General features: G+C 44.6%; 1 protein-coding gene and 1 pseudogene across 2 annotated transcripts; one reads left to right on the top strand and one right to left on the bottom strand.

Annotated features, from left to right (window-relative positions):
* The first annotated feature begins 915 nt into the window (after positions 1 to 915).
* On the top strand, positions 916 to 7,188 carry LOC143804200 (uncharacterized). Its single transcript, XM_077282059.1, has 6 exons — positions 916 to 1,109; positions 1,217 to 1,384; positions 1,468 to 1,591; positions 1,707 to 1,804; positions 2,413 to 2,470; positions 4,932 to 7,188. The coding sequence occupies exons 1-6, from the start codon at positions 1,002 to 1,004 to the stop codon at positions 6,305 to 6,307; spliced, it is 1,932 nt and encodes a 643-aa protein (XP_077138174.1). The 5' UTR covers positions 916 to 1,001; the 3' UTR covers positions 6,308 to 7,188.
* Positions 7,189 to 33,699: 26,511 nt separating this feature from the next.
* Positions 33,700 to 67,859, bottom strand: LOC143804208 (uncharacterized; annotated as a pseudogene). Its single transcript, XR_013220995.1, has 8 exons — positions 67,663 to 67,859; positions 64,128 to 64,271; positions 63,848 to 64,015; positions 63,641 to 63,764; positions 63,428 to 63,525; positions 62,636 to 62,693; positions 56,206 to 57,895; positions 33,700 to 35,910 (listed from the first exon to the last, which is right to left on the bottom strand). The product of XR_013220995.1 is annotated as an uncharacterized LOC143804208 (transcript).
* Between the last annotated feature and the right edge of the window lie 4,230 nt (positions 67,860 to 72,089).

The following is a 72,089-nucleotide window of genomic DNA, read 5'->3' as shown; positions in this document are numbered from 1 at the left end:
CACTATATACACACAGCTCTACACTATATACACAGCTCTACACTATATATACAGCTCTACACTATATACACACAGCTCTACACTATATACACAGCTCTACACTATATATACACAGCTCTACACTATATATACACAGCTCTACACTATATAAACACAGCTCTACACTATATATACATAGCTCTACACTATATACACAGCTCTACACTATATACACACAGCTCTACACTATATACACAGCTCTACACTATATATACACAGCTCTACACTATATATACACAGCTCTACACTATATACACAGCTCTACACTATATATACACAGCTCTACACTATATACACACAGCTCTACACTATATATACACAGCTCTACACTATATACACACAGCTCTACACTATATACACAGCTCTACACTATATATACACAGCTCTACACTATATATACACAGCTCTACACTATATAAACACAGCTCTACACTATATATACATAGCTCTACACTATATACACAGCTCTACACTATATACACACAGCTCTACACTATATACACAGCTCTACACTATATATACACAGCTCTACACTATATATACACAGCTGTACACTATACACACAGCTCTACACTATATACACACAGCTCTACACTATATACACACAGCTCTACACTATATATACAGCTCTACACTATATACACAGCTCTACACTATATACACACAGCTCTACACTATATATACACAGCTCTACACTATATACACAGCTCTACACTATATATACACAGCTCTACACTATATACTCAGCTCTACACTATATACACACAGCTCTACACTATATACACAGCTCTACACTATACACACACAGCTCTACACTATATACACAGCTCTACACTATACACACACAGCTTTACACCGTATACTGTTTGCACACTGCTCCTCCTAATATCTGGGGATGATTCTCATTATTTAGGGTACGACAAAATGAGATTTAGAGCAGTTTTTTTTTCCTAGAATAGACGATGGTTTTTTCCATCAGTGACCCCCCGAGGATGGAGCAGGACACAGACCACATGGCGGCTCGGATATTAGACCTCACCCTGGAGATAATCTACTGGATCACTGGAGAGGTGAGATCTTCACATCACTCTGATCTCTAGGAATAAAGCAGGGAAATGACGGGAAAGGTGAAGGATTCTTGTCCTCTGTGTAGTGATCGGCGTCTCCCCATACACAGGATCACACAGTAGTGAAGACGTCGTCTGGGGAGTGTGTGACCCCCCGTGTGTCAGGAGGGCGGAGCAGGACCCCGAGTGACATCACCGAGCCTCCACCTCATTCACTGATACATGAGCAGAAGATCCTAGAACTGACCAATAGGATCACTGAGCTGCTGAGCGGAGAGGTGAGCGCTGCCGGGAATGCTGGGATATTATACAATAACGCCGGGGGAGGGGTCTGCTAATGGCGGGTCATTGTGTGTGTCAGGTTCCTATAAGGTGTCAGGACGTCACCGTCTATTTCTCCATGGAGGAGTGGGAGTATATAGAAGGACACAAGGATCTGTACAAGGACGCCATGATGGAGGATCACCGGACCATCACATCTCCGGGTAAGAGGAGACCTTCCTGGGTTGTAGAGAACAGGTCTGAGAGTCGTCTAGATTCCCCATCATCAGCTCATCACATATAGACAATGTATTCAGTCACTGCGGTTATTTCCTATAGATGGATCCAGTCCGAGAAATCCCCCGGAGAGAAGTCCCAGTCCTCTATATTCCCAGGATCGGCCAGAGAAGGAGGAAGATGTCCCCCGGGATCATCAGGTAGATGAGATGAGATTTCTGTACATTCTCTATAGATTGATGTAATGAAACCTTTACTAATCTCCGGCCGCCGCGCCGAGTACTGGAGGCTCCAGCAGATCCTGTTATTGTTGGTTGTTTTCGGTATAAATGGTTTCTGGGTTTATATAGGTTTGTGTGAAGCTTCCTGTCGTCAGGAAATTGAGATTCACTGCGAATAATCGGAAAGTTTTGTAGTGTACATGTAGATGACAATCAGCACAATGCCAATCAGCAGCTTCTAAAACAGAAAACTTCTCCTAAAACAAATAATTAAGTACTGAAAGAAGTAGAAGGATTAATCTTGTGCAGTGATGAAAGACTTCTTTACTGTAAAAGTGGTGACGACGCTGATTAATGTAAGAACTATTTTCACTGAACACAGTGTCCGCCTTACAATAGACAAAGCTTATTTCACATCGAGGATAATGGCAATATTTCAGTAGACGTGTACTTGGTTAAATGTCATTGCTGTTTGAACGCCATGCCAGGAGATATTTCTCATTTTAGGGTTGATTGGTTCATGTCGAGACATAAGATTAACGAGTGTTCCTTTTTTCTCTGATGTGTTTAATATTGGATTCTTGTAGGAAAGTTCTGGTGAAACGACGAGTGGACTTCAACATCAGACATCAGCGTCAGTGACGGGTAAGACACGCTCGGCAATCTTGTTTCACACTAAATGTCATTATTGGGACCAGTGATGGGAAGTTCAGAAAAATGTCCTCATGGTGATTATTATTACTATGATTGATTAGATTTTTTTTAATATTATGTTGTCCTATTTTAAACTAAATTTTTCATTTACAAAATGTTAGGAGTCGAGTTCCCGCTGCTGCACAGGGGGAATCTCGAGCCGTGTCTGCTGCAGTTTCCCATTCTGCATCGGCCGCAGTAGAGCCTGCTCAGCGGAGACATCGGTCCCAGCATCTCACTGAGTCTGATTCTGTGCAAAGGGTTACTGCTGCCTCTCCAGGCTCTGCTATTGTACCCTGCACTGGTCTGCGGCGAGCAGGCTTTTCTGGGACTAAGTCCTGCTTTGCACACACTGAGCATGCCCAGGGTAAGATCTCTCAGTGGAGATCAAGGGTCACATGCTCAGGTACTGCAGCAACTTCCATTGGTCCTCCAGGAAGGTCCTGTACCTGATCAAGTTCTGTGGCAGCCTTCCATTGGTCCTTCTTGGAAGGTCCTGTTGGTGCTCCAGCTATATAAGGTTCTCATGACCGCACGGCCATGCGCTAGTGTCAAATATGTACGAGCTCAGTGCCAGCGTGGTCGTGTGTGTGGTCAGGGACCCGGCTGAAATAAGCCCCTAGAATGCTGGCACCTCCGGCGAGGAGTTTATGTGTGAATTCAGGGCTGGCTAATAGCCGATAGAATTCTGGCTCCACCGGAGAGGAGCTGCGTGTTGGTTGGACTGCATGACCACTGTCGGCTCTACACAATAGCTGTGTCCCCTGTGAGCTAAACAGGGCACAGCGTTCTCTTTACTACTTGCTCTGTTAAGTAACAGAGTTCGTTTATTCTAATTTGCTTCGCCGCCTTACTTAGCAGCAGGTTCTTTCCTGCACGGTGGATCCCGGGTTGCGAACGCACCTATCCCATCTAATAAATATATTCGGTGCGTTCCGCCAACCCTAACACTAAATTTCTTGCGTTTTATGCTCTGTTCATCAGGCTAACATTGTGCATTCAGAGCAGGAAAGACTATATGGATTGATAGGGGAAGATCGGAATCTTTTCAGAAGGGTAGGCAGCGTCTGGCAACCATTAGTTGGCCGCTCATCGAGTCATGATGCTGAAACAAGGCAGGATATGTAACAGTATTTCTCTGCTTGAGACTCCTCCCTGAAGGTTGGATTTGAGGGAAAAGTTAAAATAAAAGAGGTCAATTGTATGTAATAAATTGGATGTACAGCATCTAGATCACCTACAGTCATACAAAATTAAAAAAAAGTTATAGATCTGCAAAATCTGGATATAGTATAATCAGGTAACCTCTCCATGTCCTTGTCGTATTTCTTTTGGTCAAATATTACTATTCTTTGCTCCACAACTCTTCTCTATTGGTTTACAAAGTACTGGGGAAGCCCTTTTATTTTACTAAGAGTGGATAAATCCATTAACAAAAGTGCTCAGAAGTTACTTTAATTCCTTTCTGATAATGCCAGATTTTCTTCCAAAAGTTTTTCCAAACTTACGTGGCAGCACTGTTCTAGCGGAAAGAGCGATAGCGACTGTGGCCGCTTGGCGGATTCCTCACTGCATGCTGGGATCACACGACTTGGAAGGTCAGGCCAAATTTTGATAGAAGTCAGTCTATTAGGGTTTCTTCTGAGCGCTTTTGTTAATAGTTGATATTTACAACAATCACCAATATGGAGCTCTCCACTCTTTTATTAAATAAAATGTGCAGTCACAGATTGGCGATAGGTACTCTTTAAACATAATATCATATACCAATAGCGAACATAGAAGGAGCAACACGATCAAGAATAATAAAATCTAACAAGTTTATGAAATATATATGATAAAAACATATATCACATGTAATTATTAGAATTGAGAAAAATATTTAGGAAGAATAGTATAAAGTAGGGACAGGGGTGCTGGGTTCCCTGTCACGCATGGAACATATGAACAATGACGGAACAATAGAATATCAGACCATCACATCAGGAGAAGATAAATGCTTAAATAGCAATTGTAAGCATATAAAACAACATGTGAATATATTAAATAGTCAGCTGTCGAATGCTAGTAGGTAAGCTTATGATGTATATACAGGCTCACAGTAACAGTTGCTTGTGCACAGTAAATCAGAGTATTATTTAAGTATGAATTTCAGAGACATGAAATAAACTGGCACATTGGATCATAACATATTATAAGGTAAGCAGCAATTTACCTGTGGCCATGATGTAAAAATATATGGTCTATGACCGCACTTCGACGCGCGTTTCACCGCCTTTGCAGTTTTCGTCAGGAGGGCAAAGTCTTTAAACATAAGTTTATTATACATTTTTAGCTCATATAACTCCTGTCCAAAACTTGTCTCCTGGTAATTTCTTTTTAAAATATTTTTCTTGTGAATTTTTTTTTCTAGGTAAAGATTGGATGGGAAGCTCCTATAGACGTCGCAATATAGCTCCCGCTCATAATGTAGAAAATAATAATACTACAGAAAAAAATTCAATATCTCTACATATACCTGTAGTCCTTCACAGCGGAGATCTGTCCAGTGATACCAGCCACATAACGGTATTGTCTAATCAATCACTGATCAGCAAACAAGGAACTGGGCTTGGATTGGCGAACCCATTTCTATGTGGGGAAAATGTAGATACTGGATCTACTATATTACGAAATGAAGAAATTCGCAGAATTGAAAAATCATTTTCCTGTTTGGAATGTGGGAAATCTTTTGAAAAAGAAATGCATCTTGTTCGACATCAGAAAAGTCACACGGGAGAGACTCCGTTTTCATGTCCTCAATGTGGAAAATGTTTTACACAGAAATCAAGTCTTGTGAAACATGCAAGGACTCACACAGGAGAGAAGCCATTTTTGTGTTTGGAATGTGGGAAATCTTTTACCAAAGAAACGTTTCTTGTTCGACATCAGAAAAGTCACAAGGGAAAGACATCATTTTCATGTCCTCAATGTGGGAAATGTTTTACTCAGAAATCAAGTCTTGTGAAACATCTAAAGACTCACACAGAGGAGAAGCCATTTTCATGTTCAGAATGTGGGAAATGTTTTAGTAAGAAATGGTATCTAATTAATCACCAAAGAACTCACACAGGGGAGAAGCCATTTTTATGTCCTGACTGTGGAAAGGGTTTTAGCCAGAAATCAAGTCTTTTGGAACATTTGAGAACTCACACAGGGGAGACACCGTTTTCATGTTCAGAATGTCAGAAATGTTTTCGGAAGAAATCAAACCTTGTGGATCATCTAAGATGTCACACAGGAGAGAAGCCATTTTTCTGTTCAGAATGTGGGAAATGTTTTACCCATAGATCAAATTTTGTGAAGCATCAAAAAACTCACACAGGAGAGACTCCATTTTCATGCTCAGAATGTGGGAAATGTTTTACTCAGAAATTAAGTCTTATGGATCATCTAAGACTTCATTCCGAAGAGAAGCCATTTTGTTGTCCTGATTGTGGAAAATGTTTTAGGAAGAAATCTTATCTTGTGCAGCATCAAAGAATTCACACAGGGGAGAAGCCATTTCCCTGCACAGAATGTGAGAAATGTTTTAGCCAGAAATCAAATCTTGTGGAACATTTGAAAATTCACACAAGAGAGAAGCCACACTCATGTTCAGAATGTGGGAAATGTTTTAGCCAGAGATCAAATCTTGTGGAACATTTGAGAATTCACACAGGAGAGAAGCCACACTCATGTTCAGAATGTGGAAAATGTTTTACTCATAAATCAGGTTTTTTACATCATCTGGGAACTCACACACGGTAGAAGCCATTTTGATGTCTTAAATGTGGGAAATACCTTTTGTTAGGAATACATTCTTGGTTGCCATCAAAGACTTCATTTATATGAGAAGTTATTTTATGGTTCATACTGTGAAAAAGGCTATAACGGAAAAAAAAATATCTTGTTTTGTTGGAATAATACTTATCAGTGCATATATTACATCAACTATTATTTACTGCCGTTTAGTATTGCGCGAGTTTCTGTGTCCAGCCATAGTGTTGCCAATAATTCATTGTTAAAAAAAAAACAAAACAAAAAGGGAAGTTCCTGTTCACTGTGTGTGAAGCTGGGGCACAGTTTTACTTTCTCTTTGCAAGCTGACAGACAAGATGCTAATATCTTAAGCTATGATAAATACCAGTTGTAAGCTGTGTTATCTGTGTTCCTGAATAAACATATATTAATTGTTGAAAGTCTGGATAGTGCAGAGATTAATTCACTGCCATCAAGTTATGGGCCCAGAAACTCAAAGACACAGAGAACATGCCAGAGGAGAGAGAACAACAGTATACTAAGAAGAAGAAGCAAAGATGGCTGCCAGCAGCAACTCTGTGAAGTTCACAGTGCCAAATCTGACTATCCAGAAATACCAATCCTGGAAATTCAAGGTAAAGATGCTGCTGATAAGAAAAGGTACATGGAAATGCACACAGGAGTCTATACATGATCCACTACCAGAAGACTGGGTGGACAAGGATCACAAAGCACTATCTCCCTTAGTATAGATTATGATCATATGGTGCATGTATGTAAATGAGAAACTGTAAAAGAAAAGTGGGTTCATCTGCAAAAAATGTATGAAAGGATAAATCTCAGCAATCTACTCCATTTAATGAGAAAGCTGTATCAGTCTAAGCTAAATAAGGGCCAAGATATTCAGGATTACATAGGAAATACTCTAGAAATTGTGTAGTGCCTGCGGGGCACTGGGGAAAATGTAAAGGATTTCCATGTTGCTGCACTACCCCTAAGTGGTCTACCAGAAAGGTATACACATTTGTGTGCACTATATGCGTGCCCAGATTATGAGCTTACATTTGATTATGTCAAAATAAAGTGTAACAACCCTGCCGGCATCACTGCATGGCCTCCCATCCCCCACCTGCCTTACACACCAAGTTACTCACTACTCTGGGCCACGCTGTGTGTTCTGTCCTCTGCCGGCTCCTTGCTGTGAAACCTCATGTCGCCTGCTTGCTGGCTTCCTGGCTGTGGGCTTAGGGGGGCGGCCCCTGCACTACCTGTTTCTTATAGGATCAGTGTGCACCTTCCTAAGGTGTCCCCAGCTAATTGCCAAGAGGCCTCAGGTACTTAAGGCATACTCACCCATTGGAGGATGCCTGTGCAACGATTTCTCTTAGTCAGTGCCTTGCTGCTGTGTTGCCAGGTCCTGTCTCTGTTTTCAGACCTATTACTGTGCTATATGTGTCTTGTGCTCCCGCCTCCCTGAGGGCTGCATACTCAGGCCTGAATCCTTGTCCTGCATTTGTTCCCGTGTCCATCATTGTCTGTACTGTGTCCTATTCCTGTACCTTATCCCACACCTGACCTTGTCTGAACTGAGTGCTTTATCTGTGTTCGTTTGTATCCCTGTCTGTTGCCTTTCCTATTCCGCTGTGTGTTTCCTTGTGGTCTCTGCTCCGCTCTTTGCTCCGCACCCTGCGGCTTTGCTCCACTTTTTGCTCTGCACCCTGTGGCTCCGCTCCGCTCTTTGTTCTGCACCCTGTGGCTCCGCTCTGCTTTTTACTCCATAGCCTGTGTCCCCACTCCGCTCTTTGCTCTGCACCGTGTCTCTGCTCCGTTCTGCACCCTGCGGCTCCACTCCACTCTTTGCTCCGCAACCTGCGGCTCTGCTCCACCCTTTGCTCTGCACCTTGTGGTTCTGTCCTGCACTGCACCCTGGGGTTAAGCTCATCCAGTCTGAACAGGTCCATACCAGTTCCCATATTCCATTCATTCTACTCCGTGTCTCTGTCCTTCCCAAGTCAGTTCCTGCCCCTTCTGTGCCTGCCGTGCCCGCCTGCCAGAGTGCCAGCCGTGCCTGCCTGCCAGAGTAGCAGCCGTGCCCGCCAGAGTACCAGTTGTGCCTAACCGTACTCGCTCGCACCTGCCTCGAGTTTTGTCCCTCAGTGGGATCGGCAGCCAGAGCTAGACACCACCCTGGAGTGGTACCTGGTAGCCGCATGCCGCACAAGTCTGACCTCACCATCAGAGGCTCCAGTGAACACCAAGGTAGCTGCTTAGTCACGCCCCTTCTAGGGTAGTCTGGTTTGTGACACAGTGGGGCCACAATCCCCCGCTCACACCACCCAGTCTGGGCGTGAGCGTGACAAAGTTTGTAGATAAGTATCAGCGAAAGACAAAGTGTAAGCAGCAGAGGGGTATCCAAAGCACAATCCACTTTAAAAACCCAAGATCTACCCAGAGATAAGTCATTTGAAGGAAACATTTTAGTGTTTTGACTGCAAGAAATCATGGCACCCAACGGCTGACTGCAGAGTCTGGAAAGCTATAATGAATCAGCTGAAAAGGCAGAATAATCATCACAGGGTTAAAAGTGCCATTACTGAAGAATATGACACTTTAAGTACTGAAGTATACACCATGCAAGTACATCAAAGTATGCATGGTATATAGACTCTGGGGCAACTAGTCATGTGACATGACAGAAGCTTCTCTAACCTTAAGGAAAGTAAGTCAGAGAAGGTGATCTTGGCTAATGGTGAGTATATGAATTCAGAGGGAATAGGAGATGAATACATTAATGGTCAAGTCTTCCCAATGCAAAGCAGAAATATCACAGTAAAGGACGTGCTCTATGTCCCTAGTCTTGAAAACAATCTGTTATCGGTGAAAAAACTTACAAGACAAGGAAATGGAGTTACATTTTAAGAACATTTTAAGATGTCAGCTGTATCATCTCAAAGGCAGGTGAGAAACTAACAGAAAGAAAAATCAAAGGTTAGTTGTACCAGCTAAAATGCAAGGAAAGTATATACACTGCTAAACATGAACAGGACAAGAATTGTATCAATGTGTGGCACAGGCGTCTTGCACATCGAGACCCAGAAGCAATAAGAAAGCTAGTTAAAAAACAACTTGCCGATGGTATTATAGTGGATCTGTGTAATCAGACAACGAAATGTACTAGCTGTCTTAAAGGGAAAATGTCAAGAAAATCATTTCCTAAGAAAAGTACTGCAAAATCAGAACAGCTTCTGGACTTAATAGACACAGATGTTTGTGGTTTAATGAGTAGTTAAACTCCTGGAAAGAATAGATATTTTCTCACATTTATCAATGATTATTCAAGATAAACGTTTGTAAAAGTTTGGGCACCCCAGGTCAAAATTACTGTTATTGTGAACAGTTAAACAAGTTGAAGATGAAATGATCTATAAAAATGATAAAGTTAAAGGGGTTGTCCACTACTTTCAGTTAACCCCCCAATGTATCCCCCCGGGGCCCCTGATGAATTGTGTAAATACCTTCTGTTGCCATTTTCGCCTGTGAGCGGCGCTATGCTGGCGGCTGAGTCCGGGTCACGCGACCCCCAGGCTGCAGCCACCGCTTATTTCCGCCAACGTCACGTCAATTTCCAGACGCACACCCCCGCACATACCGGCGCCTGCCCGCACATACCGGCGCCGGCCCGCACATACCGGCGCCGGCCCGCACATACATACACTGTCACTGTAGCAGGCAGAGCCCGATGGGACTTGTAGTCCCATCGGACGATGCCTGCACACAGAGACACCCCCGCCCCCACCACCACCGCACAGCCCCGCAGCAGACCCCAGCACGGCCAGCAGACCCCAGCACTGCCCGCACATACCGGCCGGCGCCAATGATGGGACAGTAGTAGTCCCATCATCCGGCTAATGTGTTGAATGTAAAAAAAAACAAAACACATACACACATACACTACATACATACAACACACACCATGTGACAACATGCGACAACATACGACATGCAATGACATGCGACATGTGACAACATGCGATGACATGCACCATGCGATATGCACCATGCGGCGACATGCACCATTCGATGACATGCAACATATGACATGCAACATGTGACATGCACCATGCGACATGCACCATGCGACGACATGCAACATGCGATGACATGTGAAATGCACCATGCAATGACATGCGACATGTGACAACATGCACCATGCGACGACATGCACCATGCGGCGACATGCACCATATGACATGCAACATGCGACGACATGCACCATGTGACATGCGACGACATGCACCATATGACATGCAACATGCGATGACATGCAGCATGCAATGACATGCGGCATGCAACATGCAATGACATGCGACGACATGCACCATGCGACGACATGCAACATGCGACGACATGCAACATGCGACGACATGCAGCATGCAATGACATGCAGCATGCAATGACATGCGACGACATGCACCATGCGCCGACATGCAACATGCGATGACATGCAGCATGCAATGACATGCGGCGACATGCGATGACATGCGGCATGCAATGACATGCACCATTGAACATATGACATGCAACATGTGACATGCAACATGCCACATACAGTACGTACATACATACAACATACATACAGACATACAGTACATATAACATAGATTACATACTCACCATCACTTGTCACTTTGATCCCCGAAGCCAGTGTCATCTGTAAAAAATATTAAAATAATAAACCAATATACTCCCTGATCTGCAGAAATCCAATTAAAACGAGTGTCCCACGACGATCTCCCGTGGAGAGCAGGAGCATCAGCAGATGCGACCCCTCTCCAGGGGCTCCAGGAATACAATGATGGAAGGTATCCTTCCACAATGTATTCCTCACAATGTATTCCTACGCCCCTGTGAGAAAATAGTCCCTAGTCTCACTTTATGCCATTGCTGTTTGAGAAATTTTCCCAGGCAGCAATTGCCATAAAGTGAGACTTTGTCCTAAGGTAACCTCTCAGTGATGCACTGCAGGAGCCATTGTCTCCTGTCAGTGTGTCACTGAGGGTCCTATAGAGCAGTGACATCACCCGATGTCACTGTTCTATAGGGGAGATCGTCGTGGGACACTCGTTATTAATTGGACTACGGCGGACAGGTAGTATACGGTTTATTATTTTACGTTTTTTGCAGGCGCTGAAGTATGGTTAAATGAAGAATATTAAAATACTTTTTTCTAATGTGTGTTTTATTAACCCTTTATTAGTATTGGATTACTAATGGATAGGTGTCTTATTGACGCCTCTCCGTTATTAACCCGGCTTAATGTCACCTTACAATACCAAGGTGACATTAACCCCTTATTACCCCATATCCCACCGCTACACGGGAGTGGGAAGAGAGGGGCTAAGTGCTGGATTTGGCGCATCTTACAGATGCGCCATTTCTGGGGCAGCTGCGGACTGGTATTTGTAGCCCGGGGGGGGGGACCAATATCCATGGCCCCTCCCTAGGCTATGAATATCTGCCCGCAGCTGTCTGCGTAGCCTTTCTGGCTATAAAATATAGGGGGACCCCACGTCATTGTTTTCGGGGTCCCGCTATTTTAATAGCCAGTAAAGGCTACGCAGACAGCTGCGGGCTGATATTCATAGCACAAATATTGGCCCCCGGCCGTCGGCTTTCCCCTCTGGCGCAGAAAATTGCGCGGGAGCCCACGCCGTTTTTTTCCGTTATTTTTATTACATTCAACACTCATTAAGGCCTCTTTCATACTTGCGTCGGTACGGGTCCGTCGCTATGCATCGGGCCGACGTACCGACGCATGTTGTGAAATTTGTGCACGACGTGGGCAGCGGATGCAGTTTTTCAACGCATCCGCTGCCCATTCTGAAGTCCGGGGAGGAGGGGGCGAAGTTTTGGCCGCGCATGCGCGGTAGAGAATGGCGGACGCGACGGACAAAAAAACATTCACTTGAAAGTTTTTTCGTGCCAACGGTCCGCCAAAACACGACGGATCCGTTGCACGACGGATGTGACGTGTGGCCATCCGTCGCTATCCGTCGCTAGTACAAGTCTATGGGTAAAAAACGCATCCTGCGAGCACATTTACAGGATCCATTTTTTTCCCAAAAAGACGGATTGCGACGGATTGCTAAAAACGCAAGTGTGAAAGTAGCCTTAGAAACATTGGCCTTTCTATTATATATCTATGGATATATCTATCTATAGATATATTTATAGACATATATCTATAGATACATAGATGTATCTATCCATATATCTGGCTGCTTTCACACATCAGGTTTTTGCCGTCAGGCGCAATCCAGCGAGTTTTGTAAAAAACGGATCCATTTTTTTCCGCCGGATCAGTTTTTTTCTCATAGAGTTGTATTTGCGCCTGATGGCCACACGTTTCATCCGTTTTGCCGGATCAGTCAAAAAAGCTGTTTCCGCTGGACGGAAAACACATACAGAGGAACGTTTTTTCTGTCCGGCAAAAAAAACGCACAGCGACGGATCCGGCAAAAAACGTATGAAACTGAGATGTGAAATGATGAATCCGGCCTCCGAATCCGTTTTTTCATGCATGTTTCCATTCAAATCATGCACATTTTCCGTTTATTTCCAAAAACTGCATCAAAACCACGCAAAATCCGCACCAAAAACAGCATCAAAACCACCAAAAAATTCATCTCAAAATTCAATTCGTTTTGGTGCAGTTTTGATGCAGTTTTTGGTTCGGTTTTGATGCCGTTTTTGGTGCGGTTTTGATGCCGTTTTTGGCGCAGTTTTTGGTGTGGTTTTTGCGCGGTTTTGATGCCGTTTTTGGTGCGGTTTTGATGCAGTTTTTGGTGCGGTTTTAATGCCGTTTTTGGCGCAGTTTTGATGCAGTTTTTGGTGCGGTTTTGATGCCATTTTTGGTGCAGTTTTGATGCGTTTTTGACGCAGTTTTTGGTGTGGTTTTTGCGCTGTTTTGATGCAGCTTTTGGTGCAGTTTTGATGCCGTTTTTGGTGCGGTTTTGATGCAGTTTTTGGTGTGGTTTTTGCACGGTTTTTATGCGTTTTGGTACGTTTTAGAAAGCTAAATAAAGATGTTATATTGAACAAAAAAAAAAAGATTTGTGATGTCATTATTGTCCAACCTCCTCTTTTATATTTGTCCAACCCACACTCCATTACAAACACAGATAGACAGATAGATGATAGATGAAATGGATAGACAGATCTACATATAGATAGATCTATAGATGCATACATCTATCTATTCCTATATCTATCTATAGATATATCTGGATAGATATATCTATTGATAGATGTATGGATAGCGTAGGGTGTGTGTCCACTGTCCAGATTACATCCGAATGAGCTGCAGATTGGATGCTGCGTACTTGTAGTCCCATCGGATGATGCCTGCACACACACCCCAAAAGACCCCCGCACAGCCCCACACACACCCTAACAGTCCTGCACACACCCGAACAGTCCCGCACACATCCGAACAGCCCACAGACCCAGCACACACATACACGCACACAGTCACCACCCACTTTCCGCCAACAAACTTCCCTCCTCCCGAACTGCAGCGTTTCTCGGACCCACATCCGCATCTAAACTGCAGATCTTTTTTACATCTGCGGATTTGCTGCGGATGTGCCCGACTCAATGCAAGTCTATGGGTGCAGAAAAGCTGCAGTTCCACACAAAAGAAGTGACATGCTGCGGGGGAAAAAAAGCTGCGTTTCGGTGCGACCTTTTCCACAGCATGTGCACAACAAGTCTGCGACTCCCATAGACTTACATTGGTTGTGCACTACACTGCGGATTTGATGCAATTCTGTGCAGCAAAAAACGCTGAGGATCTGCAATCAAATCCGCAACGTGTGCACAGCCTTAGCATTTAGGGAACCTAGCAAAAAAGCCAAGCAAAAAACAAGTGTGGGATTGCACTTTATTTGCAATTTCATTGCACTTTGAATTTTTTTCACATTTTCTGTTACACGACATGGTAAAACCAATGGTGTCGTTCAAAAGTAGAACTTGTCCCGCAAAAGATAAGCCCTCACATGGCCATATTGACGGAAAAATTATGGCTCTGGAAAGAAGGGGAGCGATAAACGAAAACAAAAAAGCTCCAGGGGGTGAAGGGGTTTAGAAACATGGATATGGACATAGAAATTGACATAGATATATCTGTATGTATGTATCTATCTATCTATCCATCTATCCGTGTGTAATGGAGTGTGGGTTGGACAGAAATGACATCACAAATCTTTTTGAAGATAGAGGGGGAGAGGAGGGAGGGGTTGGGGTGTGTTTTGGAGGGGGTGTGCCAGGTGTAGAGTTACAGGCGAGTGCAATGCATCATGGAACTTGTAGTATTAGAGCACAATAACTCAGGAGAAAGGAAGTTGTCGATTAACCCCATGAGAGCTGGATCCAGCACTAAAGATGTGCTGCTACAGCATGATAAAAGGTAATATTGCTAAAATAAACACAGTAGATGATTTCAGTGGCACATAATAGCAAGATTTATGAAAAAAAAAAGTTATAGTAGTGGACAACTTCTTTAAAGATGACACATTTCCTTTGTATTTTAGGTGAAAAAAAAGATATTCTCATTTTTTACATTTTAAAAATTACAAAATGGAAAATGGGTTAATGCAAAAGTTTGGGCACCCTGCATGGCTAGTACCTAGTAGCACCCCCTTTTGAAAGTATCACAGCTTGTAAACACTTTTTGTAGCCATTCATGAGGTTTTCAATTTTTGTTTGAGGGATTTTCATCCATTCTTCCTTGGAAAATTCTTGCAGTTCTGTGAGATTCTTGGCTCGTCTTGCATGCACTGCTATTTTGAGGTCTAGCCACAGATAGAGATAGCCTTTATGGGAGAGTGGGCAGAAAAAAGCCTAAATGACGCTAAAAAATTGTAAGGCTCGTTTTCAGTTTGCCAAAAGACATGTTGGAGATTCTCCAAATGTATGGAGGAAGATGCTGTGGTCAGATGAGACCAAAGTTGAGCTTTTTGGCCATCAAGATAAACACTATGTCTGGGATCAAACTTGAAGATTTCTGTTCACAAGAGGAAACCATCTAACTTGAAGGAGCTGGGGCAATTTTACCTTGAGGAATGGGCAAAAATCTCATTGTCAAGATGAGGAAAGCTCATATAGACTTATCCAAAGTGACTTGCAGCTGTAATTGCCGCAAAAGGAGGCTCTACAAAGTACTGACTTTAGGGGAGTGAATAGTTATGCACACCAAAGTTTTCAATTATTTTCTCCTATTTTTTGTTTGCTTCACAAAAAATAGACCAAATGTTCACAGTTGTTGCCATGTTCTTTACATGAACTGATGAAAATACTCGAAATATGAAATTTCAGGTTGTTAGGTAGCAAAACATGAAAAATGCTAAGAAGGTGAATACTTTTGCAATCCACTGTATATCAATCCCAATGTCACCACCCTACTTAAAGTTGAAGGAAGAAGATGATCTGTTACCTAGCAATGAGAAATACAGACAGGCAGTGGGGCACTTCTATACATAGCAACTATGATCTTTTCATATATTACAGCAACAATTGGAATTCTCTGCTGGGATGCCATTTCTTAATATAATATAATAGTTCTTCGATATTTGAAAGAGACTCAAGACATAAATTTAAGTATATCTGCAACAGATCTAAAACTCTCATTCTATGGGGATGCAGACTGGGCTGGTGACTTAAGTGTTCGTAAATCGACAAGCGGCTATTTGTTCAAGCTGGGAGCAAGTTCAATTTCTTAGTCTAGCAAAAAACAGGTGTCCGTAGCCTTGTCATCTACAGAAGCAGAGTATGTGTCTGCAGCGCACGCAAGTGAAAAAGGTAATTTGGTTAAACCAATTATTAAGCGATCTTGGTAAGCCATCAACTCTACTGACTGTGATTTATGAAGACAACCAAGGATGCATTAAACTTGCATGCAGTGAGAAGGTCAATCCAAGAACCAAACACTTTGACCTTAAAAATCATCACCTGAGTGATTTAATAGAACATGGCACAAGTGAGTTCATTGCGAGACTGAGTAGATGATAGCTGATGTTATGACAAAGACACTTCTAAGAGCCAAGTTTGAAGAATTCAGAACCACTATGGGACTAACAGGATAAGTAGTTGTTGAGTGGGGGGTGTTGGAATAATGCTTATTATTGTATATATTGTATCAATTACTGTTTTGCAACATTTTTTTTTCTTGCGAACTTTGGATTTCTTTTAAACCACTTGAATAAAAAAGAACCTTTACATGTTTGGTATCTGCAAACTCCTAACGATCTGGAAAATCATATTAGCAGGTCAGTTGTAGAATTTAGTGAACACAGTAAGTTAAAAAAAAATAAATTGGATAATTGCACTTTTTTTGCAATTTCATCGCACTTGGAATTTATTTCCCATTTTCCAGTACTCTATTAGCATATATACAGTCATATGAAAAAGTTTTGGCACCCCTATTAATCTTAAGCTTAATGTTTTATAAAAATTGTTTTTTTTGCAACAGCTATTTCAGTTTCATATATCTAATAACTGTTGGACACAGTAATGTTTCTGCCTTAAAATGAGGTTTATTGTACTAACAGAAAATGTGCAATCTGCATTCAAACAAAATTTGACAGGTGCATAAGTATGGGCACCCTTATCATTTTCTTGTTTTAAATACTCCTACCTACTTTTTACTGACTTACTAAAGCACTTTTTTTGGTTTTGTAACCTCATTGAGCTTTGAACTTCATAGCTAGGTGTATGCAATCATGAGAAAAGCTACTTAAAGTGGCCACTTGCAAGTTGTTCTCCTGTTTGAATCTCCTCTGATGAGTGGCATCATGGGCTCCTCAAAACAACTGTCAAATGATCTGAAAACAAAGATTATCCAACATAGTTGTTCAGGGGAAGGATACAAAAAGCTGTCAGTGATTTAACCTGTCAATTTCCACTGTGAGGAACATAGTAAGGAAATGGAAGAACACAGGTACAGTTCTTGTTAAGGCCAGAAGTGGCAGGCCAAGAAAAACATCAGAAAGGCAGAGAAGAAGAATGGTGAGATCAGTCAAGGACAATCCTCAGACCACCTCCAGAGAGCTGCAGCATCAACTTGCTGCAGATGGTGTCACTGTGCATCGGTCAACTATACAACGCACTGTTTTTTGCCGCCATGCATAACGCCTTTTTGTATTACCAAACAACTCAATCTTGGTTTCATGAGTCCACAGGACCTTCTTCCAAAAAGAAATTGGCTTCTCCAAATGTGCTTTTGCATACCTCAGCCGACTCTGTTTGTGGCGTGCTTGCAGAAACGGCTTCTTTCGCATCACTCTCCCATACAGCTTCTCCTTGTGCAAAGTGCGTTGTATAGTTGACCGATGCACAGTGACACCATCTGCAGCAAGTTGATGCTGCAGCTCTCTGGAGGTGGTCTGAGGATTGTCCTTGACTGTTCTCACCATTCTTCTTCTCTGCCTTTCTGATGTTTTTCTTGGCCTGCCACTTCTGGCCTTAACAAGAACTGTACCTGTGTTCTTCCATTTCCTTACTATGTTCCTCACAGTGGAAATTGACAGGTTAAATCTCTGAGACAGCTTTTTGTATCCTTCCCCTGAACAACTATGTTGAATAATCTTTGTTTTCAGATCACTTGACAGTTGTTTTGAGGAGCCCATGATGCCACTCTTCAGAGGAGATTCAAACAGGAGAACAACTTGCAAGTGGCCACTTTAAGTAGCTTTTCTCATGATTGCATACACCTGGCTATGAAGTTCAAAGCTCAATGAGGTTACAAAACCCAAAAAAAGTGCTTTAGTAAGTCAGTAAAAAGTAGGTAGGAGTATTTAAAACAAGAAAATGATAAGGGTGCCCATACTTATGCACCTGTCAACTTTTGTTTGAATGCAGATTGCACATTTTCTGTTAGTACAATAAACCTCATTTCAAGGCAGAAACATTACTGTGTCCAACAGTTGTTAGATATATGAAACTGAAATAGCTGTTGCAAAAAAACCAATTTTTATAAAACATTAAGCTTAAGATTAATAGGGGTGCCCAAACTTTTTCATATGACTGTACTATATGGTAAAATCAATGGTGTCGTTCATAAATACAACTCATCCCCGAATAAAACAAACACTCATGCAGACTTATTGATGGAAAAATAAAAAAAGCTACGGCTCTGAGCAAAAAGGGGTTCCATGTCCCATTATAGGAAATCATACAGACAGTATGATACAGTATCATACAGACCTGAGACGGGGACAAGGGGGCATCCTCTACGACTGGAGGAAAAAAGGTTTAATCATAATCACAGATGCGGATTCTTTACTGTAAGAGCAGTGAGACTATGGAACTCTCTGCCGTATGATGTTGTAATGAGGGATTCATTACTTACATTTAAGAGGGGACTGGATGCCTTTCTGGAAAAGTATAATGTTACAGGGTATATACACTAGATTCCTTGATAAGGCGTTGATCCAGGGAACTAGTCTGATTGCCGTATGTGGGGTCGGGAAGGAATTATTTTCCCCAATGTGGAGCTTACTCTTTGCCACATGTTTTTTTTTTGCCTTCCTCTGGATCAACATGTTAGGGCATGTTAGGTTAGGCTATGGGTTGGACTAGGTGGACTTAAAGTCTTCCTTCAACCTTAATAACTATGTAAGTATAGCATCATCATTGTGTTGCTATATATTGCGGTTTTGATGCTATGCAATATGGATTATCCCTTTTAGCAGTTTGTATTTCCTCTCTCCCTGTATCTCTGATGTCAGTAAACCCTCCCTTTCTCTTTCTTCTTTCTCATTCACCATCTATCAGCCATCATAGAAGCTCGTGTGTACGCAGTCCTGTTTCTGAAAAGTAATTTTTACCTGTTGTATATGTGCATATTTACAAAAATTCGACTGGAAAATAAACCTTCTGGAATCCTCATACGTGCCTCCTACAGTCGAGTTAAAACTATCTGTGGACATCACTACGTGCGAGTATGGTTTAAAGAGGCAGCCTAGAAACGGTGTCTCACAGCACCCTACGCTTGCAGCTTAGTCATGGAGTCAGAATAAGGGTAGCGGAAAATCGCCCTAGGGTGAAGGGGTTAATTGTAAGACCTGCTACCCAATAATGCCTTCTGCTGTATAATTGAACCCTTTGAGGACTACAGTGCAGACATAACTACTCAGAAGACCTGTTCTGCACTATTACAATTCTGTGATTGTGTGGATACTGCCACTGTGCCATCATGAACCTTACCGCAGCTATAACACACAGCCTGTGGTCTGCTCCAACAGCAAAGGTCACTGCTAGTAATGAGCGAGTATACTCGTTCCTCAGGTTTGCCTGAGCATGCGCAGGTGATCTCCGAGTATTTGTTAGTGCTCGGAGATCTAGTTTGTGTCGATACATCTGCCTGATTTGCGGCTGCTAGACAGCCTGAATACATGTCGGGATTGCCTGGTTGCTAGGGAATCCCCACATGTGTTCAAGCTGTCTAGCAGCCGTAAATCATGCAGCTGCGTCAACAAAAACTATATCTCCGAGCACTCACGAATACTCGGAGACCACCCGAGCGTGTTCTGGAAAACCCGAGCAACGAGTATACTCACTCATCACTAGTCACTGCTAGTCATTCTCAGACTAGCTCACACTAGGTTCCTCTGGTGGACGCCCGGCTCTAATACTGCCGCACTACTTCAGCTCCTCAGTTACCAACTGGAATGCCAGGATTTAGTTGCCTGCTCTGCAGGATCTGGTCAATTTATCTGCAGCAGTGTTCTGTGCTAGAAGAGACCATGGTGTTCCTCTGCCCCAGATCACTAACAGGTATCGGGTTTGAGAGGAGATGGTGTGTGGAAGGGCTCAGCCTGTCTGCAGTGCTGGGGTCAGAGAGCTTGGAGAAGCTGCATCATCTGGCTGCTACATTCACTGGACCCCTTCTAATATAGAAGAGGTAATATATGTATTTATGAACGTGTATGTGTGCATATGCATGTAAATATACAGCTATAAGATTATGTAATTCGAGGAACTAGCAGTTGTTGCCAAGATCAGCAAATTATCACATTTTCAAACAACTATCACCAATGTGTGGCATGTGGGAGGAGCATAAAATCCAGACTGAAAGCAATTTTTTTTAGCTCCATGAAGCCTCAAAAAATGGATTGCGCGATATCTCCATTTCGTTGACATGACATCTATCGACAATAGACAGAAGGTGGGTTAATCAACCTCCAATTTAGGTTGCAAAGAAGACAATGGGTGCTTTGTTATGGACCTGGTGGTTAGGTGCACCTGGAATGACCTGATGGTTAAACTAGAAGACAGGACGAGCTCTGGGAAGTGGGAACTCTGCTGACCGCAAATCCTAATCCTATAACACACACACTAGAAATAGCTGTGGAGCGTACCTAACTCTCCCTAGACGCCTCTTCACAGCCTAAGAGCTAACTACCCCTAAAGATAGGAAAATAAGCCTTACCTTGCCTCAGAGAAAATTCCCCAAAGGTAAAGGTAGCCCCCCACATATATTAACTGTGAGTTAAGAGGAAAGTCACAAACACAGGGATGAAACAGGTTTCAGCAAAGGAGGCCAGACTTACTAGATAGACTGAGGATAGGAAAGGGATCTATGCGGTCAGCACAAAAAACTACAAAAAGCCACGCAGAGTGTGCAAAAAGACCCCCGCACCGACTCACGGTGCGGAGGTGCCACTCTGCAACCCAGAGCTTCCAGCTAGCAAGGCAATATCATGTTAGCAAGCTGGACTACAACTTAGCAAGTACTAAGAAATATATTCAGTACACAATGAACAACAAATGAACTAGCAGGGACTTAGCTTCTGCTGGAGTAGACAGGTCATCAGAAAGATCCGAGAGAGAGATCTGAACCAGTGCTAATACATTGACAGCTGTCATGGAGTAACGATCTGAGTGGAGTTAAATAGAGAAGCCAACCCAGCCGCAAACGAGGGCAGCTGAGGAAGCAACCTCAGAACCAGCAGTTCCACTCACAGCCACCAGAGGGAGTCCATGGACAGAACTCGCCGAAGTATCATTCATGACCACAGGAGGGAGTTCAAGAACGGAATTCACAACAGTTCTTATTCCAATGCAGCAGGCCACATTACTCCTTGCTTTGTCCGAAAATATTGTATAAGGGAATATAACACCAAGAAAATTCACAAAACTGATTTTTTTTTTAATGCTTTTCATTTTCTACCCACATACCCAAAAAAGTTATTACACAACAAAGTGAAGTATAACAGCGTTTTCGGTAATGTACCCTTCATCAGTCTAGAATAGAGTATGAGTGGAATGGCTTGGATGAGAAAAAATGCAGAATGTCCACTTATACCAGTATATGAATGTATGGAATCACTGGGCTGTCTAAGGATCTAAGGATGTCTGAGGAGACAGTGGAGATGACTATTGTCCATCGGAGAAGGAACCCAGTTGTACAACATGCAGTGGATATGGAGAAATGCGTCGTCATCTGATTAGAAGAACTGTACAACGTCACCCTTTTTGCACTGCAAGAGAAATTGTACGTCACACATCGAGACTAAGGCATCAGGGTCTAAACAAACCATCAGAAGGCATTTGCACAACAGTAGGCTACAAGTCAGATGTACAGCTACAGGTGCAAAGGCTATCATGGTGCAGAGCAAGAAGGAAAAAGAAGGCTAGAATGGCAGTCTATCCTTCTCAGCGATGAGCCTCATTTTTGTCCTGGATGTGATGATAGCTGGAGGTTGGTCTGAGACAACGTGGTAAACGCCATGAAGAGGCCTTTGCAGGGAGCATGACACCGGTAATGTTCCTGGGATCATGGTGTGGGGTTGGATAATGTACAGTAGAGGATTAATAAATCATGGCAAGAACAATAAGTTGTAGAATATCAGGTGCACCACTATCACACGAATATATCAGTAAATACTAATTAGGGTGCAAACTGAATCGTGGTATCCACCTCAGGGGCTCCTTCCCCTGCGGTGAGTGTACTGTTTGCCCATGTATGCCCCTACAAGGGATCATTTCCTCAACCCCTTTGACAATAGGGAACATCCTTTATATCAATACATTAATTGTAAGATGAGTTTCGTAATTTATGCTATTGTTTGCCCTTGTAAAAAAGTATATGTAGGCCAGACATCACAGGAGCTGAGAAGACGGGCACAGAAACATTTGTCAACCATCAATCTTGCCCTCTCAGACTCCAAGAAGGGTAAGGTCTTAACACCAATTGCGGCACACTATTTGAGGATGCATGGGGGCAAACCCACTAACACCTGCTTTTTTGGTCTACAGAAAATTCAGGGTAATGAAAGGGGTGGTAGCCGAGTGAGACTACTATTGCAGCATGAAGCTCGCTGGATATTTCATCTAAAAACCATTTCTCCATTTGGTTTGAACGAGGAGCTGCTCTATACTGGATTTTTGGGACAGGACTAAGACTGAAACACTGGGACTAAGGGCTCATTTCCACATGCAAGGCACACGTCCGTATCTCGCATGTGGAAACCAAGCTCTGGTGCCGGCACTCAGGAGCGGAGCTGTGCAGCTCCATGTGTTTCTATGCGGCCGCACGCTCCGCTCCACAGTGCCGGCGCCAGAGCTTGGTTTCCACATGCGAGATACGGACGTGTGACTCGCATGTGGAAATGAGCCCTTAAAGGAAGAATGGTCTCATCTTGGAACTTGGCTGCCGGATTAGAATCTTATTCAGGCTTTATTCAAGCTCCGCTCTTCTACTTTTGTGGTCGTTATATTTTCCATGGCATTGCCCCTCTGGAATTTCCTGGATCCATGATCATCGATGATGACACTACGCTCTGCACTGGACATGATGGGAACCTCTGGATGCTCAGGGACTTTCTCTTACTTATTATTTTTTTTCAGCACTTTTTTGAGTGATTGATATTATATACCGTATTTTTCGCTTTGTAAGACGCTCCGGATTATAAGACGCACCCCAAATTTTGAGGAGAAAAATAGGAAAAAACGTTTTTTAATAAATTGGTCAGGCGTCTTATAATCCATGCGTCTTTTTACTTACCAGGGGTTGTGGCTGTGGTGGATCAGGGTCCCAGGGTCGTTGCTGGAGGCAGGAGTGGAGCATTGCTGCAGGCTGGGATGAGGGGGTCTGCAGGGGGGCTCCTGTGCTGCAGGGGGGCTCCTGTGCTGCAGGCTGGGATGAGGGGGTCTGCAGGGGGGCTCCTGTGCTGCAGGGGGGCTCTTGTGAGGCAGGCTGGGATGAGGGGGTCTGCAGGGGGGCTCCTGTGAGGCAGGCTGGGATGAGGGGTCTGCAGGGGGACTCCGGTGCTGCAGGGGGGCTCAGGTGTTGCAGGGGGGCTCCGGTGCTGCAGGGGGGCTCTGGTGCTGCAGGGCTGTCTCCGGTGCTGCGGGGGGCTCTGCTGACATTTTGTGAAAGGCCAGAGCCCCCGGCAGTTCGTCCATGCGTTCCTTTATGACTGACTCCGGAAAAATGGCCGCCGGAATCTTGAGAGATGAGATCTCAGCACTGAAATCTCATCTCCCGAGATTCCGGCGGCCATTTTCCCGGAGTCAGTCATACAGGAACGCATGGACGAACTGCCGGGGGCTCTGGTCTTTCACAAAATGTCGCCAGAGCCCCCCGCAGCGCCAGAGCCTCCAGCATCACCCGGGGCAGCAGCGGACAACCGCGGCAGCGGTGGCGGGCGACATTGCTGGCGGGCGACAGCGGTGGCGGGCGGCAGCGGCGGCGGACACCCCCTCGTCCCAGCCAGTAACGGTAAGCGGTATATCCGCTTTGTAAGACGCACCCCCATTTCCCCCCCAAATTTGGGGGAAATAAAGTGCGTCTTACAAAGCGGAAAATACGGTATATGTTTTGGGTACATGTATAATGGTATCCATACCGTAAATAAGTTATTATGGTATTAATATTCTTTTTGTTATTATTTATCACTTATCTTGTATTTATTTGTATTTACTTCATCTTCTCTTTATTTAATTATCTATTTTTATGTATCTTTATTTATATTTATTTATTTTTCTGCTGGTCTGATTAATTATATGGCTGTATTATTTTCCAGGTTCCCTAGATCTCCATTGTGCCATCCTTTATGATGGATCATATTTCTTCTTAATTCCCAGCACTTTCCCTGTGCTTCTCTTGAAATCCACGGCATCCTGATTTGCCCCCACCCCTTCCCTTGTTTTGTTGTGCGGCCGCACACCGCGCTCGCTCTTATTGATTCATTCATTTTCCACCTTACAGCCGATTCTACCATCGGCGCATGCGCCAACCGCGGTCTTTACTTTTTGTTTATACATCTCCCTTCTCATTACTGCGCTTGCGCACCAACCCCCTGATCCACTTCCGGTTCTCCGGCGGGAGATCCTAACAATAGTAACTAACACCCTCCATTATCTTTTCTGTATTTATAGCAGATGCTTACCACTGACTTTCACTCCCTGATGAAGCTGCACAGCGGCAGCGATACGCGTGGGATCCTTCCCACCCCCGTCCCCTGGCTCCACGGCCTCCTGATACTCTGGTGGCTCTCGGCACTTCTATTCCTATTGGTACAGGCTCAGAGGCTTCTTCCTGCTGCTGGTTTATTCAGTTTATGTTCTGTTTGATGAATCCTGTCATGAATCACACTCTTTGAGTATCTCCAGGCTCTTTATTCACATCAAGTCTCAACCTCCATTACATGAATCCCGTGTACAACAACATCCAACAAGTTCCAAACAAAGAATATAGAACCCACATAAAAGTAGTGAGACCCCTAGAGGCCACATGAACATATAACATATTGCTACATCCTTTCTCTTTTAACTGGAGGAACAATAAAAGATACTAAACTAAAGTATACTATGACAAAGTTAGAAATTAACCTAGTACGTCCAGTTAGATATAATCTTTGAGGTGCGCCGGCTTTTTGCTAATTCTGCCAGCTCTGGTAATATAAGATGTGTCCCTTTCTACATCTGGTATATCTGGTAGTTCTTCTGATATTGTCTGTCTCTGGCCAGAGTCCTCACCCTGATGATCAGATGTCACTGTTGGTGCCTGACTTGTACTTTCTGCCTCGTTGTCTTGGGTGTCTGGATACTGTTCAAAAGGCCATGAATCATCTCTTTCTCGCGTTTTCCTCAAATATCTCCGATTCCTCCTTAGTCTTCTTCCGTCGTCTGTTAGAATTTCGTAGGACCGAGGTCCCAGTTTCTGGACAACCTTTGCCTTTTGCCAGTGTGTGTCAAATGTGCTGCTTGGCTGCAGCCGAATGTTGTCATTTCTCTGGAGCTCAGGCAGATCCTTTGCAGATTTATTGTAATAGAAAGCTTGCTTCGCTTGATTCTTCTGTAATTTAGCTTTGATGTTTCCCATCAGCTTTGGCTCTAACAGATGACACGCAGTTGGTACGAGTGTCTTTGTACGCCTACTCATGAGCCTCTGTGCCGGACTGCTGTCTAGGCCTTGGGTGGGTGTGTTTCTATGATCCAGTATAGACAGATATACATCAGCACCCGCCTGGTTTGCTTTCTGCATGAGTCTTTTGGCCGTTTTTACTGCTGACTCTGCTTTCCCATTACTCTGAGGATATCTCGGAGAAGACGTCTGGTGTTCAAATTCCCACTTCTTACTGAAAGTTTTGAATTCTTCCGACGTAAACTGTGCCGCATTGTCAGAGAAAACGATATCTGGAATGCCATACCTGGCAAAATGGGCCTTGAGTTTTTTAATCACTGTTCTCGCCCTTGTGTCCTGCACCAAATCAACCTCCCAGAAGTTAGAGAAATAGTCCACTGTAATCAGGTATTCTTTGTCATTCCATGTGAACAAGTCTGTTCCTATTTTTGACCAAGGCCTATGTGGAATTTCATGAGGTTGCAATGTCTCCTTTGGTTGCTTATCATTGCAGGATGCACATATTTCACATTGTGCTATGTAATTTTTTATGTGGTCATTCATTCCTGGCCAATAAACTGATTCTCGTGCACGACGTAGGCATCCTTCCATGCCTAAGTGAGAAGAGTGCAATGTTTTCAATATGTCTCTTCTGAGAACTTCAGGTATAACAGCCCTGTCTCCTTTAAAGATGATTCCTTGCTGCACTGACAATTCATCTCTTATGTGGAAGAATGGTGAGACTTCCCTCGGAGCATGCTGCTTGTATTTTGGCCAGCCCTGCAAGATGACAGTTTTTAAACTCTGGAGACTTTTATCCTTCTCTGTAAAAATCTGGATTTGCTTGACCTTTTCTTTTGACACTGCAAGGTAGTTACACATGTTGATGGTTTCAATGTCTTCCTCCTCATCCTTTGTGCTAGGAAGGTAAGCTCTGCTTAGCGTATCTGCAATCAGTAAGTCTCTTCCTGGACAGTACCCGATGTCAACATCATATTTCTGAAGTCGCAACAGCATGCGCTGTAGTCTCTTTGGGGCATTTAGTAATGGTTTCTTTGTAATACTCTCCAATGGTTTGTGATCCGACTGCACTGTTACCCGTCGACCATAGGTGTACTGGTGGAACTTCTCCATCCCAAATACCACAGCCAGTAGTTCCTTCTCAATCTGCGCATATCCCTGCTCTGTTGTTGTAAGGGCTCTGCTTGCAAATGTAATTGGCTGCTTGTTCTGCATTAATGTGGCCCCAAGGCCTTTTTCCGAAGCATCACATTGTACCACCACTTCTCGATCTGGATCGAAATACTTTAGGGTTGCTGTATCTGCAATGGCATTCTTTACTGCTCGGAAAGCAGTCTCCTGGCTTTCTGTCCATTCCCAGCGCACATCTTTGTGGGTTAGCTGTCTCAGTGGCTCACACATGTCTGACAGATGTCTGCAAAATTTTGAGAGATAATTCACCATGCCCAAAAATCGTTGTACTCCAGAAACATCAGTAGGGGTAGGCAAATCTTGTATTGCTCTCACCTTTTCAGGATCCACTCTGACCCCAGTTGAAGTCAGTCGATGACCAATATAGGCCACTTCTGTCATTTTCAATTTGAATTTGTCCAAATTCAGCTTTATGTTTTTTTCTCTGCATCTGACCAAAAATTGTATCATCTTCTGATCGTGATCCTTGATTGCAGATTCCATATTTTCACCTTCTCCCACTATCAGGATATCATCCGCTATTGTCTTCACTCCAGTAAGTCCTTCCAAAGCCTGCATCAATTTCTGCTGGAATATCTCTGGAGCAGGTTTTAGTCCCATGGGCATTTTCAGCCATTTAAAGCGTCCAAATGGTGAAGAAAATGTTGTCAATAAACTTGAATCTTCAGTCAGGGCCACATGCCAGAATCCATTTTTTACATCACATACAGAAAATATTTTAGCCTTTGATAAATCTGGTAGGACATCATCTAATGTTGGCATTGGGTAATGGTTTCGTTTCAGCGCCTTGTTGAGTGGCTTAGGATCAATACATATTCTTAACTTGCCCGATGGTTTCTGCACTATGACCAAACTGCTGATCCAATCTGTGCTCTTATGGACTGGTGCTATCATGCCTCTTCTCTGTAGATCTTGCAGTTCTACTTTCAGCGGTTGCATTAAAGCTACAGGCACTCTTCTTGTGGGTAATCTGGTGGGCTGCACTGTGTTGTCAATTTCTAGCCTATATTTACCTTCAAAGCACCCATCGCCTTCAAATACATCAGCATACTCTGCTTTTATTTTCTGCATGTCCAAGTTGTGCTCTGCATTTAGTTTTGGATTTTGTATATCCTGGGCAACTTCAACAGACATAATGTTCTGAGACTGTACTTTTATTAAGTCCATTGCCTGAACTGCTTTTACTCCCAGTAATGGTACATGGTTACCACCCCGTAACACGGTAAATTCAACTCTATAACTCTTTCTGTTACATGGGTTTCGTATTTTTAGCTTACATGTCCCCATTGGTTTCAGAACACTTTTGTTGTACATCACCAGTACCTTGTCAGTTGGCTCAATAGAAACCTGTTTGTTTAGCAGATCACATGAAATTACATTGCAGCTTGCTCCACAATCCAGCTGAAATCTAATGGGCTTCTCATCCAACAAGAATGTTGCATAAAGCTGCTTGGCATCCTTCACTACTGACTGCCCGACTACATTGACTTTCTCTGTTGTAGACTGCATTTGTAGCCATGTAATGTCCTCTGTACTGCCAGTGTCTGGTGTCACAGTGTGGAGCTGTCTGTACTGTTTGCCTCTTCCCTGCCTGCAGACAGCAGTGTAATGATTCTTCTTGCCACATGACCTGCAGGTTTCCCCATATGCTGGACACTTGGTTTTGTCTCTCTCATGTCTTTTCCCACAATACTTGCAGTGGACAGTGTTTATAGGGTAGTCTGGTCCTGTCTTTCCTTTCATAGATACTGCATGTACCTTGTCATCATCATTCTCACTGGTGCCTGCCATCATCTTCGTGCTGTGTGAGCTCAGCAGCCCTGCAGATTTGCATACATTTCTCTAAAGTCATGCCTTCCTCTCTCAGTAATCTTTCTTTGAGATGACTGTCCTTTATGCCACACACCATTCTGTCCTTGATTAGACTGTCCCTGATCTCTCCAAAGCCACATGTTTCTGCAAGTCTCCTCAGCTCTGTCAGATATCTGTCCACATTTTCACCATCCTCCTGATGTCTTGTGAAAAACTTATATCTTTCCACTGTCTCATTCTTCTTTGGGTCACAGTGTTTATCAAATGCCTGCACAATGTCTGCTAGGAGGAGGTTGTCTGTGTCTGGGAGCAAGGTGTGGGCTAATTCTCTGCCATTTTCCCCAATTAGGTAATAAAACAGCTTTACTTTCCATTTGTCGTCAGTGGGGCCCACAGTCAGATCCACATACAGTGTAAACTCTTCCTTCCAATGTCTCCAGGTCTGGGACAGATTACATGAAGTGACATCCAGTCTCTGAGGGGGCTTCAGACCAGTCTCCATTTTGCTGTACTGTCAGGGAATCTGTACTTACAGTTGCAGTGATCTGTGCAGTTCCAGCCTCATATAAGCTCTGAGAATTTGCAGGTTCTGTGCCCGGCTGCCACCATGTTCTGTTTGATGAATCCTGTCATGAATCACACTCTTTGAGTATCTCCAGGCTCTTTATTCACATCATGTCTCAACCTCCATTACATGAATCCTGTGTACAACAACATCCAACAAGTTCCAAACAAAGAATATAGAACCCACATAAAAGTAGTGAGACCCCTAGAGGCCACATGAACATATAACATTGCTACAGTTTACCAGATTATTGCATTAGGCAGCATTAGGATCTCTGGGGGTCTCTCACATATCTGTGTCTTTGGCACACATTAGACTCCCTTGCTCCGGATCCCACGGGTCCTGCTTTACTTTCACTTTCACTTTAATTGTGCAGACTTATATTGCTTGTCAATAGCATATCCTTTATTTAATGCTAATATATCTTACTGGTTTTTGGGGACGCCCAATTCTTGCCTCTGTTACTCAGCTATATGTTTATTGAATGCTAACCAATAGTTTAGTATTGGACCTTATATGGGTCATGTGTCTTTCTATGGGGAAGGGTGTGTTTTGTATGGTTTTAAATGATTTTAAATTGGTTGGTGTTTTTTTGCTGTAATAAAGTTTGCATTATTTCATATAAAAGGTGTGCACATATTTATGCATAGGCTTTCCCAAGTTCTTTTCAGGGCAAGAAGAATAATTCACAAATTTTGCATTTTTCAAAAGTTTAATTTTTATGCCCTTAAATCAGAGAGTCATATCACACAAAATAGTTAATAAATAACATTTCCCACATGTCTACTTTACATCAGCACAATTTTTGAAACATCTTTTTTTTTGTTAGGAAGTTATAAGGGTTAAAAGTTGACCAGCGATTTCTCATTTTTACAACAAAATTTGCAAAACAATTTTTTTTAGGGACCACCTTACAAGAGAAGTGACTTTGAGGGGTCTATATGGCTGAAAATACCCAAAAGTGACACCATTCTAAAAACTGCACCTCTCAAGATGCTCAAAACCACATTCAAAAAGTTTATTAGCCCTTCAGGTACTTTACAGGATTTTTTTGAATATGGAAATAAAAAATAAACATTTACTTTTCTTTCAGAAAATTTTTCATTTAGACCTAATTTTTTACATTTGCAAGGGTAACAGGAGAAAATGGATAAAACAATTTGTTGTACAATTTCTCCTGAGCATTCGGATACCCCAAATCTACTGTTTGGCCACACAGTATGACTTGGAAGGGAAAGAGCGCCATTTTACTTTTTGAAATTACTGCAGTGCGCAGGTGCTGGGCCTCTTTGATCTTTCCCGGCGCTTGCGCATTGCAGTACTTTCCTCTGCCCTCAACAGGGAAGATAAGTACGCTTGTGCAGGAGCGCGGTGCCTGGGCACAATGAAGCAACAGGAGTGCGGCATCGCAAGAAGATGAGAGGACCCGGACCTGCGACACCCATCGGACCGGACCGCCCCCGGGTGAGTATAATAAAAGTTAATTCCTTATCTTGCAGGTCAGACCAGGGGCTTATCTACAGCATTATAGAATGATGAAAGGCGGTGGCCGTATCTTATATCGGCCAAAACTGCTGACAGGTTCTCTTTAAAAATATATTTTTACACTTAACTTTTATTTTTGTTTTTGCTTTTTTACATTGTCCCATCCTGGAACATCACTGTATGGTGTCAGATCACTGATCTGATACTCTGCACTTCAGAACAGTACACCAGGATCTTACAGGCCGGGAAGGAGGCGCTCAGGTCCTGATTAGTGATGATTGAGTGTACTCGTTGCTCGGGTTTTCCAAAGCACGCTCGTGTGGTCTCCGAGTATTTGTGACTGCTCGGAGATTTAGTTTTCCTTGCCACAGCTGCATGATTTGCGGCTACTAGACAGCTTGATTACATGTGGGGATTCCCTAGCAACCAGGCAACCCCCACATGTACTTAGCTTGGCTAATAGCTGTAAATCATGCAGCTGCGTCAACAAAAACTAAATCTCCAAGCAGTCACAAATACTGGGAGACCACCCGGGCGTGCTCTGGAAAACCCGAGCAACGAGTATACTCGCTCATCACTAGTCCTGATCTCAGCAGGCGCTCACAAGCCACCTTCCCTGCAGGACCCCACCACCATCTTGCGGACGGGGGTCTCTGTTGTGAATTCTGCTCTTGGGCTCCCTCCGGTGGTTGTTAATGGTAGTGCAGTTGTCTTGGGGTTGTAATCCAGGGCAGGTGTTTCTGCTTATTGCAGCTCTACTAGGTATTTAGGTGTGCAGGATCCATTACTCCTGGCCAGTTGTCCATTGTTCTTGGAGGGATTGCATCTCTCTCTGGTTCCTCATGCTCTGCTGCCAATTCAGCTAAGATACTGTAAGTGTCTGTTTTTTGTCTCTGTGCACACATGCAGTGTGCTTTGCAATTCAGTGCAATTCATTGTGTTTTTGTCCAGCTTAGACTTTGTTTGGATTTTTCAGTCATGCTGGATTCTCAGGAGTTGCAGATATACTTGCTATGTCTTTAGTTAGATGTAGAATATTTGTATTTTCTGCTGTGGATATTTTTAGGATTTTAATACTGACCGCTTAGAATTCTGTCCTATCCTTTTCTATTTAGCTAGAAGTGCCTCTTTTGCTAAATTCTGTTTTTCTGCCTGCGTGTGTCTTTCCTCTTATACTCACAGTCAATATTTGTGGGGGGCTGCCTATCCTTTGGGGTTCTGCTCTGAGGCAAGATAGAATTCCCTTTTCCACCTATAGGGGTATTTAGTCCTCCGGCTGTGTCGAGGTGTCTAGGACGTGTTAGGCACACCCCACGGCTACTTCTAGTTGCGGTGTCAGTTTAGGGTTTGCGGTCAGTACAGATACCACTTACTCCTGAGAAAGTCTCTCATGCTGCTCCAAGGTCACCGGATCATAACAGGTCTCCATGGAGACCATCAGGACAATGCAATCACATCGCATTGTTCTGATGGAAGCGCGCAGGGAATGAGTTCCCTGTGCGATGCTCCTCTATGCCGTTGTCACTACTGACAGCAGCATCAGAGGGGTTAAATGCCTGTGATCGGTGCTACCACTGATCATGGGCGTTACTGCAGGGTGTCAACTCTCACACAGAGCTGACACCTGCATATGATCGCCGTGGTGCTCAGCATGAGGCAGCGCAACCGTGCCGCCGAATATATACTGCTGTTTGCGGGAACGCAGCTCCCACAGAGCAGTACATGTACAGCGCATGTCGGAAACAGGTTAAGGGATTAATAGTATTGCTACCAAAGATGTAGGCCAATAGTAAAGTGAGCTGGACCGAAACCAATGTATGATATGGCTGAAGTCCGTTCAGTGTACAGAACACAGAGCAGGTGTTGGTGCACTCGGCAATGGTGGATCAGGGTGTAAGTGTCACTGAACGGTATGCTCATTCACTTATTAATTTGACTTATAATCCATTACATGATTCTTTGATTCCAATTTTTATGTTCTCTGCTCAAACCGACACTGGAACGAGTGCTAAGTGCGGAATAGTACGTAGGCGGTGTTCCATGTATTCATGCCAGTGGCACCTCCTTGCCTGCACATGAAAGCATATGCAGCGGTAAGTATACGCTGCTCATACGACAGTTGACAGTGCGCAAGGTTGGACGCCATCTAAACCAAATGTGCAGACTCACAGGAGTGCGAGGTCAAATTGTGATAAATCACAATAGATATAAGATCAGTTAAAAAGAGACTTGATTTACCTGTCTCCAAAGATTTTGTCAAAAGCGGACACACGGAAAAGAACCTTAAATTTCGTATCATTGATCACGCTCCACCACTTAGAAGAGGAGGTAGGAGGGTAAAAATGCTGAAAACTAAGGAGTTACAATGGATTTTCAGACTTAAGACTTTAAAACCAAATTTAGTTTGCACATGTGCACTACATTATGCGGATTCCGTTTTTGTAAATGGCAATTACTTTTTCCCAGGCATCACCGTGCATTCGCGCAATGGCGATATTTTGATTGGACAGATACTGACCTGAGCAATCGATACTATTGAACGCCAACAGTGGCGCTCTTGTGAATAATATGATGGGGTGAGATATTGGATTAAAATATGTAACACCTGTGGATTTATGAATAATTCTATTTGATGAATTTTATGTATTGTATGCATCTTTCTTGCACATTATATGAATTCATGATTATGCACGTTCAGCAATTCCACTCATGATAGGATTCCGAAACAGACATGGATGAATACCACAAGACCATAGAAAAAAAAATCAGACACGTGTCGATACCATTAAGAACCAGTGCATACGGAGCAGACTTTCCAGCCTCTGCCACCAGTGCGAATCACCAGAAGAAAAATGGCAAATGCAATAGCAAGCGCATCAAAAAGGAGGCACCTAAAATACATTATATGCCATACACGGGCAGTAACAAGGGCCGATGCCAGATCTACTTGGGACAATACTGGAATAATTTCTGAGTAGAGGCATCTGAAGTAGCCTAAAACCCCAATAACTGAGCTACAGAGCGGGATTACCGGCACGGGGGAAGATATTAATGCGTACAGTGGAGAGGAAACGCACAGAAAAACTCAACTGTACTTGTTCATAAACTAAACTAAAAAAAGTGCCTGGTTTATGGTGTGCAGAGGTCTTGTAGGGAACTCACAACTGGCATTTGTTTTAATCTTTGCTAATATGCAGATGCCTTGGCCTTCAGGTAAACTTAACCAATTGCTGTGCTGCCATAGAAGAATCAGGAAACAAACATTTTGAGCCGTTTTCTATCTTTTATTAGTTCTGCATTTGAAGTAGTCACTTACTGATCCTTTTCACTTCTTTCCACGACAGCATCACTCGAGGCATCGATAATTACATTTAACAGAACATAGAAGGAAAGACACATTGGAAGGGATTAGAGCGTGTGAAAGCTGCAGCGCAGCAGCATCTGTTCTGGATGTCTTGTCTTTAGTCCAAACCGGATCGGTCCTAAGTTATGCGAAGAATTCCTTTTAGTTATCGAGAGGACTGAGCCAGCTCTTTGAACTAAGGTAAAAAAAAACTTACATTTTTCCGTGTCTTTCCTTTTTTTCTTTTATGCCACATAGTCCACTTTGGTAGCAAAATACAATAGGGAAAAGATCTACCAGTGATATTTGTCCATAGTGTCGGAAGGAGGCTGTCCATTATATATGGGCAAAATTTACAAACATAGAGTAAAAAAATAGTTTGGAACTGGTCATTTGAGGACTTCTTTCTGCACGATTTTCCTCAAGGGGTTAAATTATACATCAGAAGGCACTGTTAGGCAGCAAGTCTTTCTTACACAATTATACTCCAAATCTTTCACATTTTATTGCAATCTGAACATTGTGATGGCTCCGTTCTCCAATGTATAACAAGACCTGATTAGTGGCTAAAATGTTACTTACATTCTGAACATAATAAAGGCTTCTACCCTGTGTGAACTTTTAGATGCTTTACGAGACTGGATTTCTGGCTAAAAGATTTCCCACATTCTGAACATGAAAATGGCTTCTCCCCAGAGTGAATTCTTAGATGTGTCATAAGATTTGATTTCATATTAAAACATTTTCCACAAACTAAACATGAATATGGCTTCTCCCCTGTGTGACTCCTAAGATGTACAAGAAGATTTGACTTCTTGTTAAAACATTTTCCACATTCTGAACATGGAAATGGCTTCTCTCCTGTGTGAGTTCTTTGATGTTCCAAAAGAATTGATTGCCGACTAAAACTTCTTCCACATTCAGCACAGGAAAATAGCTTCTCCACATTGTGATTGTTTTCATGTTTTACAAGATTGGATTTCTGTCTAAAACATTTTCCACATTCTGAACATGAAAATGGCTTATCTCCCGTGTGGATTTTCAGATGTGCAACAAGACCTAGTTTCTGATTAAAACATTTCCCACATTCAAGGCATGAAAATGACTTCTCATCAGTGTGAATTTTTAGATGTTCTACAAGACCTAATTTCTTCCTAAAACATTTCCCACATACTGAGCATGAAAATTGCTTCTCCTCAGTGTGACTCATTTTATGCTTCACCAGATTTGATTTATAGGTATAACATGCCCCACATTCTGCACAGGAATATGGCTTCTCTCCTGTGTGACTTCTTAGATGATCCAGAAGGTTTGATTTCTTCCTATAACATTTCCCACATTCTGTACAGAAAAATGGTTTCTCCCCTGTGTGACTTCTCCGATGATCCAGAAGGCTTGATTTCTTCTTAAAACATTTCCCACATTCTAAACATGAAAATGGCTTCTCCCCAGTGTGACTTCTGAGATGTTCTATGAGACTTGACTTTTGACTAAAACACTTCCCACAGTCAGGACATAGAAATGGCTTCTCCTCAGTGTGAATTCTTTGATGTGTCACAAGATTTGATTTCTGGGTAAAACATTTCCCACATTCTGAACAGCAAAAAGGCTTCTCTCCTGTGTGACATCTTAGATGATCCAGAAGGTTTGATTTCTTGATAAAACATTTCCCACATTCGGAACATGGAAATGGCTTCTCTCCTGTGTGAATTCTAAGATGTTTCAGAAGATTTGATTTCTGAGTAAAACATTTCTCACATTGAAAACATGCAAATGGCTTCTCCCCTGTTTCACTTCCTGGACGATTCTCAGGAGAACCTTTAGGAATAAAGTGCTGTGCACATTCCAAAGATGAACATGGTTTCTTTCCTGTGTGAGTTCTTTGATGTCTAACGAGATGCATTTCTTTGGTAAAAGATTTCCCACATTCTGCACATGAAAATGAGTTTTCCTTTCTGTGAATTTGCTCACTTAAAAAAAGATTAGATTTTGTATTTACATTTTCCCAACATGAAAATATTTTCGCTGGTCTATTTCCAGTTCCTTGTTTGCTAATCTGCGATTGATTAGACAAAAGTTTTTTCTGACTGTTGGTATCGGTGGATACGTATCTGTTGTGAAAGACTGTAGGTACATTAGGAGTTATTGAATGAGCTTTTGTGGTATTGTCATCCAAAAGGAGATTTCCATGACAGCTTCTCATCCAGTCTTCACCTAGAAAAATAAATATTAAATTACTTTTTCATGGAAAATATTTTTGTAATTTGAAGACTTTTGGAAAAACATGGCTAAAAAAATCAATCAGGTAAAATTTGGATAGGTGTTATGTAAGATAGAGAATAATACTTAATGATGTCTAAACAAGCAGATCAGAGAGGAGACAAATAATAGTGATTTATGACAAGTAGAGTGTGAGAACGCAACGTTTTATAGAGACAAAGGACACAACGTTATATACTCATAGAAAGGACATGATGTTAGAAACAATTAACATAATCATTACATAAATTACTAATAATGACCATGAAAACAACATTTTTCTGATCTTTCCCTAATAATAGGGACATTTAAAGTCAAACAACCTCTTACCAGTCACTGACACTGATGTGGTATTTTTGAGTCCATATGTCGTTCCAACAGGATTTTCCTAGAAGAATCCCACATTTTACATATGAGAAACAAGAAAAAGAATGCTCTTTTATTACATGCTGACGAACGTCATCAACCTCCTAGAACAAATGGAATTATGTACCCTAAAGTTTCTCCTTGCATGGCGGTCGGAAAGGAGTAACATTTAACCAAGTATTTTACACATAAACAGAGCATTAGTTATTTCTCTGCATGAAATTAATTTTTGTGGGGTGGGCGCTGTGCTTAGTATCATCATTGTTGAAGAGATACAGGAAAGATATATATCTTTGTACCGTGTTAGCCAGTAGATAGAAAAATATTTAGAATTGAGAGTCCTCAGTGATTGATACCTTTTAATGGCTAACTGAGAAGATGGTAACAAATTGCAGCTTTCGAGACCACTCAGGTCTCTTCGTCAGGCATGGACTAATACAACATCTGAAGAAGCACATATTTATACACAACAAAGCACAGAACTATCAATACGGGAGAGTGATAAACAGTTGTGTCCATAAATATTGGAACAGTTTGTAGATAAGGAGTGAATGTTTTATTGTCCTCTGATTGGGGACTGAATCCATGTTGTGATGCCCCCACAAGGTCTGAGGAGCAAATTCCTTAATTGATGTAAAAAGACATAAATCCATGCGACACATTCATTCCTGCACTGTGTGTCAAAGGTTGTCATAAGTTTATACTCCCAGATTCTCCTGTCTCTCTCTTCATTGTTGAAGAGGTCATTTTTGTTCTTTCTGCTATAGAAGCAGTCAAATGGCATTATTCTATCTGTCTATGATTTAGATGTACACTGCAAAACTATACATTCATTCACATTACATCTCAGTTTCCAAGCACAATACAATGTTATATAAACCTAGAAACAATTTATACTGACCACAGGTGACAGGATCTGCTGGAGCCTCCAGTACTCGGCGCGGCGGCCGGAGATTAGTAGAAGCCTCATTATATCAATCTATAGAAGATTTACAGAAATCTCATTTCATCTACCTGATGATCCCGGGGGACATCTTCCTCCTTCTCTGGACGATCCTGGGAATACAGAGGACTGGGACTTCTCTCCGGGGGATTTCTCAGACTGGATCCATCTATAGGAAATAACCGCAGTGACTGAATACATTGTCTATATGTGATGAGCAGATGATGGGGAATCTAGACGACTCTCACACCTGTTCTCTACAACCCAGGAAGGTCTCCTCTTACCCGGAGATGTGATGGACCGGTGATCCTCCATCATGGCGTCCTTGTACAGATCCTTGTGTCCTTCTATATACTCCCACTCCTCCAAGGAGAAATAGACGGTGACGTCCTGACACCTTACAGGAACCTGACACACACAATGACCCGCCATTAGCACACCCCTCCCCCGGCGTTATTGTATAATGTCCCAGCATTCCCGGCAGCACTCACCTCTCCGCTCAGCAGCTCAGTGATCCTATTGGTCAGTTCTAGGATCTTCTGCTCATGTATCAGTGAATGAGGTGGAGGCTCGGTGATGTCACTCGGGGTCCTGCTCCGCCCTCCTGACACACGGGGGGTCACACACTCCCCAGACGACGTCTTCACTACTGTGTGATCCTGTGTATGGGGAGACGCCGATCACTACACAGAGGCCAAGAATCCTTCACCTTTCCCGTCATTTCCCTGCTTTATTCCTAGAGATCAGAGTGATGTGAAGATCTCACCTCTCCAGTGATCCAGTAGATTATCTCCAGGGTGAGGTCTAATATCCGAGCAGCCATGTGGTCTGTGTTCTGCTCCATCCTCAGGGGGTCACTGATGGAGAGGACCATCGTCTATTAAAGGGACTGACTCCTGAACATAAGGAACCTGAGGAAACAAGATGTTCTGAGATGAAGTATCTCACGATTTGAGAATACTGTGTGTATCATACAATGGAGGTCTCAGTTATTCTCAGACTATCATGGCATCTACAAAAAAAGGAGAATTTCACATTATAAACATGTTCGGTTTTGCTGGAGTAGAGAGAGTGTAGGAGGGGGAGCCAGGGAGGTAGCCATGGCCAACAGCAATCCCTGTATCACTCCCTGGACCCCCTCCTGCATAAGTTCACATTTCTCTTCTGCGTTACCTCTGTGCCGACGCTCTGTGCCATCTGGACTTGCCTAGTAAGGGGATGTATTCCTCACAGACGGTTCCGAAATAAAGGAGACACACTCCGGCTTTACTTCAATATGGACTTGTTTACTCAGCACAACTTGCTCAAATACAGGAACTTCGGGTATCACAGTCAGTACCTTCTTCTCTGTCCCTGCTCTGTCCTCTCCTTCTCTATATTCAGCCCTGGGTCGGAACTTATCTTCCGGTCCCACAGAATCTATTCCATCTGGAATTCTTGCCTTACATGGGAGAGTCCTACACCGCTTTACCCCGGTTCTAAGAACTGTCGCCCAGGCAAAGACCTGCCACATCTTGCTTGTGCTTTCCGACTGAACAAACTTCTCTTTCTCTCTATGGGGACAGATTCCTTTAGCTGTGTCCGCAGCACTGCCGCACTTCTTCCTCCTAGAAGAACCTCTCTGTGCAAGATGCTGTATGCAAAATTATTAGTTTTTGACTTATTCTTATTCTCAATTCTGTACTGAGCACATTGTCTCTCGCTAACATTACAAAAGCTATTTTTGTATACTTAGCTCAGAATAAGTTAACACCATATAGAGAGAACACGTGCTCTATGGGACATATATAATCACCTCTCTCAGGAGGTGGGGGGGGCACGTGGGGGCAGTCACCTTGGGCCTTCTCTCCTTCATTCTCTACGGACTTCAGACTACTCACAGAAGGAATGAACAGCTGGTAGCCATGATGACTTCTACTCCATGACAAAGACAGATGCCATTTACCATTCAGAATCTCAAATGGACAATCTCTTTGTAACTACTTCACCTATTTTATATTTTGCTGCAATGTGTTTTTTTTTGTGGACAATCCAATAAACCACTACATTTTTTATGAAAATATGATGACATTTTTCTTTAAGAGTATCGCATCTGGTAAAGAGTCCTGATTAAATAAATGTGTGAAATAAGCATATTTAACACCAGGTAGCCCAGTGGGCTGCACAGGCGCCCAGACCCTGACTGTCGACTAAAACCAGGAAACCTAACTGTTCTTATGCCACTGTGCCCCTCCTACTCTAACTAGATGCTACAGTGCCCCCCTCTAATGGCCAACTATGGACACTACGCCCCTATCACTATACTGGGCCCGAGGACAAACTTTCCCTCACACAAATTGTGCCAAAACACACATATATGTATATATATTGAACAAAAAGGGAAACGGCACAAAAAGATATAAAAAAGAGGACTTTAATGCCCTGTGGCCACGCCACAGGGTATTAAAGTCCTCTTTTTTATAACTTTATGTGCTGTTTCCCTTTTTGTTCACTGTTTGAAAGGCCATTGGAATGCTGGTCAGGGAAGCGTGCACGCTTTAAGGTATTTTTTCTGGTGCTGTTCCTCTTTATCTATCTAGTTATCTATCTATATACAGAGAAATATACAGACAGTATAGCAATGCTCTTGTACAAGTGCCGGCGCCAGAAGAGCGATTTCACCTGCGAGACTCGGCCGTATCTCGCGTATGTGTGATCCCGGCCTTATATGAATGTGGCGGCGGATGTGTAACACAACCAGCACCCGCCGCGTAGAGGGGAAAAAGTCACAATTTCCGCAAAAGTCCACATTAATGTGCGACACCTGACACATCGATCTGATCTCCCACTCTCATTGAGACCCTAAATAAAAATGCTTAAAAAGTTGCGCTGCTGTAATTGGCACGGAATTTATCACTAAGGTGCGACATTTGATAAATATGGAGAGGCGCCGTCGAAGGATGCTAAGAATTTGGTAAAAGTTTTGCCATTTTTGATAAATGTGAGCCGAGATGTTTAGTATCGTGTTTATTTCCTTGTGCTCTGCGGAATATGAAGATAATAGGGCTGTCAGTTACTGACAGTCTCCACCAGAAACTCTGCTCACCGGCTCCTCCAGAAAGAAGTGTCTCCTGGCAGTTGTGATGTCACCTGACGGGACGGAGCCTCCAAGGATGTGGTAGAGATGTCAGTTGTAGGGGAGGAGATTTCCCTCCACAGCGCTCTGCTGCTCCACAGGAAAGTCTGAAAAATGAGGCTCCACCATGTACGAAGCGGCAGAAAATTATCTGCACATGTTGTATCCGAGCGACTGCAGGACCTGTGGTGATGTCACAGTCATGTGATCAGTCACATGAGGAGTAAAGCAGTGAACATTTTTTTCAGCACTTCCTGTCATGTGATCATGTGTAGGTCTGATATCCACTAACATGAGTGTAACTGATCACATGACTGTGACATCATCACAGGTCCTGCACACGCCAGGAGTATCACACTGTGATATTACAATTTCCCTCGGGATCAATAAAGTTTAGCGTATCGTATCAGTATTCTTGTTACCTGACAAGGCCTGTTTGTAATTACAAGACTGCATAAATGTAATGACTCCTTAACATAAAAATGGTCTCTTCAGAGAGGATGAAGACTAGAACTCCAGTGCTACCTATAGAAAGTAGCAAAGGGTTTGGCTTTTATGCTAAGTCATGTGACAAGGCCCCTCTAAAATGTAAAGTGCTGCTGAATATGTCAGTGCTATAGAAATAAAATTATTATTATTATAAGGCTTGTTAAAGGATCGATATTGACTTTTAGGATTGCAGCTTCCTGTAGGCGGTGCTAGAGTTCAAGCCCTCATCCTCCCTGAAGAGACAATTTGCATATTTCCCAGAGGAGCATTGCAAGGTCTTAAAAGTCTCCTCACCTTGGCATGCCAGGCTTGACATGTCACCCTCCACAAGGAGAAATGTTACCTCTTGGATCCCGTTAAATAACCTGAGACCATCCGCATCAATGGATGATGTCCTGAAAATAATAACGAACACAACAACAAAGCACAGGCAATTCACATCCATTACCTAAATGTTATTCAACTAGGTTTCTTAGTTGGAAATTATTGTATTTTTGAATCAGGTTTTTAAAAAATGTCTACTTGTTGTCTTCGTTTTCTCATGATCCGTGTATCTATGTCTGGTTTGAGGTCTTGTGCTGCAGCTGTCTGTCAACCAAAGAGGAGGTGGTCATTGCTGATGCGACATCTGTCAGAGCTGTGCTTGGGTAGAGCTCTTGAAGCTGTGCCCTGGGTATAATTGACAGATCTGTGCCACTGCCTAGGAGTTGCTGAACAGTGGTGCGCATCGGAGCTCAGAATCCAAGATGGCACCCCCTCCATATGCTGGCTCCTCTGCTAACTGCTGGCTGCATTCTATGGTGAGAGGCAATGTGGTGGTTGCAGACAGGTATGGACTGGAGATGAAATTCAGCCCTGACATTTGAAATCACACAGGCCCATGTTGTCCCTGTCCCCAAGAACCAGATGGGGTGTCTTGAGAACACCGATTCTGTTAATAACGTAGCAGACAAGGCGGCTCACGGCCCTTCTGGCATTTTCCAGAATTGCCAGATGGCCAGTCCGGCCCTGGTTGCAGGTGAGGAAAGTAAGAGAGCCAGTCCTACTGCATCCGGATGACACTAGCCACATCAAATGATTGTTGGAGTTTTGATGTGGACCTTCAGTTTGAAACCTGCTAAAGATTGTAGAAGCTACGGCCACGCTTCCTTCAAGACCTTATGGTTACTTAATGCATTGTCATGTTTCAAATGTTGTTTTATCCAATTTGTGGCCTGCAAAAGTTAGTTAATTGCAGGGTTAAGAATTGGAGCCAGCCCATGGTGGGAGGTGTTATCTGTGCAAAAGGAACTCAGATGAAAAGTGCTGGAAGGAGAAGGACGTATGGTTCTAGTTTGATCAGAACCTACATTGAAATGGGTGTTGTGTGTGAAGAAAGGGAGACCATAATCGAATAGTATGTTCTCGAGTAAGCAAGGTGGCAGATGGATTCCTTCTTATCTCAGGCAAGTGGGGGCATACAGCAAATGTTATCTATACTAGATACGAAGCGAATGTGTAGCCAGACCTGAGGGTCGTAGAGGAGAAGATGGCCAGGCCGGGACATTGAAGATACAGTGACATACCAAGCAGCGGGTGGCCCATATCAAATGAACTTTGAGAATAGTAGTGAGCAGTGAGGTCGTCACATAAAGGGAAGATGGAGGTTCCTATAATGGTTTGCCCATCTAGTGCAGCATGTAACTGAAGTAATGTACCGATATGTAACCGGGAATTTCCTGCCTCTAGATTGTGACAATAGCCGGCTGGATAAAGATCATTTTCTCCCCGCTGCACTCGGCTGCGTGCAGGCGCCGGACAGCAGCAGAATTTGCAGGTTAACAGCGTTCTTCCTGGTGACAGGTTCCCTTTAGGCGTTATGCCTGCTATCTGATGTATATAGTTCACATCGGTTTCAGTAAAGTTTATTTTTGGACTGTGGTCTCCCTTGTTCACCTCTTCTTCATCGGGTCCTGCCATGTCATGTGAAGCATCAGCGTGCGGTCTGCAGCGGCGTATCGCTAAGGTAAAGACTCACTGAGCCATGATCCACATTTTTCTGTAGTGTGGCGGGGCATGGATGTAGCCCTCGGCCATGGCCGCTCCGCCTGTTACAGAAGCTGTGACCCAATATATAAGAATGTGATTTTAACCCCCTAAACCCTGGGCCATTTTCCGTTTTTGCATTTCTGCTTTTCGCTCCTCTTCTTCCCAGAGCCATAACTTTTTTTCAGTTTTTGTAGCAAAAGAAAAAGAAAGGAGGGCACTCACCGATATGTAGCTTGACTTGCCTTTATTAGATATCCATTAACCCCTTCACCCCCAAGGGTGGTTTGCACGTTAATGACCAGGCAAATTTTTACAATTCTGACCACTGTCCCTTTATGAGGTTATAACTCTGGAACGCTTCAACGGATCCTGGTGATTCTGACATTGTTTTCTCGTGACATATTGTACTTCATGATAGTGGTAAAATTTCTTTGATATTACCTGCGTTTATTTGTGAAAAAAATGGAAATTTGGTGAAAATTTTGAAAATTTCACAATTTTCCAACTTTGAATTTTTATGCAATTAAATCACAGTGATATGTCACACAAAATACTTAATAAGTAACATTTCCCACATGTCTACTTTACATCAGCACCATTTTGGAACCAAAATTTTTTTTTGTTAGGGAGTTATAAGGGTTAAAAGTTGACCAGCAATTTCTCATTTTTACAACACCATTTTTTTTTAGGGACCACATCTCATTTGAAGTCATTTTGAGGGGTCTATATGATAGAAAATACCCAAGTGTGACACCATTCTAAAAACTGCACCCCTCAAGGTGCTGAAAACCACATTCAAAAAGTTTATTAACCCTTCAGGTGTTTCACAGGAATTTTTGGAATGTTTAAATAAAAATGAACATTTAACTTTTTTTCACACAAAATTTACTTCATCTCCAAGGGTAACAGGAGAAAATGGACCCCAAAAGATGTTGTACAATTTGTCCTGAGTATGCCGATACCCCACATGTGGGGGTAAACCACTGTTTGGGCGCATGAGAGAGCTCGGAAGCGAAGGAGCGCCATTTGACTTTTCAGTGCAAATTTGACTGGAATTGAGATGGGACGCCATGTTGCGTTTGGAGAGCCACTGATGTGCCTAAACATTGAAACCCCCCACAAGTGACACCATTTTGGAAAGTAGACCCCCTAAGGAACTTATCTAGAGGTGTGGTGAGCACTTTGACCCACCAAGTGCTTCACAGAAGTTTATAATGCAGAGCCGTAAAAATAAAACAAAAATTTTTTCCCACAAAAATTATTTTTTAGCCCCCAGTTTTGTATTTTCCCGAGGGTAACAGGAGAAATTGGACCCCAAAAGTTGTTGTCCAATTTGTCCTGAGTACGATGATACCCCATATGTGGGGGGGAACCACCGTTTGGGCGCATGGGAGGGCTTGGAAGGGATGGAGCGCCATTTGGAATGCAGACTTAGATGGAATGGTCTGCAGGCGTCACATTGCGTTTGCAGAGCCCCTAATGTACCTAAACAGTAAAAAAAAACCACAAGTGACACCATTTTGGAAAGTAGACCCCCTAAGGAACTCATCTAGATGTGTTGTGAGAGCTTTGAACCCCCAAGTGTTTCACTACAGTTTATAACGCAGAGCCGTGCAAATAATTTTTTTTTTTCCACAAATATTATTTTTTAGCCCCCAGTTTTGTATTCTTCCAAGGGTAACAGGAGAAATTGGACCCTATATATTGTTGTCCACTTTGTCCTGAGTACGCTGATACCTGATATCTGGGGGGGAACCACCGTTTGAGCGCATGGCAGAGCTCGGAAGGGAAGGAGCATCATTTGCAATGCAGACTTAGATGGATTGGTCTGCAGGTGTCACATTGCGTTTGCAGAGCCCCTAATGTACCTAAACAGTAGAAACTCCCCACAAGTGACCCAATATTGGAAACTAGACCCCCCAAGGAACTCATCTAGATGTGTTCTGAGAACTTTGAACCAACAAGTGTTTCACTACAGTTTATAACGCAGAGCTGTAAAAATAAAAAATAAAAAATTTTCCCCCCAAAATTATTTTTTAGCCCCCAGTTTTGTATTTTCCCAATGGTAACAGGAGAAATTGGACCCCAAAAGTTGTCCAATTTGTCTTGAGTACGCTGATACCCAATATGTGGGGGGGAACCACCGTTTGGGCGCATGGGAGGGCTCGGAAGGGAAGGAGCGCCATTTGGAATGCAGACTTAGATGGAATGGTCTGCAGGCGTCACATTGCGTTTGCAGAGCCCCTAATGTACCTAAACAGTAGAAACCCCCCACAAGTGACACCATTTTGGAAAGTAGACCCCCTAAGGAACTCATCTAGATGTGTTGTGAGAGCTTTGAACCCCCAAGTGTTTCACTACAGTTTATAACGCAGAGCCATGCAAATAAAAAATATTTTTTTTTTCCACAAAAATTATTTTTTAGCCCCTAGTTTTGTATTTTCCAAAGGGTAACAGGAGAAATTGGACCCCAAATGTTGTTCTCCAATGTGTTCCGAGTACGCTGATACCCCATATGTTGGGGTAAACCCCTGGTTGGGCGCACGGGAGAGCTTGGAAGGGAAGGAGCACTGTTTTACTTTTTCAACGCAGAATTGGCTGGAATTGAAATCGGACGCCATGTCGCGTTTGGAGAGCCCCTGATGTGCCTAAACAGTGGAAACCCCCCAATTATAACTGAAACACTCATCCAAACACACCCCTAACCCTAATCCCAACGGTAACCCTAACCAAACCTCTAACCCAGACACACCCCTAACCCTAATCCCAACCCTATTCCCAACCGTAAATGTAATCCAAACCCTAACCCTAACTTTAGCCCCAACCCTAAATGTAGCCTTAACCCTAGCCCCAACCCTAACCCTAACCATAGCCCTAACCCTAGCCCTAACGGGAAAATGGAAATAAATACATTTTTTAAATTTTTTAAATTTTTCCCTAACTAAGCGGGTGATGAAGGGGGGTTTGATTTACTTTTATAGATGGTTTTTTAACGGATTTTTATGATTGGCAGCCGTCATACACTGAAAGACGCTTTTTATTGCAAAAAATATTTTTTGCGTTACCACATTTTGAGAGCTATAATTTTTCCATATTTGAGTCCACAGAGTCATGTGAGGTCTTGTTTTTTACGGGACGAGTTGACGTTTTTATTGGTAACATGTTCGGACACGTGACCATTTTTGATCGCTCTTTATTCCGATTTTTGTGAGGCAGAATGACCAAAAACCAGCTATTCATTAATTTCTTTTGGGGGAGGCGTTTATACCGTTCCGCGTTTGGTAAAATTGATAAAGCAGTTTTATTCTTCGGGTCAGTACGATTACAGCGATATCTCATTTATATCTTTTTTATGTTTTGGCGCTTTTATACGATAAAAGCTATTTTATAGAAAAAATAATTATTTTGGCATCGCTTTATTCTGAGGACTATAACTTTTTTATTTTTTCGCTGATGATGGTGTATCGCTGCTCGTTTTTTGCGGGACAAGATGACGTTTTCAGCGGTACCATGGTTATTTATATCCGTCTTTTTGACCGCGTGTTATTCCATTTTTTGTTTGGCGGTATGAGAATTTTTTTTTTTTACGGTGGTCACTGAAGGGGTTAACTAGTGATATAGTTGTATAGGTGGGGTCGTTACGGACGCGGCGATACTAAATATGTGTACTTTTATTGATTTTTTTTTATTTAGATAAAGAAATGTATTTATGGGAATAATTTTATTTTATTTATTTAGGAATTTTTATTTTTTTATACATGTGGACATTTTTTTTTTACTTTTTTACTTTGTCCCAGGGGGGGACATCACAGATCGGTGATCTGACAGTTTGCATAGCACTCTGTCAGATCACCGATCTGACTTAGAGCAAAGTAGGCTTTCCAGCGCCTGCACTGAGCAGGCACTCGGTAAGCCACCTCCCTCCCTGCAGGACCCGGATGCCGCGGCCATCTTGGATCCGGGACCTGCAGCGAGGAAGGAGGTAGGAGACCCTCACAGCAACGCGATCACACCGCGTTGCTGCGGGGGTCTCAGGGAAGCCCGCAGGGAGCCCCCTCCCTGCGCGATGCTTCCCTGTACCGCCGGCACACCGCGATCATGATTGATCGCGGTGTGCCGGGGGTTAATGTGCCAGGGGCGGTCCGTGACCGCTCCTGGCACATAGTGCCGGATGTCAGCTGCGATAGGCAGCTGACACCCGGCTGCGATCGGCCGCACTTCCCCCGTGAGCGCGGCCAATCGTGCTGGACGTACTATTCCGTCCTTGGGAAGTAAGGCCCACCCCACATGGACGGAATAGTACGTCCAATGGCAGAAAGGGGTTAAAATATCATGGCCGGGAGAGTGAACAAGGAGCTCATGTGAGCAGTGTGAGGACGACGGCCGTTTCACGCTTTCTCTGCGCTTCCACGGGTCTGTATTTTTAAGTTTTTGGTCAATATGGCCATGTGAGGGCTTGTTTTTTGCGGGACAAGTTGTAATTTTGAACAACCCTATTGGTTTTAACTTATCATGTACTGAAAAATGGGAAACAAATTCCAAGTGCGGTGAAATTGCAAAAAAGTGCAATTCCACACTTGATTTTTTTACCATGTTCACTAAATGCGAACACTGAGCTGCCATTATGATTCTCTAGGTCACTATGAGTTCTTAGATACCAAACATGTCTATGTTATTTTTTATTTAAGTGGTGAAAAAAAATCCAAACTTTGGTTAAAAAAAAAAAAAAAAAAAAAAAAAAGGCGCTATTTTCCGAGACCCATAGTGTCTCAATTTTTCGTGATTTCGGGTTGGGTGAGGGCTTATTTTTTGTGCACCATGGTGACGTTTTTATTGATACCATTTTGGTGTAGATACGATCTTTTGATCGCCCATTATTACATTTTATTGCACTGTAGCGGTGACCAAAAAACAGTAATTCTGGCGTTTTTAATTTTTTCTCGTTTTGCCATTTACCGATTGGGTTAATTATTTTTTTATATTGATAGATCGGGCGATTCTGAAAGCGGCGATACCAAATATGTGTATGTTTGATTTTTTTTAATTGTTTTATTTTGAAGGTGACGAAAGGGAGGTGAGTAGTGATGAGCGAGTATACTCCTTGCTCTGGTTTTCCCGAGCATGCTCGGGTGTTCTCTGAGTATTCAGGCGTGCTCAGAGATTTCGTTTTTGTCGACACAGCTGCATGATTTGTGGCTGCTAGACAGCTTGAATACATGTGGGGGTTGCCTCTTTGTTAGGGAATCCCTACATGTATTCAGACTGTCTAGCAGCTGCAAATTATGCAGCTGTGTCGACAAAATCTAAATCTCCGAGCACGCCTAAATACTCGGAGGACACCTGAGCATACTCGGGAAAGCCCGAACAACGAGTATACTCGCTCATCACTAGGGGTGAGTTGAACTTTTTTTTTATATATATATTTTTAAAAACTTTTTTTTTAACTTTTGGCATGCTTCAATAGTTTCCATAGTTTTGTAGTTTTCCGATCGGCTCTGCTACATACAGGCGATGATCAGATCACTGATGGGCAGGGTTTCCGGCGCACATTGACAGCGGCGGTTAACAGCCGTGGGTGGATCCATGACGTGTAAGCCGGCCGTCACCATAGGGAGGCCTGCCAAGCTTTGCACAGTGTGCAGATGCAGACGCCGGGTCCCTACGCGTCATCAGCCATGTGAGACACGATCACCATAGAAACACCTAACAAACTCTGCTTACTGCACAGACGCCGGCGTCCTCCCCCAAATGGTGAAGCTGCTTATAATTCATGCGTCTTATTGCTTACCGGGGGCGGCGGCTGCAGTGAAGTGGGGTCCCAGGGTCGCTGCTGGAGGAGGCAAGAGTGGAGCGTTGCTGCAGGCCACAGGCTGGGATGGGGGGGTGTGCAGGTGTCCTGTGCTGCAGGGGTCTCCTGTGCTGCGGGGGCTCCTGTGCTGCGGGGGTGTCTCCGGTGATGCTTGCGTCTCTGATGCTGCGGGGGGCTCTGCCAACATTTTGTGAAAGGCCAGAGACTGCGGCAGTTCATCCATGCTTTCCTGTGCGGTGGACTTTGGGAAAATTGCCGCCGGGAGGCAGCGCATGCGCAAATGGAGATTTCGGCACCAAGATCTCGGGAGATGAGATTTCAGCACTGAAATTTCATCTCCGAGATCTCGGTGCCAAGATCTCCATCTGCTTGTGCGCCGCCCCGCCCGGCTGCCATTTTGCAGGAGTCCACCGCACAGGAAACCATGGGACTGCCGGGGTGGGCCCCGGCAGCACCGGACACCGCCGCAGCAGCATCGGGCAGCGCACCCGCAGCACCGGAGACACCAGCAGAGCACTGGGCAGGAGTGCCGGACACCCCTGCAGCACCGCCTGGCACCGGAGACACCCGCTGAGCACTGGGTAGCAGCGTCGGACACCCACAGCACCGCCGGACACCCCTTCATCCCAGCCTGTGGCCTGCAACAACGGTACCGGTAAGGTACATTCGCATTATAAGAAGCACCCCCGTTTTCCCCAAAAACTTTTGGGAAAAAAGTGCGTCTTATAATCCGAAAAATACGGTAAAGGTACCACAAATACATGCTACACCATTGTATATACTTTTACGTCTTATTTGTGTTTCATTCGTGAGATCTATCACGCCCCTGAGTAAGCAGGACGAAACGAACGTTGGGGTGGAGGGACACTGGAACCACTCTCACAATCCGTAACCTAGGCAAGTTGTTTTTGTTCAGACACCAGTATGTATGACTGGTCTATCACAGAGTAGGCTTTTTAGATCATACTGCATTGAACTACTGTACCCAATTTATTATATATTTTACGAGTCGGTCCATTTTATACTCCATGACACCGACTCCACAGCCCTGTTCACTATTTTTTATATGCATTTTTTTTTTTATAATTAATAAACTTCAATATTTTAAGGATTATATTTTCTCCTACGCCTCATTGGGGGACACAGGACCATGGGTGTTATGCTGCTGCCACTAGGAGGACACTAAGTAAACAGAAAGATTAACTCCTCCTCTGCAGTATACACCCCTTCACTGGATACAATTTCAACCAGTTCTTGCTTAGTGTCTGTAGGAGGCACTTGGGTCTGTTTTCAGGCCCCAACTTTCTTATTTTAATTTTTATTTTAAAGCTTTTAGTTTTCTGTAAATTTTTAATTTTTTACTTAACGGAGTGAAGGTGGCGACGGGTTCCTTTTTTAATAGGGTCCGCTCTCCCCCGAACCATCAACAGGCGAGCACGGCGAGTATACCTCCCCGTCCCTCTCCTGCGACGTATGGGGCACGCCTAATCTACGCTAGGGCGACGGTTCCTATACGGTCCCGCTCTCCCCCCTGTAAGATGGCGAGCACATGGAGTATACCTCTTATGTGCATCTCCCGGGCTCCACCGCACTCAAGCCCTCATCTTGGCGTCTCGTAGTCCCCACAGTAGCCGTAAGCCCCCTGTGGCAGGCGCAGAAGAACCCTGCAAAATCTCCATGCGGCAGGCACAGCTGTAAGTCCCCTGAGAAGGCAAGCATGCTTCAGGAGGCTCTCCGTCCCCCGACACAGGGAGGATCGATTGAGCTGGAGGTGGTCCCTCCCTCGGTGAGTACTATCTTCCTCACGCTGCCGGCGTGGGAAGAAGCGGTCCGGGTCCCTGGGGAGAGGTACCGCTGGCTAGATGCCAGCGACGATCGTTAGGCGCGGCGTCGCGGCCGCCAGAGCGCTTCGCCGGCCGGCTCCACTAATTTAGTCCCCGGCTTCTCCAGCCGGACTAGGCCGCAGTTCAAAAACCCCGCCCACGCCGGAGCCCCGCCCACTGTTCAGGCGCTTCTCGTTTTGAATGAGAAGAGCCCTGCAAATCTCGGGCGCCATCTTGGGACTCCACTGCTGCCGGGAAATACAGCCGAAAACGCTACCTCCCTCTCTTCCTCCCTGGAGACACCAGTTCAGGACCGTGGGTAAGCTGCTCCGCTACATAGGGAAAAACTTAACCCCTTCCCTGCTCACATAACTGCTACTGCGGTTTATCGGAGATAGACATTCACTATGTCTCAATCTATGGACGCAAAAAAAAAAAAAAAAAAAAAAAAGGGGACAAAAAGCACACTGTATTTTTTACCATTTGTGCCACTTGCAAGTCTGCTTTGCCAAGTGCCCACAGTGCCCCCTTGTGCCAGAACTGTGACCTGGCCAGTGCGCAGCCGCCTTCTGCCGCCACTTCCTATGTCGTCTCCTGAGTGGGCCGCGCACGTTCAGTGGAATCCTTGGTCAAGGCATTGGACTCTTTCCGTGGGTCCTCCTTAAACCAGAATTCACCTCCGTCGGCTGCGACGGAATCTGGTAATGGCGTGGGGCTGTCCGACCACAGGGGGTGCACCGTTGTATGGGACTCCCGGGGTTCCAGGAAAAGGACCCTTTCCCCATCTCCCGTACACGCTCGAGCTTCAGCTTCTGCAAGCTCATCTTCTCGCTCCCCCTCCCCTGAGGGTCGCAGCGTACAGGGCTCAATATATGAGTCGGAGGAATCTTTAACCCAAGACTCCTCTATTGGTCAGGCATTAATGGTGGACGATGAATCTGCTTCCTCTCAGGAAAACGCGTCCAAAGGATATTATCCAAAACACAGGGAGCACCCAGAAAAGCGCTTTACGGCTCAAAAAGCCACGGAAGCTAAATATCCTTTCTCAAGGGATCTGGTGAAGGGCTTACTTCTTTCTCCTTCTGGATCCTGCCGTGTCGCGGCTTGCATCCAAAACAATCTTCTCTCTGTCAGACGATTCATCAGTCAAAAACCCTTCTGACCGCCAGATTGATTATTTGGCTCGCTCAGTCTTTGAAGTCTCAGGAGCAGCCGTCCTTGCATCCTTTGCAGCTTCCTGGGTAGCTAAGGCAATGGTGGCCTGGGCTGAGGTGTTGACCTTTACCGTCCACGGCAGTAATCTTCCCCCAGAGACGGCCAGACTAGCTAACCAGTTAGCTCAGGCCGGAGATTTTGTTGTTAGCGCCTCCATAGATGCAGCTAATTGCGCAGCGCAAGCGGCTGCTAACGCAATTTCCATCGGGGGGGCCCTATGGCTCCGCGATTGGTGAGCAGACACTGCTTCCAAAAAGTCGCTGACCTCTCTTCCTTACCAAGCGGGTCGTTTATTTGGGGGAAAACCTAGACCAAATCATTTCTGACGCTACGGAGAAAAAAAAAAAAAAAAAAAAGTGAATTTCTTCCCCAGCAAAAACCGGCCCGGCCCTTTCGGAATCAGCAGCAGTTTCGATTCCGGTCATTTCGTAACAACTCCAGTTTGTCGTCCTCTTCCCCTGGTTCGGGACGTCGGGACAACAGAACTTCCCAGGTCTCATACAGACCAAACCGTTCCTGGAAACCCGGACCCAGGCCGTCTGCCCCTGAGCCGTCCGCATCCCTTAAACCTTCTCAATGACTCGTTGGCGTGTCCGGCGGACACCGACAAAGTAGGCTGACGCCTTCTTTTGTTCCGTCAACAGTGGCTCTCGGTCGTTCACGACGAGTGGGTCAGAGAGCTCGTGTCTTCCAGATACAAAATCGAGTTTTTCTTCACGCCATACAGGCGCTTCAAAAGGACTGTGTCATCACTCCAGTCCCTCGAGACCAAAGGTTCACGGGGTTTTACTCCAACCTTTTTGTGGTCCTAAAGAAGGACGGGACTCTACGGCCCATACTGGATCTCAAACTGCTAAAACAAATTCGTACGGGTCCGACACTTCAGGATGGACTCCCTCCGTTCCGTTGTCGCGTCCCTGGAAAAAGGAGAGTTCCTTGCATCCATAGACATCAAAGATGCTTATCTACACATCCCAATTTTTCCCTCTCATCAGCAGTTCCTGCTCTTCGCAGCCCAAGAAGAACACTTCCAGTTTGTGGCCTTGCCCTTCGGACTTGCCACCGCCCCCAGAGTCTTCACAAAGGTCATGGCGGCTGTCATGGCCATTGTTCACGCTCGGGGAGTGGTAGTTCTGCCATATCTGGACGACCTATTAATCAAAGGTCCGTCCCAGTCTGCCTGCGAGGAGTCGGTGAGCATCACCGTGGATTCTCTTTCTCGCCTGGGTTGTAAGATCAACTTCGAGAAATCATCTCCAGTGCCGGCCCAGCAAATCTGCTTCCTGGGCATGGTTTTGAACTCTTCCCGCGGGCTGGTCATTCTCCCTCCAGAGAAGGTTCTATCCTTACAACAGGGAGCGCGCAGGCTCTTCCGCCCAGTCCCTCACTCCATTCGCTTTGCGATGCGCATCCTCTGGAAAATGGTTGCGGCGATGGAAGCCATTCTGTTTGCGCCTTGCCATCCCCGTCCCTTGCAACAGGCGCTCCTTTTAGCCTGGGACAGAAGCCCGGTTTCTCTCGACCGTCGCTTTCATCTACCCCCACAGGTCAGGCAGACCCTCAGGTGGTGGACACTACAGTCTTCCTTGAACCAAGGGAAATCCTTTCTTCCTGTGCGCTGGTTAGTGGTGACTACCGATGCCAGCCTTTTTGGCTGGGGTGCAGTTTTTATTCACCACACGGCACAGGGTCGTTGGTCCACGAGATAGTCACGTCTCCCAATCAATATCCTGGAAATTTGAGCGATCATTCTCGCTTTACACAACTTTCACCACCTTCTCGCAGGTCATCCCATCAGAATTCAATCTGACAACGCCACAGCCGTGGCGTACATCAACCCACAAGGGGGAACCCGCAGCAGAGCAGCCATGCGCGAAGTCTCCCACATCCTGCGCTTGGCAGAGACCAATCACTTGCTCATATCGGCGATCCACATACCGGGCGTGGAGAATTGGGAAGCTGACTTCCTCAGTCGCCAAAGTCTTGCTTCGGGCGAGTGGTCCCTCCATCCGGAAGTCTTCCAGCAGATTTGCCTTCGCTGGCTGACGCCGGATGTGGATCTCATGACCTTGAGGTTCAACAACCAGGTTCCCCAGTTCATTGCCCGTTCCCACGATCCTCGCGCCATCGGGGCAGATGCCCTGGTTCTGTCGTGGCATCCGTTCCAGCTGCCATACATTTTTCCGCCCCTTCCTCTGCTTCCGAGAGTCATCAAAAAGATCAGAGCAGAGGGGAGACCGGTGATTCTCGTCGCGCCCGACTGGCCGCGCCGAGCATGGTACGCGGAACTCGTCCAAATGGTCGCCAACACCCCCTGGCGCCTTCCAGATCGCACGGACCTTCTCTTCCAGGGCCCGATTTGCCACCAGAACTCTGGGGCCCTGTCTTTGACGGCGTGGCCTTTGAATCCTGGATTTTAGCCCAAGCCGGATTCTCTCCGGGGGTTTCTTCTACCATGATTCGCGCTAGGAATCCTGTATCCATGCGCATTTATCATCGCACCTGGCGTATCTTCTTTTCATAGTGCAATACCCATGGACGTTTGCCCTTAGTTTTTTCCATTCCGTCCTTTCTGGAGTTTCTCCAATCAAGTTTAGAGTCAGGCCTTGCCCTAAGCTCGCTCAAGGGACAAATGTCCGCTTTGTCTGTTCTATTCCAACGAAGGATCGCTTCCAGACTGCCGGTTAAGACATTCATCCAAGGAGTCTCCCGGGTGGTCCCTCCTTATAGAATGCCTTTGGCGTCATGGGATCTTAACTTGGTTCTCGGAGTTCTTCAGGAGGCCTCTTTCGAACCATTGCAGGAGATCTCTCTCACCCTCCTCTCATCGAAGGTGGTCTTTCTAGTGGCAATTACGTCAATTAGGAGAGTTTCTGAGTTGGCGGCTCTCTCTTGCCGACCCCCCCCCCCCCTTTTCTGAATTTTCACCCAGACAAGGTGGTTTTGAGAACCTCTCCCGAGGACATTGTCTTGCCGTCTTTCTGTCCTGCACCTACTCATTGTATCGAGAAAGCTCTCCATACTCTGGATCTGGTTAGAGCTCTTCGGAGGTGCATATCTCGCACGGCTCCCTTCCGTAAGTCGGATGTCCTCTTCGTGCTTCCGGAGGGACATAGGAAGGGTCTACCTGCCTCAAAGGCCACTCTAGCCAAGTAGATTTGTTCCGCTATTCAGGAATCCTATCGTGTCAGGAACACTCCTGTCTCAGCTGGGATTAAGGCGAATTCCACCTGGTCGGTCGGTGCTTCTTGGGCCATTCGGCACCAGGTGTCCGCACATCAGCTTGTAAAGCTACGACTTGGTCCAGTCTGCATACTTTCACGAAGCACTACCTCATCCATACTCAGGCTTCGGCAGACGCTGCCCTCGGCAGGCGCATTCTGCACACAACGGTACCTCAGTAAGCTGGTGGTACATGGGGTATTAGCATATTGCTCCCCACCCAGGGACTGCTTTTGTACGTCCCATGGTCCTGTGTCCCCCAATGAGGCGTAGGAGAAAAGGAGATTTTTGTGTACTCACCGTAAAATCTTTTTCTCCGAGCCACTCATTGGGGGACACAGCACCCACCCTGTTAGCCTGTTTTGGCTTGTTGTTACTTCTTTGGTTTTGACATAGTTTGTCTTTGTTCATGCTCCTACTGCTTTACTACCGAACTGGTTGAAATTGTATCCAGTGAAGGGGGGTATACTGCAGAGGAGGAGTTAATCTTTCTGTTTACTTAGTGTCCTCCTAGTGGCAGCAGCATAACACCCATGGTCCTGTGTCCCCCAATGAGTGGCTCGGAGAAAAAGATTTTACGGTGAGTACACAAAAATCTCCTTTTACATTATTTACATTGGGTACATATTTTATTAAGGTACTGTGATATCATAGTTATCAAAGGGCAATCCATAATCCATGTATGTCCTTAGTTAGTTATAACTAACTTATGACATACATTATTGATCTAGCACAACTTGTCAGATTTGGCAAGCCTGAAAACATTAACCCCCTCCTTACACCAACACTTCATTCTGAACTGGCTTCTCCCATATGTGAACTTTTAGATGCTTCACAAGACTTGATTTCTGGCTAAAACATTTGCTACATTGTGAACATGAAAAAGGTTTCTCTCCTGTGTGACTTCTTAGATGTCCCAGAAGATTTGATTTCTTGTTAAAACATTTGCTACATTCTGAACATGAAAATGGCTTCTCCGGTAAGTGAATTCTTTGATGTTCCACAAGAATCGATTTCTGACTAAAACATTTCCCACATTCAAGGCATGAAAATGGCTTCTCCCCGGTGTGAGTTCTCAAATGATGAATAAAACCTGATTTATGGGTGAAACATTTCCCACATTCTGAACATGAGTATGGCTTCTCTCCTGTGTGAATTCTTAGATGTTCCACAAGATTTGATTTCTGGCTAAAACATTTCCCACATTCTGAGCAAGAAAACGGCTTCTCTCCTGTGTGGATTTTTAGGTGTTCACCAAGATTTGATTTCTGACTAAAACTTTTCCCACATTCAAGACAAGAAAATGGCTTCTCTGCGGAGTGACTTCTTTGATGCTTCAAAAGATTTGATTTATGGGTAAAACATTTCCCACATTCTGAACATGAAAATGGCTTTTCCCCTTTGTGATTTCTTAGGTGATCAAGAAGGTTTGATTTTCTCATAAAGCATTTCCCACATTCTGAACATGAAAATGGCGTCTCCCCGGTGTGAATTTTTAAATGTTTCACAAGACTTGATTTCTGCCTAAAACATCTCCCACATTCTGAACATGAAAATGTTTTTTCTTCTTTGTGAAATTGTAGATGCTCTACGAGACTTGATTTCTGAGTGAAACATTTGCCACATTGAGAACATGAAAATGTTATCATCCCTATGTGACTTTGAAGATGTTCCAAAAGAGTTGATTTCTGACTAAAACCCTTCCCACACTCCGGACATGAAAATGGCTTTTCTCCTGTGTGAATTCTTAAATGTTTCACAAGACTTGATTTCTGAGTAAAACATTTCCCACATTCAGGACATAAATAAGGCTTCTCTCCTGTGTGAGTTCTCTGGTGTTTAACAACATCCCATTTTTTGTTAAAACATCTCCCACATTCCGAGCATGAATATGGCTTCTCCCCTGTGTGAATTCTTAGATGGTCCACAAGACTTGATTTCTGAGTAAAACATTTCCCACATTCTGAACATGAAAATGGCTTCTCCCCTGTGTGAATTCTAAGATGTTTTGTTAGTCTCGATTGCTTGCAAAAACATTTCCCACATTGAGGGCATGAAAATGGCTTCTCATCGGTGTGGCTTCTTGGATGTCTCTCAGGAGAACCTTTAGGCATAATGCAATTTACATGCACCAAAGATGAAATTGGCTTCTCTCCTGTGTGAGTTTTTTGATGCGTAACAAAATTGATTTCTTTGGTAAAAGATTTCCCACATTCTGAACATGCAAATAAGCTTTCATTTCTGTGAGTTTTCTCATTTAAAGAAAAATTAGATTTCTTGTTAAAATAATTCCTCCATGTTCGGTCCTGGTTATGTCCAGTTCTTTGTTTGTCAATCAGTGATTGATTTTCGGGACTAGTAGTATCAGTGGATGTGTGGCTGCTGTGAAGGGCTACCGATATACTTAGAGTTTCTTAATTACTTTGTGTGGATTTGTCATCTTCTGCTTCACGATATGGAGATAAAGGGAGATGACCATTGGAGTCTGTTGTACAGTCTTCACCTAAAAAAACCAAAACACATTTACTTACACAAAATAATGGAAATTCTTTGAAAAAATATTCAAAAAAAAAAATAATGTACATTTTAGGCAGGAATTATATAATCTATAGAATAATAAAATTGTGGTGAAAACTGTATAAAATGGGGGAGAGTGAGGGGGGCAAAGAAGATGAAGAGATGACCTGACGCAACACATGAAGTTATGGTATTTGATAGCACTTACTCCAAAGCTGAACAATTTACTACATTTGTTCCTTGTTTAATACAAATCTCTGAAATGGCTTTAACTGAACAACAGCATGACGTCAGGTCTGGTGACTTAAGGAGGAATCTTCGCGCCATGCTTTGTCTGGCAAAAGAAATGTGTTCCTTTACTATCTCCTGTCCTGGGTTATTTTTCTCAACCACGTGGTTCCTAAACTTCTTTTTTTCCTGCCTTATCCTTTTAATGATTTCCCTGGTACTTATTGTTACACTTCTGGCTCTGCTCCTGCCTGATCTTTTGGCCTGTGATATATCGCAATCCTGGAAATGATTTTCAATAATGCGCCTGGCTTATTGCTGATAATCTGTGACATTCCTTGGAATCTTCCTGCTGAAAAGTCTATACAATTTTGGAAAAATTAAAGGTTAAACAAGGGGAACCGGCCTCACTTGGAAGTCTAACCAACGGCAAAAGGAATACAGAGGGAACTACTCTTAGAGAACTAGTTTTCTTCTACGCGACCATAACGGTGTTACCAGACTATTGACTGCAAAGGTGTTGCTATATCTAATCCCTTGCCCAGATAGCTATCCTGCTAGCAAGAAACTGTCCATACTCTCCGGGAACCTCCAGACAACCAGACGCTGTGCAATCTTCTGCAACTGCAGCTTCTATGGATTCCCTCCAACATGATGTCCTGGATTGATATCACTACTTGTATATTATGTGCGGCATAATAATAGGGTTTTTAGAATTACCAAGACTGAAAAATGTTTGCGTTTTTGTAATTAGCATAATGTAACACATCTAAGAGGGAGCTGAATTCTCCATCATTGTCTTCATCATGTTCTGATTTTATACTCACGTATCTAGCAGAGGAGAATTCTAGATTGAAGGGCCTATAAAGGACATCTTACAGTCTAATTCCCTTCCTAAAAACACTGCACAATCATTGATCCTATCCCCACTGCAGCCATTACTAACATCTCAACCGAAATTCGGCCAAGTTCACGTTTATTCGTTTTCCCAAAAATCAGCAGCTAGATAATATCCATTTCAATGTTTTCTCTGTTGTCAGGATAGCTCAAACTCAAGCATGTCCATGAACTCTTCTTCTGCTTCTACCGTTGGTTAGGTTTAAAACAGTTGTCTCCACTTGCACTGAAAGCTCCCATTTCCAACCATCCAGACTTTACCTCCTCCAGACACTACTTATTTCAACCAAGCCCTGAAAATGGATTTAAATGGATTTATATAGACAGAGATGAAGAGGAGATGTAGGGTGGTGCAGCACAGTGAAGAGGATGGTTAGGGTGGTAGACAGAGATGATGAGGAGATGTAGGGTGGTGCAGCACTGTGAAGAGGATGGTTAGGGTGGTAGACATAGAAGAAGAGAAGATGTAGAGCCGTGCAGCACTGTGAAGAGGATGGTTAGGGTGGTAGACAGAGATGATGAGGAGATGTAGGGTGGTGCAGCACTGTGAAGAGGATGGTTAGGGTGGTAGACAGAGATGATGAGGAGATGTAGGGTGGTGCAGCACTGTGAAGAGGATGGTTAGGGTGGTAGACATAGATGAAGAGGAGATGTAGGGTGGTGCAGCACTGTGAAGAGGATGGTTAGGGTGGTAGACAGAGATGATGAGGAGATGTAGGGTGGTGCAGCACTGTGAAGAGGATGGTTAGGGTGGTAGACAGATGAAGAGGTGATGAAGGGTGGTGCAGCAATGTGAAGAGGATGGTTAGGGTGGTAGACAGAGATGATGAGGAGATGTAGGGTGGTGCAGCACTGTGAAGAGGATGGTTAGGGTGGTAGACAGAGATGATGAGGAGATGTAGGGTGGTGCAGCACTGTGAAGAGGATGGTTAGGGTGGTAGACATAGATGAAGAGGAGATGTAGGGTGGTGCAGCACTGTGAAGAGGATGGTTAGGGTGGTAGTCAGAGATGATGAGGAGATGTAGGGTGGTGCAGCACTGTGAAGAGGATGGTTAGGGTGGTAGACAGATGAAGAGGTGATGAAGGGTGGTGCAGCAATGTGAAGAGGATGGTTAGGGTGGTAGACAGAGATGAAGAGGAGATGTAGGGTGGTGCAGCACTGTGAAGAGGATGGTTAGGGTGGTAGACAGAGATGAAGAGGAGATGTAGAGCGGTGCAGCACTGAAGAGGATGGTTAGGGTGGTAGACAGAGATGATGAGGAGATGTAGGGTGGTGCAGCACTGTGAAGAGGATGGTTAGGGTGGTAGACAGAGATGAAGAGGAGATGTAGAGTGGTGCAGCACAGTGAAGAGGATGGTTAGGGTGGTAGACAGAGATGATGAGGAGATGTAGGGTGGTGCAGCACTGTGAAGAGGATGGTTAGGGTGGTAGACAGATGAAGAGGTGATGAAGGGTGGTGCAGCAATGTGAAGAGGATGGTTAGGGTGGTAGACAGAGATGAAGAGGAGATGTAGAGTGGTGCAGCGCTGTGAAGAGGATGGTTAGTGTGGTAGACAGAGGTGAAGAGGAGATGTAGAGCGGTGCAGCACTGTGAAGAGGATGGTTAGGGTGGTAGACAGAGATGATGAGGAGATGTAGGGTGGTGCAGCGCTGTGAAGAGGATGGTTAGGGTGGTAGTCAGAGATGATGAGGAGATGAAGGGTGGTACAGCACTGTGAAGAGGATGGTTAGGGTGGTAGACAGAGATGATGAGGAGATGTAGAGAGGTGCAGCGCTGTGAAGAGGATGGTTAGGGTGGTAGACAGAGGAGAAGAGGAGATGTAGAGCGGTGCAGCACTGTGAAGAGGATGGTTAGGGTGGTAGACAGAGATGAAGAGGAGATGTAGGGTGGTGCAGCACTGTGAAGAGGATGGTTAGGGTGGTAGACAGAGATGAAGAGGAGATGTAGAGCCGTGCAGCACTGTGAAGAGGATGGTTAGGGTGGTAGACAGAGATGATGAGGAGATGTAGGGCGGTGCAGCACTGTGAAGAGGATGGTTAGGGTGGTAGACAGAGATTATGAGGAGATGTAGGGCGGTGCAGCACTGTGAAGAGGATGGTTAGGGTGGTAGACAGAGATGATGAGGAGATGTAGGGCGGTGCAGCACTGTGAAGAGGATGGTTAGGGTGGTAGACAGAGATTATGAGGAGATGTAGGGCGGTGCAGCACTGTGAAGAGGATGGTTAGGGTGGTAGACAGAGGAGAAGAGGAGATGTAGAGCGGTGCAGCACTGTGAAGAGGATGGTTAGGGTGGTAGTCAGAGATGATGAGGAGATGTAGAGAGGTGCAGCGCTGTGAAGAGGATGGTTAGGGTGGTAGACAGAGGAGAAGAGGAGATGTAGAGCGGTGCAGCACTGTGAAGAGGATGGTTAGGGTGGTAGACAGAGATGAAGAGGAGATGTAGGGTGGTGCAGCACTGTGAAGAGGATGGTTAGGGTGGTAGACAGAGATGAAGAGGAGATGTAGAGCGGTGCAGCACTGAAGAGGATGGTTAGGGTGGTAGACAGAGATGAAGAGGTGATGTAGGGTGGTGCAGCACTGTGAAGAGGATGGTTAGGGTGGTAGACAGAGATGAAGAGGAGATGTAGAGCCGTGCAGCACTGTAAAGAGGATGGTTAGGGTGGTAGATAGATGATGGGGAGATGTAGGGCGGTGCAGCACTGTGAAGAGGATGGTTAGGGTGGTAGACAGAGATGAAGAGGAGATGTAGAGCGGTGCAGCACTGAAGAGGATGGTTAGGGTGGTAGACAGATGAAGAGGAGATGTAGAGCAGTGCAGGACTATGAAGAGGATGTTTAGGGTGGTACACAGGGATGAAGAGGAGATATAGAGCGATGCAGCACTGTGAAGATGGTTAGGGTGGTAGACAGAGATGAAGAGGAGATGTTGAGTGGTGCAGCACAGTGAAGAGGATGGTTAGGGTGGTAGACAGAGATGAAGAGGAGATGTAGAGCGGTGCAGCACTGTGAAGAGGATGGTTAGGGTATTAGACAGAGATGAAGAGGAGATGTAGAGCGGTGCAGGACTGTGACGAGGATGGTTAGGGTGGTAGACAGATGAGAAGCAGATGTGGTGCAGTGCAGCACTTGATGGAAGCTGGGTAAGATAGTAGATGGTGTGGAGATGTAAGTTGTCACAGCACTGTGGTGAGGACAGTTAGGGCTGTTAACACACGAGCAGATGAAACGCGATGCCACAGTGTGGAGTGGATAGGTATGATGGTAGATAAGGAGGAGACGTAAGGCAGTGCAGTACTGTGGAGAGGATGAGTAGGAGGATATGTAGGGCAGTGCTGCTTCTCTGTGGAGGCAAATTGTAGGGTGGTAGAGAGAGAGGAGACAGATCTGCTGCAGTGCAGCACTGAGAAGAGAACAGACATGATGGTAGATGAGGAGGAGATATAAAGGACGGGTAGGGTCGTAGGTAGAATGAGAAGTAGGACAATCATTAAAACATACTCATAATACTAATCATGAGAGAATTTTTTCAGAATTTTATAATCACTAATTCCAATAATGAAAACATTTATAACAAAAAATATCCATGGAAAAACTCTTACCAGTGACAGATACTAATATGGGTTTTTCAAGACTCGCTGTTCCACCAAAACTTTCCTCCTGCAAGAATCCAACATTAAAGACATGAGAAAAACAATTAAAAAAATGGTTTATCTTATACCCAGGCATGACTGATCACAGCCGACAATAACACTAAGAAATAACGTCTCCAGTAGTCAGCACGGCAACTCGAGGTTAGCAGAAGATTTATTACATCATTGTAATGCTGGTGGGTGTGGATCCACTTCGCCACAAGTCTGGCTTAACCAGGAGGGGCGTGACCAAGTGTCTACGGGGTCTTCACAAGAGCCGCTGATGGTGAGGATAGGCTGGGCTGCTGGTAGAAACCAGGCACCACTCCAAGGCAGTCCCCGAGACTGCAGCAGCTGACCGGATGGTCAGAGGCTCGGGTACAGGAGGGCAAAGACGAAGACGTGGTCAGACAATCCGAGGTTAGGACCGGCAACACAGGTTCGATACATGTAGCCGAGGTCAGGATCAGAGAGGTCGGACGGGATAGGTAAACAAGCTGGGTCAGTAAAAGGAGACAGAATATGGAGGAATGCAAAAACAAGGTGCTATATATATCACCTGCTAGCAGGTGATAGGCTGGGGAAGCAAATCTCTGCAGGACAAGGTGGATACAAATTCATGTAGGGTTCAGCCGCGTCCCCCTATGGCTCACAACCAGCACTAGGCAGCTCAGAGCGACAGTCAGATACTGGGTGGAGCAGAGCGAAACACACAGTGAGTAGGGCGAAACCCTATAAAGGATTTGTAAAAATCTCATCTACCTGATGATCCCGGGGGACATCTTCCTCCTTCTCTGGCCGATCCTGGGAATATAGAGGACTGGGACTTCTCTCCGGGGGATTTCTCGGACTGGATCCATCTATAGGAAATAACCGCAGTGACTGAATACATTCTCTATATGTGATGAGCTGATGATGGGGAATCTAGACGACTCTCAGACCTGTCCTCTACAACCCAGGAAGGTCTCCTCTTACCCGGAGATGTGATGGACCGGTGATCCTCCATCATGGCGTCCTTGTACAGATCCTTGTGTCCTTCTATATACTCCCACTCCTCCATGGAGAAATAGACGGTGACGTCCTGACACCTTATAGGAACCTGACACACACAATGACCCTCCATTAGCAGACCCCTCCCCCGGCGTTATTGTATAATGTCCCAGCATTCCCGGCAGCGCTCACCTCTCCGCTCAGCAGCTCAGTGATCCTATTGGTCAGTTCTAGGATCTTCTGCTCATGTATCAGTGAATGAGGTGGAGGCTCAGTGATGTCACTCGGGGTCCTGCTCCGCCCTCCTGACACACGGGGGGTCACACCCCCACCAGATGACATCCTCACTACTATGTGATCCTGTGTATGGGGAGACGCCGATCACTACACAGAGGTCAAGAATCCTTCACCTTTCCCATCATTTCCCTGCTTTATTCCTAGATATCAAAGTGATGTGATGTGAAGATCTCACCTCTCCAGTGATCCAGTAGATTATCTCCAGGGTGAGGTCTAATATCCGAGCCGCCATGTGGTCTCTGTCCTGCTCCATCCTCGGGGGGTCACTGATGGAGAGGACCATTGTCCATTAAAGGAAAATATCTTATACATAAGGAACCTGGGGAAACAAGATCTTTGATGAAGTATGTCACGATTCGGGAATTACAGCACAACGCGTATCATACAATGGAGGTCTCAGCTACTGTCTTCTATATACTGGATCATATCAGGGCGTTTACAAAAAGTGAAGCATTTCATGTTATAAATGTGATGTGTTTTGCTGGAGCAGAGAGAGCAGAGACTTTATCCATGACACTCCACGTTCTGTGCTGCCTAATGAGATTTGCTCTCTGCCTCTTGGCTGAAGAGCAAAAGTTGCTGCCCTGTGTGGTCATCATCATGGCTGTGAGAAGTGGTACAGACTGTGACGTGTTTTGTGGCACTGAATGGTCGGCTGATCACAGGGGACGTAGCGGGGAATACTGTTGTGTTTGCTTCCAATTTGCTTATCATAAATTTACGCAGAAAATATATCAATGTTTGACACCATTTAAAGGAGTTGTCCACTACTAGGACAACACCTTCTTAAACCAAATCTTCAGCCCTGACAAAATAATAAAACTTATATCAACCTCCCATGGAGGTGTCGTACCCGCGGTGTCAGCATTCGCTCTCCCCGGGGCTGTGATGTGTTGTTGTGACACGTGACGCCGGTGCCCAATCAGCGCTGGCGTCAATGTCTCCATCTTCAGAGAAACTGAGCAAGAGGAAGCCATGGATCAGCAGTAGCCCAGACTTGCTCTTCGTGTTCAGTTTTTCGGAAGGCGGAGAGAGTGATGCGAGCACTGACTGGGCGCCGGCATCACGTGTCACAACAACACATCACAGCCCCGGGGAGAGCGAATGCTGACACCGCAGAAACGGCGCCGGCACGGGAGGGGAGCATAGGTTTGGACAAACACTTTAATACAGCTATTGTTTAGTACATTTGCCAAACTTATAAAAAAATGAGAAAAGGGGGCGCGATTTACACTTTTGACATGAAGTACGACATACTTATGAATACTGTGGTAGATCGGCTCACTTGGCTACACACGGAGGTAGACAAAGGAACACTGTCTCTTTAAGCCTCTCACTGGTTTATTAGGGGTGCTGCATAAGCCAGTGCAGACTTAGCAAAAATAAACAACATAACATAGAGCACCGTCCACGTTGTTAAGGGGATCCATCCGTTCAGAAAAAAAACATCTTCCTTGTCAGGACACACAGCACTGGAGTTCCCCTCTCCAGGCCTACTGAACTCTGACTGCCTCAGAAGGCTGTCTATTTAAATCCCACCCCACACCGTGGAGATATGGAGAAGAACCTCTCAACTGCTCTATGGTTTTTCTAAATAACCCAGCCCTTTTAAAATGGCTGCTTAACCCCTCTCAAGACTTAGTGTGCTGGAGAAAAACTTCTGGGCTTCAAATCACTGAAGCTAATAGCCTCAGTGAAACATATCTCCCCTCCAATACATTGCCAGAGACTTTGTCACAATACATTTATACATAAAAGTTACAAATTCGAGACAAGTCACGTCCATCGTAAAAAAGCATAAAACTAATATATTAGCCGCCGATAGTTAGTTACATTAATGTCACCACCTCATTTTAACACGCACAAAAAGTTATCACATAAACAGGAGAAAATCCGGCTCAATGGACTTGTGAATAAACGTTTTTCTTTATTCACCCAAAATTCTCAGTAGAGGATAAAACAGAATCAGAGATGTAAGCTACAAGATATGCGACATTGACGTGTCGATGGGAACTGCATGGTTTTCCCTGTTTATGTGATTGCCCAGCGCTCTGACGTCACGTTTCCTGTGTCTTCTACTTCTGGTCTTAGATTTGTTTCATTTACTTATAAAGTCGTACTTTGTGTGAAATTCAGTATTAATATACGACATTTCTCGTTGGTCTTGCTCTTTGTTCTACCATTGGGAAGTGGACAGAGCAACATGTTAACGTCCTTCCCGACGGGCCTATTTTCCTTTTTCTCTTTTTTCCCCCAATAGCCATTGCTTTATTTTTCCATCCATAACCGTAGGAGCCGGTGTGACGCTGGAGGAGTTCTGGTGCTGACTGGCGCTGTTTATTTTACCACATAATGTACAAAAAAATGGGAAAAAATCTAAATGCAGCGAAATGGAGGAAAAAGAACAAACACCATAATTAGACCATTGTTTTCTTGTGGTTTTGTTTTTACGGCGCTCATTGTGTGAGGTCCGTGTGATTCCGGCGATAGCAGACTTGTGTATATATATTTTTAGTTGTTTAGCATTAGTACCGCAGAGGCAGCTCCGTACATTTTTGCTCAGTAGCATTAGACTCGCGTCTGCTTGTCGTGTTCTGGTCTTTTCATTCTACAGTTCTAGCAACAACAAAAAAAATGTCGCCATTTTCTGAGACCAAGAACTTTTTTCTTCCCTGTGAAGGGTTTGATTATTGTCCTGTCATCTGATGGTTTCATTGCGGCCAGTTCAGACCTTGTTATTTTAGCTTTTTCTTTACCTTGTGGGTTTATTTATTGTACATTTTGATTGATCGGAATGTTATAAACGTGCTGACGCCAATTGCTTCACACGATTATTAGTATTTTGTTTTCGTCCTGTGTTCTGCAGTTCTCCAGTATGTAGGAATAATCTGAAGCTGCTGCGGCTCCGGTGACTTCAGGCGCTTCCTCCCGTCAGCGGCCGTAGGCCGAGCGCTGCCTCTCCGCCCTGTCTTGTCATTATTTTATGGACGGTGCTCATCAGCTGTCCATTGCCTATAGTGGCTGACGCCAGAGAATAGTGCCGGCCACCTCTTTAGTTGGTAACAATAACCATCTCCTACAAAGCGCAGGAACAGGGCGCAGGCCGGGCTTCACGGTAGTAAAAGGATCCTGTTGAACGGGGGTCTTCATGGCTGTCATGTTAAAGGGGTATTCCCATCTCCAAGATCCTATCCCAATATGTACCAGGTGTAAAAATAATATTAGTAAATACCTCCAGTTAGAAATGTAGCACAGTTCTTCTGATTAGCTATGTCACTTACCCCAGATGCACGGCTTAGGTATCCATGGTTACAAACTCTCATATAGTAACCATTAGTTAGCTAGTGGCTGTAACCATGGATCCCTAAGCGTCTACATGTAGTAAGTGACATAGTTAATCAGAAGAACTATACTACACTTCTACCTGGAGGTATTTGCTAATATTATTATTATGGGACATGGTACATATTGAGCTAGGGTCTGCGAGATGGGAACAACCCTTTAACCCACTGGCCTCCTGCTGTGTATCATGAGTTATGATTATGAAGCGGGTTAGTAAAGTCACAATTTCCACAAAATTCCGCATTAACGCGCGATATCTGACGCGTCTCACAATGCTTAACGAGCTGCGTCATCTGATAAAACTAGGAGCGGCGAAGAAGAAGGAAACGAAAGATGTGGGAGACATTCAGACATAACTGATGACTGACCGGCTCCTCCAGGATAGAAGGCTCCCGGTCCTGTGATGTCACCAGAAGGGCGGAGCCTCCCAGGAGGTGGAGTGATGTCACCAGAAGGGGCGGAGCCTCCCAAGCTCACAGCGCTCTGCCGCCCCAGGAGAAAGAGTGAAAGATGAGGTCAGAGGACGTAGAAATGATCTGCACGTTGTATCCGAGCAACTGCAGGACCTGTGGTGATGTCATGGTCATGTGATCAGTCACGTGGGTAGAGGAGTACCGCAGGAAGCTGTTCAGCCGTGCTGCACTTCCTGTCATGTGACCATGTGTTGTCCACTAACATGTCTGTACCTGATCACATGACTGTGACATCACCGCAGGTCCTGTATCACTGCCACACATCATGCCCAGACTCTGACACAGTCTGTGTCTCTTATTATTATTTCTATAGCACCATTAATCCCATGGTGCTGTACAGGAGAAGGGTTACATACAGGGTTATAGATATCATTAACAGTGACAGACCGGTACAGAGGGGAGAGGACCCTGTCCTTGCGGACTTACATTCTTACACTACTCATATAGGACGGCGCCGTCACATTCCAGTGTCAGACATCACAGTAACAGGCAGCAGCAATGGCCGCTCACAGGAGCTCACTGTCCAACAGGACAGAAAAGGTAGAAACTGACCATAGTGTATGGAGCGGCCATGGTGCCCAGGAAGAGGACCGGTGTAACCCTGCAAGAGCCAGCCAGCACCTACAGACAGCTGAGGTGTTATCTGAGCATGCTCCGCTGCTGAGTGACTCCGTCGTGATGAAATAATATGTCCGAGTCCCCGTGGCTGCATGATTCACAGCTGCCGGACAGAAGCAACATATGCAGAGATCCCGTAACATCAGGAAATCCCCGCACGTGTTGCAGCTGTCGAACAGTCGGGAGTCAAACAGTCTGAAGTCACTGGCTTAGCACGCGAGCATGCTCAGATAACACTTTATCACACTCACTCATCACTGGTCCGTGTGGCGCTGTGTCTGGATTACATCCGCAGCTCAGCCTGGACCTGAACACCCTCCGGGGAACATCCTGGAGATTAGTTGTTCTCAGGGTCTGCAGCCAACATTGGACGACAACTATAACTAATTCATTTTTTTCTCTATCGGATCCCATGACCACGCTCAGTAAATGCCGGCCATTACTAACGTCTTTGGGGGTTGGTGCTGCCTCTGGCCTTACAGCACGCCTCCCTGTGAGCCAGAGTAGCTACACTGGCCGGTCATTCTGGAGCAATGGAAACCGGTCACACAAATGGACTCCGGCTACAGGGAACGTATCAATCCTGGTCACGCTCGCTGACCGTTGTTTGATGCCATTTTCCCTGCATTTCTACCTGGTAGACAATGACATTATGTTGGACGCCTTTTCCTGTGCTCCTCAATGATCAGAACTTATTGCCAGCAGACCTGCAGGCAGACTCGGACTGGCCCACGGGAGGAGAATCCCCGGGTAGGCTCAAGAGCTGATGAGCAGCGATATTTCACTTTGATCAGGAATTGGCCGCGCTTTGGAAGCAGCTCATGGCCGCTGCCGTCTATTGAACGCCGGTGACTCCTATGTGATCACTGAACCGTGCGGATTCACCGCGTCCAACACATTGTATGGGAGTCTGCAAGATAAATAGACGTGCTGCAGTCTGGAGAGACGCGCCGCATGTCCGTCTACACCGGCATCTGTGCACGCATAGTGGAGACAGCATTGCTTGTTATTCCTTCCACTGTGCTGTAACATCTGGACGCTGCACAAGTACGGAGCGTCCTACCTGCAGTGTTTGCTGACTGTGTGCACCTACCCTAAATGTACAATTGGGCGGGGCGTGAAATATTTTCTGCCTGCTTGGATGTCCCAAGCACATTAGGCCCAATACATGATTGCATTTACACCCGTTTTTTGTTGAGTTTTTAGCTTTCGGGGCTCTATTTTGGTCTACGACATCTTCATCTTTGCATCTGCGATGTTTTTGTATAAATCAAGTTTATTGAAGCATATGAACAATATAGAAATGTAACAAAGCTGAAACACAATTGGTCAAAGCAATAAGGTACAACCCATAATACAAACACAGAGATGAAGTCCCAGCAGTGTCCGAATGTTATTGGCCAATGCCAATGTTATCACAATCTTTATGATAATAATAACTTTTATTATTATAGCACATGAACAATAACAAGGAAAACTAAACGTGACTTAATATATTAAGTCATTTGTTTTAAAAGAAAACGACACAAAGAAGAAAGGGCAGCTAGTGAAGGGGAAAGTTAAAGGAAAGAGGAAAGAAGGGGGGGAAAGGGGAATGCGGGTAAAAATAAAAGGTTGTGATGAGTATGGGGAATGCGGGCCCTCCCCCGGGAGAATCCCAGTCCCCATGAAGCAATGAGGAAGCCAATATAGAGCTGATATTGATTCAAGCCATGGTGGCAAGTTAAGATAAAGAGATAGCATCCACATTGTGGACGTGTCCAGGGTGGTGTCGCATGTAAATTAGAATCCAGATAACCACATGTCCAACTCCGGGGTCTCCCTGAATACAATCCACGGCGCCCAAACATTATAACATTTTTCGGGATCCCCAGTGGACTGGTCTATCAATTGTTCCATTCTGTAAATATCATTCAGTTCCATAACAAAGTCAGAGCCCGAGGGGCAACGATCCTGCTTCCAGTATCGGGGGATCAAGTTCCTGATTGCTGTGAGAAAGTGTCTGAGAAGACTCCTCTTAAACCCAGAGATCGATAGGTCACACAGAGACAAAAGGGCTAATTCTACCGTGGGCTGTAATTTGCGAATAGATAATTTATTGTAGAGATCAAAGACTAACATCCACAGTTTCTTTACAGGCGGGCACTCCCACCAGATATGGACATATGTCCCCTTTTCTGTTGTACATCTCCAGCAAATATCTGGGATCACCGGGAACATAGCATGAACCCGGCAAGGCATCTGCGATGTTTTTGATATCTAGGTTTTCTTTGTTCACCACGGAGGGTTGACGGTTTCGAGATATTTTCAATGATTCATCATTTGGGAATCTTTAAAAAGTTTGTGCTTTGTACGCACACGGTCATTACTACGTCTTTCTGAGCTCGGTATTTCATCACTATGTCTTCCCATGGGCAGAGAGAGGACGTCCTGATGGGTCACCTTGTCGCGGTGCGATGGCTTTTATGGTAAAAATACCGTTATCTACGTCCCCTATGTTAATTCCATGTGCGGTGCCCAGGCCCCACGCTGAGAGGGGCTCACCCCGAGCTAAGTGACCCCTAACTGTATCAGCATGCGCACCACGCCGATATACTTCACCCCACGGTAGTGCCGGAGACACAGTCACCGCACTACTGGTCTCTGTTCTGTAGCCCACAGGTCGCTTTCCAGAGGTGCTGAGCCGAAAGTCAAAGTCCTGACGCAGTGATGTCATTGCACAACACCAAGAATCTGAGATCCTGTATGCGGTGCAGCAGTGCTCTGTGTGTAGTGTACAGTACAGCAGAGATGTGTGTAGTATGTAGTGCAGCAGAGCTGTGTGTGCTGTCATGATCTCTGCAGGCAGAGATCATAGCAAGCCTATAGAGGGACAAGCTCTCGGAAGATGGAACTATACTGACCATGAACTAAGCCTGCCGCGCAACTAGAAATAGCCAGGTAGCATTTCCTATTTATCGCTAGATGCCCAGCTCTGGCCTAAGACCTAAATAGCTAGCAGAGGGAAATATAAGACCTGGCTCACCTCTAGAGAAATATTCCAAAGAAGACAGTAGCCCCCCACATATAATGACGGTGAGTTCAGATGAAACAACAAACGCAGCAGGAAAATAGTCTTAGCAAATTTGAGGTCCGCTTACTAGATAGCAGAAGACAGATAGTATACTTTCATGGTCAGCAGAAAAACACTAACAAAACACCATCCAGAGATTACCTTAAACTCTGGCATTAACTCATAACGCCAGAGTAGCAATCCCTGATCAACGAGAGCTTTCCAGACACAGTAACAAAACTTCAGCTGTGAACTGGAACAAATAGGCAAAACAAAACATGGACAAAAGTCCAACTTAACTAGTAGTTGTCTAGAAGCAGGAACAAGCACTGAGAGGCATCAGATAACATTGTTGACCGGCAAGAAACCACCAGAGAAATGAGCTTAAATAGCGACACCCACTACTGATGGAACCAGGTGAAACAGGAAAGAGGATGACAAGTCCAATTCCACAAGCGGCCACCGGGGGAGCCCAGAATCCAAATTCACAACAGTACCCCCCCCTCAAGGAGGGGGCACCGAACCCTCACCAGATCCACCAGGGCGACCAGGATGAGCCCTATGGAAGGCACGAACAAGATCAGAAGCATGAACATCAGATGCATTGACCCAAGAATTATCCTCCTGGCCGTAACCCTTCCAGTTGACCAGA

This window comes from Ranitomeya variabilis, chromosome 2 (assembly GCF_051348905.1).
Source record: "Ranitomeya variabilis isolate aRanVar5 chromosome 2, aRanVar5.hap1, whole genome shotgun sequence".
NCBI lineage: Eukaryota > Metazoa > Chordata > Amphibia > Anura > Dendrobatidae > Ranitomeya > Ranitomeya variabilis.
The sequence above is the reverse complement of the archived record's forward strand: the minus strand, read 5'-3'. Positions and strand labels throughout refer to the sequence as shown.

Excerpts from the sequence above, each read along its gene's own strand:
- LOC143804200 (XM_077282059.1), top strand. The coding sequence starts at position 1,002 with ATGGTTTTTTCCATCAGTGACCCCCCGAGGATGGAGCAGGACACAGAC. Across the intron at positions 1,592-1,706 it reads CCGGACCATCACATCTCCGG|ATGGATCCAGTCCGAGAAAT; the intron begins GTAAGAGGAGAC and ends TATTTCCTATAG. Across the intron at positions 1,805-2,412 it reads ATGTCCCCCGGGATCATCAG|GAAAGTTCTGGTGAAACGAC; the intron begins GTAGATGAGATG and ends GGATTCTTGTAG.